General features: G+C 35.4%; 1 protein-coding gene and 2 non-coding genes across 4 annotated transcripts; 1 reads left to right on the plus strand and 2 right to left on the minus strand.

The window, feature by feature from the left end:
- Nucleotides 1-3,494: 3,494 nt before the first annotated feature.
- Nucleotides 3,495-3,602, plus strand: LOC148580334 (small nucleolar RNA R71). The gene has a single exon (XR_015894915.1). It is a non-coding gene; the product is annotated as a small nucleolar RNA R71 (small nucleolar RNA).
- Nucleotides 3,603-30,031: 26,429 nt separating this feature from the next.
- On the minus strand, nucleotides 30,032-33,337 carry LOC107624087 (thioredoxin M3, chloroplastic). Of its 2 annotated transcripts, none has more exons than XM_016326535.3 (2): nucleotides 32,906-33,337; nucleotides 30,032-30,672 (listed from the first exon to the last, which is right to left on the minus strand). In XM_016326535.3, exons 1-2 carry the CDS (start codon nucleotides 33,129-33,131, stop codon nucleotides 30,353-30,355), a joined length of 546 nt encoding a protein of 181 aa, XP_016182021.1. In that variant the 5' UTR covers nucleotides 33,132-33,337; the 3' UTR covers nucleotides 30,032-30,352. The 2 variants fall into 2 exon arrangements, with proteins under 2 accessions (XP_016182021.1, XP_016182020.1); XM_016326534.3 differs by having other exon boundaries at nucleotides 30,032-30,675.
- Nucleotides 33,338-56,314: 22,977 nt separating this feature from the next.
- LOC148580335 (small nucleolar RNA R71) lies at nucleotides 56,315-56,418 on the minus strand. The gene has a single exon (XR_015898573.1). It is a non-coding gene; the product is annotated as a small nucleolar RNA R71 (small nucleolar RNA).
- Between the last annotated feature and the right edge of the window lie 15,671 nt (nucleotides 56,419-72,089).

Consider the following 72,089-nt stretch of genomic DNA (forward strand, 5'->3'; position numbering starts at 1 on the left):
CACTCTTTTTTTTTTTTTTTTGCTTTGGACCTTGACTTTAACCGCTCAGTCTCAAGTTTTCACTTGGCACCTACACGCCACAAGCACATGGTTAGGGACAGCTTGGTTTAGCTGCTTAGACCAGGATTTTATTCCTTTAGGCCCTCCTATCCACTGATGCTCAAAGCCTTGGGATCCTTTTTATTTCCCTTGCCTTTTGGTTTTAAGGGTTATTGGCTTTTTGCTCTTGCCTCTTGGTTTTAAGAGCTTTTGGCTTTTTCTGCTTGCTTTTTCTTTCTATTTTCTTTCTATTTTTTTTCGCCTATTTTTTTTTCTGCAAGATTTGTTCTTTGCTGCTTTTTCTTGCTTCAAGAATCATTTTTATGATTTTTCAGATTATCAAATAACATGTCTCCTAGTCATCATTCTTTCAAGAGCCAACATATTTAACATTCTTAAACAACAATTTCAAAAGACATATGCACTGTTCAAGCATACATTCAGAAAACAAGAAGCATTGTCACCACATCAATATAATTAATCTAAGTTCAAGGATAAATTCAAAACTCATGTACTTCTTGTTCTTTTAAATTAAAATAATTTTTATTTAAGAGAGGTGATGGATTCATAGGACATTCATAACTTTAAGACAAAGTTACTAACTACTAATGATCATGTAATGAAGACACAAACATAGATAAGCACATAACATAGAAAACGAAAAACAGAAGAAATAAGAACAAGGAATGAATCCACCTTAGTGATGGTGGCGTTTCCTTCTTGAGGAACCAATGATGTCCTTGAGCTCTTCTATGTCTCTTCCTTGTCTTTGTTGCTCCTCCTTCATTGCTTTTAGATCTTCTCTGATTTCATGAAGGATGATGGAGTGCTCTTGATGTTCCACCCTTAGTTGCTTCCAGTAATTGTGTGGAAGAAAATGTATCCCCTGAGGTATCTCAGGGATCTCTTGATTTGCAGTCAAATGTTCTACCACTAAGCTATAGACCCTTGATGGAAGCTTTTGTCTTCCCTTTCCTCTTTCTAGAGGTTTCTCTGGCCTTAGGTGCCATCAATGGTTATGGAAAAAAACAAAAAAGCTATGCTTTTACCACACCAAACTTAGAATGTTGCTCGCCCTCGAGCAAAAGAAGAAAGAATAGAAGAAGAAGAAGAAGATATGGAGGAGATGGATGGGTGTGTGTATTCGGCCATATGGGTGGGATTGGGTGGGAGAGAGATGTTGAATTTTGAAGGTAGTGGGTGTATGGATGTGAGTGGTAAATGGAAAACAGAAGGGATGATCATGAATGGAAAGAGAGATGATGAGGTAGGTGGGGATCCTGTGGGGTCCACAGATCCTGAGATGATCCTGCGGGGTCCACAGATCCTGAGGTGTCAAGGCATTTACATCCCTGCACCAATTTAGGCATGTAAAATGCCCTTGCACACAACTCTGGGCGTTCAGCGCCAGGTTGGTGCCCATTTTGGGCGTTCAACGCCCATTTGTTGCCATTTCTGGCGTTGAACGCTAGAACCATGCTTGTTCTGGGCGTTCAGCGCTAGGATGCTGCCCATTTTGGGCGTTCAGCGCCAGAACCATGCTCTGTTCTGGCGTTGAACGCTAGGCAGATGCTCCTCCAGGGTGTGATTTTTCTTCTACTGTTTTTGATTCCGTTTTCAATTTTTATATTTATTTTGTGACTCCACATGATCATGAACCTAATAAAACATGAAAAACAAAAACAAAATTAGATAAATAAACATTGAGTTGCCTCCCAACAAGCGCTTCTTTAATGTCAATAGCTTGACAGTGGGCTTTCATGGAACCTAACAGATGTTCAGAGCATTGTTGAAACTCTCCAACACCAAACTTAGAGTTTGGATATGGGAGTTCAACACCAAACTTAGAGTTTGGTTGTGGCCTCCCAACACCAAACTTAGAGTTTGACTGTGGGAGCTTTGTTTGACTCTGCTTTGAGAGAAGCTTTTCATGCTTCCTCTCCATGGTTGCAGAGGGAGATCCTTGAGTTTTTAAACACAAGGGAGTCCTCATTCCATTGAAGGACTAGTTCACTTCTGTCAACATCAATCACAGCTCTTGCTGTGGCCAGGAAAGGTCTTCCTAGGATGATGGATTCATCCTCTTCCTTTCCAGTATCCAGGACTATGAAATCAGCAGGGATGTAAAGGCCTTCAACCTTTACTAACACGTCCTCTACTTGTCCATATGCCTATTTTCTTGAATTATCTGCCATCTCTAATGAGATTTTAGCAGCTTGCACCCCATAGATTTCCAGTTTCTCTATTACAGAGAGGGGCATGAGGTTTATTCCTGAACCAAGGTCACACAGAGCCTTAAAGATCATGGTGCCTATGGTACAGGGTATTATGAACTTTCCAGGATCCTGTCTCTTCTGAGGCAATGTCAGTTGATCCAGATCACTTAGTTCATTGATGAACAAGGGAGGTTCAACTTCCCAAGTATCAATGCCAAATAATTTGGCATTTAACTTCATGATTGAACCAAGAAACTTGGCAGTTTGCTCTTCAGTAACATCCTCATTCTCTTCAGAAGAGGAATATTCATCAGAGCTCATGAAGGGCATAAGGAGGTTCAATGGAATCTCTATGGTCTCTAGATGAGCCTCAGATTCCTTTGGTTCCTCAGAGGGAAGCTCCTTATTGATCACTGGACGTCCCAGGAGGTCTTCCTCCTTGGGATTCACGTCCTCTCCTTCCCTTACAGGTTCGGCCATGGTGCTTATGTCAATGGCCTTGCACTCTCCTTTTGGATTCTCTTCTGTATTGCTTGGGAGAGTACTAGGAGGGATTTCAGTGATTCTTTTACTCAGCCGGCCCACTTGTGCTTCCAAATTTCTAATGGAAGACCTTGTTTCATTCATGAAACTCACAGTGGCCTTAGGCAGATCAGAGACTAAGTTTGCTAAATTAGAAGTATTTTGTTCAGAGTTCTCTGTCTGTTGCTGAGTGGATGATGGAAAAGGTTTATTATTGTTAAACCTCTTTCTTTCTCCATTATTAAAGCCTTGTTGAGGCTTTTGATCCTTCCATGAGAAATTCGGGTGATTTCTCCATGATGAGTTATAGGTGTTTCCATAAAGTTCACCTAAATAATTCACCTCTGCTATTGCAGGGTTTTCAGGATCATAAGCTTCTTCTGCATAAGAAGCCTCTTGAGTACTGTTGGATGCAGCTTGCATTCCATTCAGACTCTGAGAAATCATATTGACTTGCTGAGTCAATATTTTGTTCTGAGCCAATATGGCATTCAGAGTGTCAATCTCAAGAACTCCCTTCTTCATAGGCGTCCCATTATTCACAGGATTCCTTTCAGAAGTGTACATGAACTGGTTATTAGCAACCATGTCAATAAGTTCTTGAGCTTCTGTAGGCGTTTTCTTTAGGTGAATGGATCCACCTACAGAAGTATCCAATGACATCTTTGATAACTCAGATAAACCATCATAGAATATATCCAGGATGGTCCATTCTGAAAGCATGTCAGAAGGACACTTTTTGGTCAACTGTTTGTATCTTTCCCAAGCTTCATAGAGGGATTCACCTTCTTTCTGTTTGAAAGTTTGAACATCCACTCTAAGCTTGCTCAGCTTTTGAGGAGGAAAGAACTTGGCTAAGAAAGCCTTGACCAGCTTATCCCAAGAGTTTAGGCTATCCTTGGGTTGAGAATCCAACCACACTCTAGCTCTGTCTCTTACAGCAAAAGGGAAAAGCATGAGCATGTAGACTTCAGGATCTACTCCATTAGTCTTAACAGTATCACATATCTGCAAGAATTCAGTTAAGAACTGAAAAGGATCTTCAGATGGAAGTCCATGAAACTTGCAGTTCTGCTGCATCAGAGAAACTAATTGAGGTTTCAGCTCAAAGTTGTTTGCTCCAATGGCAGGTGATGTGCGGAAAACGATCCGACACAAAACTCACCGGCAAGTGCACCGGGTCGCATCAAGTAATAATAACTCACGGGAGTGAGGTCGATCCCACAGGGATTGAAGGATTGAGCAATTTTAGTTTAGTGGTTGATTTAGTTAAGCGAATCAAGATTTGGTTGAGAGATTTGTGATTTGCAGAATTTAAATCGCATGGAAAGTAAAGGGAATGGGGAATTGGCATGAAATTTAAGAGAACAGGAATTAAAGTGCTGAATCTTAAAGAACAAGAAATTAAATGGCAGAAACTTAGAACGCAAGAAATGTAAATTGCAGAATCTTAAAGTGCAAGAAATGTAAATGGCTTGAATTGTAAAGGGAATTGGGAATTGGATTTGCAGAAATTAAACAAGGAAAAGTAAAATTCAACAAACAGAGAAATAGAAAATGACTTGGATTGAACCGGATCTTAAAACAGAAATGTAAATGAGATTGAAAAACATTAAACAGAGGATGTAAAATTGGAATTCAGATCTCAGGACCCAAGAGACTAGATAACCAAGTCTAGATCTCAATGCCTTCCTAGATCCAACAAGAACAATTGCAAAGGAAATGTAAATTGCAAAGAAAGTAGATGAAGAAGCAATTAACTGAAACTGAAATTTAATTAAGCAGAGAATTAAACAAGATCCCAAGGTGAGATTGAAACAGAAGTTCTTCAATTCTCCACCCAAGATCCGAAGCAAGAAAATTAAAGAGTGCTGGGCAAGAACAAGGAAGAAGAGAGATCAATTCTCCTCCCCAATTCTCTTGAATTAAAACAACAATGCTAGAATGTAAAATGAGCTCTCTACTAAGTGCACTAATCAAACCGAAAAGAAAGCTCTCTTAAAAACTTAAATCCTATGCTATTTATACACTTTCTTCAAATGGTCTTCAAGCCTTCAATTGGGCCTTTGCTCTTGATGGAATTGGGTTGATAGAGGCCTTGGTTGATTGCTCTTGGAGTTTGGAGAAGAACCGAATTGAACCGGGTTTGGAATCATGAAAGCTTGAGTAAAAGTTTGAGTAAAAGTTTGAGGCAAACTTTTACTCAAACTTTTCACATCAGCCACCCTCTTTTGCTGATACCAACATTGGGGCAAAAGTTTGGGGTCAAACTTTTGCTCCAACGTTGGCCTCCCCTTGCACACTCATGGCGCCAATGTTTGCCAAAAAGTTAGAGGCAAACGTTGGCGCAAACTTTTGCTCTCCAGGGTGTGTTGTTCATGCGCCAACGTTTGCCAAAAAGTTTGAGGCAAACGTTGGCGCAAACTTTTGCTCTCCAGGGTGTTGATTTGTGATGCCAAAAGTTAGCCAAAAAGTTTGAGGCAAACTTTTGCTCAAGCTTTTTGCCCAAAAGTTTGCACAAAAGTTTGAGGCAAACTTTTGCTCCAGCTTTTTGCTCCCTGGTTCATTTTCACTTATTCCAAAAGTTTGAGCTAAAGTTTGAGGCAAACTTTTGCTCAAACTTTTTGTCCTCTCTTCCTCCTAGCCATTCCTCCTTGCTTCAACCTTTCTCCAAGCTTTCTTCACCTATCATTAATTAACCAAACACATCAAAGCTATGCTCAAAATCATGAGATATTCATTCTTTCATAATATGTGACAATTATAGCATAAAACCTCATGAAATTGCATTAATTCATACATGGTTGATTAAATCAAAGGAAACATGAAAATCTACCCAATTGGCTTGTTTATGGCTCAAGAAAGTGCATAATTCAATTGAAAACAAAAGAAAAAGGCTAGTGAAACTAGGCTAAGATGACTTGTCATCAGCAGGAATGGAGATGCTTCTTCCATGTAAATTGGAATTAGGTGCAGTAAAGTCACCAAGCATCCTCCTTGCATTATTATTATTTTCAGCTGCCATCTCCTCTTCCTGTTCGAAAATTTCTGAAAGGTTATCTCTGGATTGTTGTAATTTAGCTTCTCTTAATTTTCTCTTCAGAGTCCTTTCAGGTTCTGGATCTGCTTCAACAAGAATGTTCTTGTCCTTGCTCCTGCTCATATGACAAAGAAGAGGGCATAGAAAAAATAATAATAATAATATAGATCCTTTATACCACAGTATAGAGGTCCTTATGTTAGTAGAAGAAAAGAAGAAAAAATCTGAACTCAGAGAAAGAGAGGGTTCGGATTTTTGGTGGTGTGAGGAAGAGATGTTAGTAGATGAATAAATAAGTAGAAGGGGATGAGAGAGAAGGAATTTTCGAAAATAATTTTTTGAAAAAGAGTTAGTGATTTTTGAAAATAGTTTTTGAAAAAGGTTAGTAGTTTTTTCGAAAATTCAAAATAAAAATAAAATAATTAGTTAATTAAAAAGAATTTTTGAAAAAGGGGGAAGATATTTTCGAAAATAGAGAGAGAGAGTTAGTTAGGTAGTTTTGAAAGAGATAAGAAACAAACAAAAAATTTAGTTAGTTAGTTGAAACAAATTTTGAAAAGGTGAGAAGTTAGGAAGTTAGAAAAGATATTTTGAAATCATATTTTGAAAAAGATAAGATAAGAAGATATTTTTGAAAAGATATGATAGAAATTAGTTTTTGAAAAAAAGATTTGATTTTTTTGAAATCACAATTAATGACTTGATTCACAAGAAATCACAAGATATGATTCTAGAACTTAAAGTTTGAATCTTTCTTAACAAGAAAGTAACAAACTTGAAATTTTTGAATCAAAACATTAATTGTTATTGTTATTTTCAAAAATTTGTGATAAAAATAAGAAAAAGATTTTTGAAAAATTTTTGGAATTTTCGAAAATAACTAAGAAATTTGAAAAAGATTTGATTTTTGAAAAAGATTTTGAAAAAGAGAAGATTTTCAAATTGAAAATTTGATTTGACTCATAAGAAACAACTTGATTTTAAAAATTTTTGAAAAAGTCAATCCAAATTTTCGAATTTAATGAGAGAAAAAGGGAAAGATATTTTTTTGATTTTTGAATTTTTATGATGAGAGAGAGAAAAACAAGAAAAATGTGCAATGCATGAGAATTTTAGATCAAAACATGTGATGCATGCAAGAATGCTATGAATGTCAAGATGAACACCAAGAACACTATGAAGATCATGATGAACATCAAGAACATATTTTTGAAAAATTTTTAATGCAAAGGAAACATGCAAGACACCAAACTTAGAATTCTTTAATGCTTAGACACTAAGAATTCAAGAATGCGTATGAAAAACAAGAAAAGACACAAAACATGCAAATGCAAAGATCAAACAAGAAGACTTACCAAGAACAGCTTGAAGATCATGAAGAACACTATGAATGCATGAATTTTCGAAAAATGCAAGATGCACATGCAATTGACACCAAACTTATAACATGACACAAGACTCAAACAAGAAACACAAAAAAATATTTTTGATTTTTATGATTTTCTAATTTTTTTGTATTTTTATTATTATTTTTTTTTCGAAAACAGATGAGAAAATTTTTTGAAAGATTTTTGAAAAATTTTTGAAAACAAAACAAAAAGAAAATTACCTAATCTGAGCAACAAGATGAACCGTCAGTTGTCCAAACTCGAACAATCCCCAGCAATGGCGCCAAAAACTTGGTATGCGAAATTGCTACTCAGGTTGTGAATTGTTGTTCGAAATTGATTCCCTGGCAATGGCACCAAAAACGGATGCACAGAATCATGGTCTAAACATATCTTCACAACTTCGCATAACTAACCAGCAAGTGCACTGGGTCGTCCAAGTAATACCTTACGTGAGTAAGGGTCGAATCCCACGGAGATTGTCGGTATGAAGCAAGCTATGGTCACCTTGTAAATCTCAGTTAAGTTGACTCATATGGGCTACAATATATTATGTAAATAAAACATAAAGTAAGGATAGAAATACTTATGTAATTCATTGGTGAGAATTTTAGATAAGCGAATGGAGATGCTTTCGTTCCTCTGAACCTCTACTTTCCTGCTATCTTCATCCAATCAGTCTTACTCCTTTCCATGGCTACCTTTATGTGATACATCACCACTGTCAATGGCTACTTTCGGTCATCTCTCGGGAAAATGATCCAATGCCCTGTCACGGCACGGCTAATCGTCTGGAGGCATCACCCTTGTCAATGGCTTCATCTTATCCTCTCAGTGAAAATGGTCAACGCACCCTGTCACAGCACGGCTATTCATCTGTCGGTTCTCGATCATGCTGGAATAGGATTTACTATCCTTTTGCGTCTGTCACTAACGCCCTGCAATCGCGAGTTAGGAGCTCGTCACAGTCATTCATTCATTGAATCCTACTCGGAATACCACAGACAAGGTTTAGACTTTCCGGATTCTCTTGAATGCCGCCATCATTCTAGCTTACACCACGAAGATTCTGGTTAGGAGATCTAAGAGATACTCATTCAGTCGAAGGTAGAACGGAAGTGGTTGTCAGGCACGCATTCATAGGGAATGATGATGATTGTCACGTTCATCACATTCAGATTGAAGTACGAATGAATATCTTGGAAGCGAAACAAGATGAATTGAATAGAAAACAGTAGTACTTTGCATTAATCTTTGAGGAACAGCAGAGCTCCACACCTTAATCTATGGAGTGTAGAAACTCTACCGTTAATTATACATAAGTGAAAGTCCAGGCATGGCCGAGAGGCCAGCCCTCAAACGTGATCTAAGATAGCATACAACTGATCAAAGGTACCTAATACAATAGTAAAAGGTCCTATTTATAATAAACTAGCTACTAGGGTTTACAGAAGTAAGTAATTGATGCATAAATCCACTTCCAGGGCCCACTTGGTGTGTGCTTGGGCTGAGCTTTGAGTGTTGCACGTATAGAGGTCCTTCTTGGAGCTGAACGCCAGCTTTTGTGCCAGTTTGGGCGTTCAACTCTGGTTTTGGATCCTTTTCTGGCGCTGGACGCCAGAATTGGGCAGAGAGCTGGCGTTGAATGCCAGTTTGCGTCGTCTAAACTTGGCCAAAGTATGGACTATTATATATTTCTGGAAAGCCCTGGATGTCTACTTTCCAACGCAATTGGAAGCGCGCCATTTTGAGTTCTGTAGCTCCAGAAAATCCATTTTGAGTTCAGGGAGGTCAGAATCCAACAGCATCAGCAGTGCTTCTTCAACCTCTGAATCTGATTTTTGCTCAAGTCCCTCAATTTCAGCCAGAAAATACCTGAAATCATAGAAAAATACACAAACTCATAGTAAAGTCCAGAAATGTGAATTTAACATAAAAACTAATGAAAACATCCCTAAAAGTAACTAGATCCTACTAAAAACATACTAAAAACAATGCCAAAAAGCGTATAAATTATCCGCTCATCAGGTGTTCGCATGCCTTGTGTGAGCGAACGAAATTGGAAAATTTTACACTTGTGCGTATGCACACCTCTATGCGTACGCACATATTTTGAAAATCTTCCTGGGCGTGCACAAGCACACCCCTGTGCGTACGCACATGCCCTGTTTTTCAACTAAAATCTTGTTTTTAATTGTTTTGCCTTCCCAATAAGTTTGTAAACTTCTGTGACACTTATTTCAGAATTTTTGTCTTGTTTTTGGATGTTAAAACATAGAGAAGTTCTTAGGTGGAATTCTTTGGGTATTACCTTGAAAACTTAGAGAACAGAGGCTTAGGTTTCTGGTGTATTGAGGATGAGTTTTGTTGAGAGAGAAGGAAGAGTAGTGAATTTGGTGATTGCTGGCAATGAATTGAGAAACTGATGAACTAATGAGTTCGGAATGGAAATTATGAATTGACAGTGGTTGAGATGAGTCGAGAACTCGGAGTTGCAATGATGAATCATTGATATAATGAAATAATGAATTTTTGAAAAACCATTGCTGTAACATTTTAAATTGAGATTGTTGAGACGCTATGTGCCTGGCCGAGATGGTGGTTGGATCCCACCTGTCGAGGTAGCGGCGGTGGCGTAAGGGCGGTGGTTCATTCCGCTTGCGTTGAGATGTGAGGTCTGTGACAAGAGTATCCCGCTTGCATCCCTTCGGATCACTACAGTGTGCAGGCACAAAATCCTAGACGGTGTTCCGAGCACCATATCTCGGGGGTTCCCATTATGATTCCAAAGGGCGACATCTCCATGGAGATGTGTCGGGTTGGCAGTTGAACCGACATTGTGATATCACAACCAATAGGACAGGCATTCATCATATGCATCTTCTATCTGTTTGTTTACTTTGCTAACTTGAATTTGCTTGCCTACCTGTATAACATGTCTAATTGCCAAATTGAATTACTTGTCATATATGCCTATACTTGTGTTTTACTTGCATTGATATTAATTGTGTATTCTACTGGGATTGAGGAGGTTCGGAAGGTGGTGGCGATGGGATCGCATGGAGGATAGGTTGGTGAATGTTGTGGGACAGCGAAGAGTTGTTAGTTTAGAAATCCACTAGTTAGAATACCCCTTTATTATGTTAAGGTTTAATTTATTCTTTAATGTTTTAGTTATGCTTTAAGATGAATCTTGTGACGGATATGAAGTTCTGGGATTGCCTCTGGCGTCTCAGAGTCTTATATCTTACATCACTGGGCACTGTTACCATACTGAGAACCTCTGGTTCTCATACCATATTCTGTTGTTGTTTTTCAGATGCAGGTCGCAACCCACCTCGGTGAGTTGCTTGGTGGTGACAAAGCGGAGGATCTCCATTCTGTTTTGAAATCCTTTTGATTATTTTGCTTTGTTCTCTCATCTTTACTTTTGCCTAGAGGCTTATTTTGAGAGAGAAACTTGTATAAACTATTTATTTTACTTTCAAAATTTTGTATTGTCTATATATAGATAGCCGGCTTAAACTCCGCGAGTCGTGGCTAGATCTTTATACTATTATACTCTGCTATTTTGTTATATTATATCTATTTTTCTTGTGCGTTAAGTTTGTAGCTTCATGAGTACGTTTTGCACTTTTCAAATCATGTTTTTGAATTGTATCCTTCATCGGGCTTCTAGAATATATTACTTCTTCTATATATATGTATAAGCTTTAGACTTGTCGTAACCTTTGATTAACCTTTGCTTTACGACACGAGGTAAGGCTTAGGGTAATTAGGGTGTTACTTCTTTGTCAGCAGAGAGGAGGTCATCTTTGCTTCTCTCTAGCAATCTTTTTCTCATAAACAATATCGCGATACTGTTCCCGCTCTTTTGCCTTTTTAATCAGATTTTGGATATACCTTGCTGATAAACCACTATTTTATGATTTATCTTGTGTTTAATTGAGTGGTTTCATCAAGTCTTCACCACTTATTCATACTAATTGCATGGTTTTATATTTCCCTTCCTAGTTTCACTCTATGGTTGAAAACATGCTTCCTAGAGATCTTTAATTTGTGTATTTTAATTCTCTTTTATACCATTCGATGTCGTGATCCGTATGTTAAGTGTTTCAGGCTTCATAGGGCAGGAATGGCTTAGAAATGGGAGAGGAAGCTTGCAAAAATGGAAGGAACACAAGAAACTAAGGAGATGACCAGCGAGCATCGACGCGCATGCATGGCTCATGCGTGCGCGCGACATGGAGGAAATTGTAGCGATGCGTGCGCGTGCCTGAGGCGTACGCGTGGATTGGAGTCTGTACAAAAGACGCGAACCGTGACTGACGCGTATGCGTGACCTGCGTGATCTGCAGAATTAACAGAAAATGCTGGGGGCAATGTCGGGCCGTGTTTTGACCTAGTTCTCGGCCCAGAAACACAGAATAAAGCCAGGGAACTTGCAGAGACTCAACACACATACACACATTCTCATTAGGATAGTTTTTAGGTTTTAGATCTGAATCTAGAGAGAATTTACTTTTCCTCTAGGTTTTCTTTACATTCATAGTTCATTAGTTTATTGCTTTTGCTTTTGGATATTGAAAAGTCATCACTTCCGTTGAAGATACTATTCTAGTTTGTTTCTTTACTTGCTCTTTTATTTATTCCATATTCTCAATTTCTTGTTTAGAGTGGTAATTAGATTATTTTCATGGATTGTTAATGCAAAGGATTACTTTTACTTTTAATTAATTTTGAATATATATTTTATTTAAATTATTATGTCTCTTTTCTATTCCAAACTCCCAATAACGAAGATGATATCCATGTCAATAGAGTAGATTCCCTACTTGACATGGGGTTGATTAAGAGGAGACATTTGAGTTGGAATGCTCGAGTGGTTAGTTAAATTGGAAGTTGTTGGCTAATTCTGTATTTACTAACGCTAGACCTTCCCAAAGGAGAGGACTAGGTTTTGCGAATAAGAGTTAGCTCAATCAATTGACTTTCCTTTATTTAGTAAGGGTTAACTAAGTGAAAATAACAACCTCTTTATACTACACTTGAGAGAATTCTAACAAGGACAGAACTTCCAATTAATCATTCCCCCAGTCAAGGCTTTTTAATTTGAATAATATAAATTTCTTTTAATTTTCATTGCACTAAATTACAATTGTTTATTTTCTGTTAATCAACTCTCAAAACTCTCGGAAAACTCCTGATTAATAAATTAGCACCCTTTCTAGCAACTCGTTGGGAGACGACCTGGGACTCATACTCCCAGTATTTTTATTTAAAACTTTTGTGACAACCTTTCTAAATTGATGCGGCGGATTTTTCTGGTTAAGAGCTATACTCGCAACGCTGTTCTTATATTACAATCTCTTAATTGGTCTAACTTCTGCCACGCACCACTTGCTGCATCACAATTTGCAAGATGATTATTAGCAATGTCAATTGACATGAAACTGAAATTTTTTTTTGACAAACAAAAGTAGTAATAATAATAATAACAATAATAATTAATAAAATATAACACAAAAAATTAATTTTAACCATAAAACAAGAAACAACTTTAAGTATTAAAACAAAGTGTTGATTACGAATCAACCTTGCCTTAAGAAGGGCCGCATGTCATTGTGACAATCCAGCTATCAATACCATATGGAAGGAAAACAAACTACAGTTATTAATCTTATATATAGAGCTTTATATGCTACTTGCCTACTTGATATATATATATATATATATATATATATATATAATTTTAGATTATGTTGTTATATCTTTATAAATTGGACTTTTCCTGTGCAAATGTGTCTTATTATTAATGCAAGAGGCCATTCGTGTCATATTAAATCAATCAGTCTTATTACTAATGCAATATATCAATCAATCAACAAATTCAATTCAATTGATCACAAGTAGTCTAGTTGACATGAGTAGGCACTTGAGTAAACTAACCTGATTATCCCAATACCACGAGAAAATAACTAAAATTTCCAGTCAAGGTGCACTCGATGATTAGTATCTGAACAATTTAATTTGACTTAATTAGGCTCAGAAATACATGCATGAAAATGCTAAACGATTAATTTAGAATAGGTTTAATTACTCTGTTGGTCCCTATAGTTTCACCAAATTTTTAATTAGGTCCCTATACTTTTTTTCCATTCAATTGGGTCCCTACACTGCTTTTAATTTTGTAATTACGTCCTTTTCATGTTAAAAATGTTAAAATTAACATAATATTTTTACCAGAATGCATGCGGTCAAAGATTTAATTAAGTTTTTAATTATAAATACCTTCAATTTGCGAATAAATATTCAGTTAACTCTAATATTTTTTACACTATGAAGGACTTAATTATAAAATTATAGTAGTGTAGGGATCCAATTGAAAGGAAAAAAAGTATAGGGACCTAATTAAAAATTTGGTGAAACTATAGGGACCAACAGAGTAATTAAACCTTTAGAATAACAATTGGATGCCTGTTTACCTGAAGCACAAATGTCACTCCAAAAATTCCCATGAAGAGACAACTTAGTCACTCCCTTGAAGACATTCATTTGATCTATTTTCTAGCATTGAACTCGTTAAATATCTGAGTCAAAACATTACAATAACTACTATCCCAATAAGAATCTAGTATGCTGTATTATACTATAAAATTATTTTGTTGCAAAGGATGGGGATGGAACAGAGACACATTGTATAAAGAAATTGCCGATTTATCTCCAAATTAAACAATTAATTAAATAGGTTTTCACTACTTACTTGGCATAGAACGAATGTGTTGAATATTAAAAGTATTCTTCACTTGTAAGGAGTGAGATTTAGAATCTTGATCATCACCTAGATTAATACTTTGCCAACCGAAATTAAGAATGAGAAGAATGGTCACTTGATAGATAGCCTGGGAAAGCAAATATATAAAAAGATCATAAAGTGATAGGATCCAAAGAGATATATATAATATGTTTCCAGGCTACACACAACTAGATGATGATCCACAACAGAATAATGTGTAAGTTTAATTTCTCCGCACGGTATTAAGAATGATGTACTCTAGCTACTACCTGTATCATCAAGTTCCTCCACATGACATTAGTTATAAGAGATTCCCTAAAAGATTGAGCAAGAGCACAGAGTGTGAAATTAAGACGAGAGACATTGTAAAAGGCATAAATCAGATCCAAATGAAGCAATACAAACCTTCAGCGAATCGGTGATCTGCGCATAAGGCTGTCAGTTGGTGGTTTCGTAGAATTGCACCTAAACAAGGGAATTCTCCAATGGAATTGCACCTTTTTCCTAGAATCAAAGAAAATAGCAAAATTCCATTAATGGAAATGTAAAGAACAGGAAAACACACTTGGTATACTAAACTAATAATATCTTAGAATTGACTATTAAAGATTTGAATATTCATACTAGCAGCAACTAAACAAACTGTATTTACCACGAGATCATCCAAATCAAACATATAATTTATTTAAAAATAAAGTCAATTCTTAAATTCAAGTCCTGAAACTTGAAATTAAACAAGTATACCAATAAATTATTAAGACCATCAGCAATCCAGAGACAACAAATTGCATCAATTTTAGAAATGAACCTACTTAGGATACACTTGCTTAGATAACATAAGCCTAGATAACATTTTGACATACTTAGGATACACTTGCTTTATCAACCAAGTAGAAAAGGCACTTGTTAGTTGTTACTTCTAATCCAAACATGAACAATATATATTGATGAAAAAAACTACAAATGAATCAATGAACATACAAGTATACAAGGCACTGTATGCCAAGTAAGGAACATACTACATAAAAGTAAAACACTTTCCCATTTAAATAATTAAACATTAGCTAGAAACCTTATAGAATAATAAGGAATTAAGAAAACTTACAAAATCTAGCAAATGTAATAGAAAGCATAACAGTACAAACAATGATAAGGGCCAATCTCCTACAAGCCATAGCTGATCTTTGTTAATTATCTATAAATATACAAATAAAATGGTATACATATAGTTAATTATTATTATAACAGTAGATGATGAATGATCCAATACAGAAGCCATCAATGGAGAAGAAAACTCAGAGCATAGACAGTGAATCAGAAAATGGTGACACAACAAAGAGGGCACAGGATTCGGTAGTCCAAGAACCTTTAGACCACTTAGTAGTCCAAACTAAAAACATATTTTTGGAGTTTTTTTATCAATTACTACGTAGTCCTTGAACTAATTTTAATTACAAATTAACCCCATATATTTTATTTAATTATAAAAATAATTTTTTATTTTATAAATTATTATTTTATCAATTATCTATTATATTTATTAACAATCAAATACAAAAATAACAACCAATTATATCCTCCATTCATCCTAATAATTCCAATTGATTAAAAAATTAACTTTGATCTCGTTACGTTCGTCCATGGCTTCCAAATCGTGTTTCCTTGAAATTCAATCGATTGGTTTTTCAAAACAATCGATTGAATGATAACTCAATCGATTGGTTTACACTATATCACAAAACAATCGATTGAAAGTTGTAAGGTAGAATGGTAAAAAGCTTAAACCAATCGATTGTTTATACTTTCCAATCGAATGAATGCCTCAAAACAATTGATTGTTGTTGTTACTCAATCGATTGAATTCACAAAAACAACATGGATTTGCCAAATACAATCGATTGGAAAGTGATGACATTAAAGTTTTAGCCAAATTCAATCGATTGGTAATGTAATCCAATCGATTGGAAGGTGATGAAGTTGAATGTTTTGCCAATTTCAATCGATTGGTAATGGTACCCATCTACTCAATCAATTGTTTTTTATTATACCAATAAGCTATTGAACCAACTTGGTTAAACTTGGTTACCAAAATAATTTCGTCATGTAGTATCACGGATTTAATTAATACTAGTAGAAATACATTTCCTTCGTCCAAACTAGACCAAACTACAGGATCAATGATTTAAGTTAAGTGATAAAAATTGTTCTTATGTTAATACATTGATATTGGTGCAAGAAGATAATAAGATCCTGATCATGGTGATTGAAAAAAAAAATTGGATTAATGAGGATTTGTACAACCTATTTGTGATTTATGAAAGTAGAATAGAATAAATTGTGCAAAATCCTACAGAATTCTGAAAAATGAGAACATTACCAATTGATTGAGTAGATGGATATTCCATTACCAATCGATTGAAATTGGCAAAACATTCAACTTCATCACCTTCCAATCGATTGGATTACATTACCAATCGATTGAATTTGGCTAAACCTTCAATGTCATCACTTTCCAATCGATTGTATTTGGCAGATCCATGTTGTTTTCGTGAATTCAATCAATTGAGTAACAACAACAATCGATTATTTTGAGGCATTCATTCGATTGGAAAGTATAAACAATCGATTGGTTTAAACTTTTTACCATTCTACCTTACAACTTTCAATCGATTGTTTTGTGATATAGTGTAAACCAATCGATTGAATTTCAAGGAAACACGATTTGGAAGCCATGGACGAATGTAATGAGATCAAAGTTAATTTTTTAATCAATTGAAATTATTAGGATGAATGGAGGATATAATTGGTTATTATTTTTGTATTTGATTGTTAATAAATATAATAGATAATTGATAAAATAATAATTTATAAAATAAAAAACTATTTTTATAATTAAATAAAATATATGGGGTTGATTTGTAATTAAAATTAGTTCAAAGACTACGTAGCAATTGATAAAAAAACTCCAAAAATATGTTTTCTACTTGGACTACTAAGTGGTCCAAAGGTTCCTGGACCACCGAATCCTGAGCCAACAAAGAGTGGTAGTGAACTTAAAGTCAAACCAATAAGCCAATCATCAATGGCAGCAAGATCATCACAAGTAGAATAAACAAAGAACAAAATTATAATTCAACACTAATAATAACAAGCAATTCTCAACTGTGACACGAGAAAGCTTCTAACACATACATCACTATAGAAATTGAACCAGACACAGAAAAAACACTAATTAAATACAAAATTGTGATATAGAACCCTAATTAAATTTAACACAGGCCCTAATTGCCTAAATCAGGAAAAAAAATTAAAAGCCTACCTATTGTGACGAGGGAGAGCGAATCGAGCAGGGATAGACGAAGCAAAGGCAGCACGATTAGCAAAAAAATTGTAGAACCAGAAAATATTGTAGAACCCTAAAAACCAGAACAACGAATCCTCAAAAAAATTGTCAAACCAGAAAATTCATACACACCATTGATCTCTATTCAGTGCTAATGTCTCACTTCATCGTCACTACCATCTCAGTTCTCCATCTCGGTTCATCATCACCAAGGCTAACTTGTCGTTCTTCACTGTTCTTTGTCTCTAAGAACAGAGAATGAGCAGTTTTGACCAAGACCGACTGAGTGGTTACGAGAGGGATAGAGAGATTTTGAGACATTAGAATGTAGAGCCGGAGTGGTGAGTAGAGATGAATCAATTACAAATGAAGAGTGTGACGTAGCGTCACAGAGTTATCTTCTTCGCAGTGTCGCATCTTCGCATCTCAATCCCATATCAGTCACCGTCGCACCTCTTTCTCATGGCCACAGCTTAGTTCCTATCGCAGCTCGCCCCGCCTCCTCTGTTCTGTTGCTCTCTACCAGTCGTGGTTCCGTTACTCAATGCCTCCCTGCCATTAGCCATCGTCTGTCCAGTGCCGGCACCGTAAATGAGTGTTTGAGAGATGAGAGTGTGTGGTTTTGGAGATAAACAAGCAAGGGTTTCAAGAGAATTAAAAGGGGAAAAGGGATTTTACTTTTTTAGAGATATCAGAGTGTTCAAATCCAAAGCGATCCAAATTAAATTACTCATCCAATTTAATCCAAACCGAAAATCAATTTAAATTGCATTCATTCAGATTTGATTGGATTCTATTTTTTACAAACCACTGGATCGAATCAAATTTTAGATCTACTTTTTATAACCAATCCAATCCAATCCAAACTGCACAATATGCTATAATATTATTATTTTATTATTATATTTACAATTATACTTATAACATGTTATATTTTTTATACATTTTTATATTATTCATGTATTATTATTATTTAATAAATATTTCATGTTCAAAATTTTATTTATTTATTTATTTTAACTAACCTATAATTTTATTTCTATTGTTATATTATTGTTAGCTTTTTAAGATATTGTTAAGACTTGTTATGTCATTGTTGATTATTTAAAATTTGATGTTGAGACTTGTTATATGTATTTAATTTTTTTAATTTATAAAACCACAAATCCAATCCAATCCAAATCGCTTGAAATTGGATTGGATCGGATCATTTTTTTTAAAAAAAAAAGCATCCAATCCAAACCGCACCACAAACATCCCAATCAGAGAGGTTTCAGAGAATTAGAAGGGAGAAGGGAAAGGGAAAAGGAAAGGGTTTTTCAAGATTAAGGGTAAAGAAAGGGTTTCACGGGTTTATTAAGAAGGAGGGTGAAAACGGCAAAGAATTTGGTAAACTATGATTTCTTATAAGTAAGTATTCGGTATTTAAATTTCATCTCATGTATGCAATAATTCATTAACTAGTGACAAACTATTAAACAGAATTTTGATCTGTAACAGATTAATTATTGACTTGTCGAGTGAAGAAATACGAAAAAGGTAAAGGTATATATGATGGCGGATTTCAAGTTGGATTCACAAAAATAAATGTACTAGTTTATTTTAAAAAAAAAAAAGGCATCTATTTGGCCTAGGAGTCAGCCAGCTTAATTTGCTACTTTTTCTGGTTAATTGAGCTAAGTCGTTTAGGCTTGCATTTTTACGAGTTTGATTTTAGAGTCAAATACACACGACTTTGGGACTTTAATTATTCTCTCGTTTAAAATAGCTTTAGATTACTAACAAAGTTGTGACAAATTATATTATCGTGCTTGGCAAATTTACTTCAAACTTTTCATGAATTTTCTATGGATTTATATAGAGGTTAGCGATTAGTAGCAACATAAAATAAGTGAGGAAAGTCTATCAGTTGTTAAACAGTCGCTAATTCCTCACTAAATAAACTTTTGATTAGTGACTCAATGGCGACCAGTTACTTCTAACATTTTCTCGATTAGCTTTGGATTTGTTATAACTCTATGACGGATTTCCAGCGAGATTAGCGAGTAATTTGCTACAAAATAGGTAGGATATAGCTTTTGCTTTGCGACAAGATTGCAGTTGCCAAATCGCTCGCTAAATTAACCTTGCGATAACTTAACGACAAATGTATTTCACTTGCTAATCAGTGACTTGAAATCAGCGAACGAAGTGTGTCAGTTGTTAAACGGTCGCAAATTTCTTACTACTTAGGTCGTAGGCGCTCAATATCCATATTTCCACTTTAGCGACTAATTAGCAAGGAACACTTTCCTAGCTGAATGATTTATCCGTTGAAATGAGTTAGCGACGACTGTTTTCTGTTGCTACCCTAATTTTGATTTTGCAATATTATGCGACAAATTAGCGAGAAACTAGTTGCTAGCTAAAAATAAAAACTTTTGTTACAAATTCGCTTGAAAATTGCTCATCGCAAAATGCATTTCAAGTCTTTGTGATGGATTAGGTAGTAACATTGTTCCTCACTAATTAGCCTTTTCGCATAAAGTTTATTTAGCAACGAACTAGTGTGCGAATTGTTTCTCACTAATTGTATATCAAACACTTGCGACGGAATAGTGACAATAATATCCCTCGTACTATAATTTTATTCGATTGAACCCTTAAGTGACTGATTTGTTAGAACATTGTCACTCGCTAATTAATTTGTGACAAATTAGCGAGAAAATTTTCCTCGCTCATTTTTTAGCTACAAAGTCAATTTGCGAGAAACAAACTTTCTCGTGAATCTCTCGCTACTCAGTCGCTTTTCTTATGTTCGAATATTTTGTGACTGCTCATTAATTTTGTCGTTAGTGCGTCACTAATTTCTTGAAAATTAGTGACTAATTAGTGACAAAAAATATTTCTCACAAAAATTCGTCGCTAATTTGTCAAATTCTTGTAGTGTGTGCGAACGCTCTCAACAGTAGGCATATCCCTGTGTGTGCGTGTGCCCCAGAATGTACGTACGCATGTTTTCAAATATTCATAGGGTGTGCGTACACACAAGTCAAACCATAGCCACTTCTCAAAGCACGCACACAGCAATGTGTGTGCGCATACAAATCAGAACTCACAATTTCTGCAACATCAAAAAAATCATATTTTTGACTCAAACTTCTAACGATCATATCTTTTTCTACAAAATTTCGATTTCCACGAAGTATATACCATTTTAAAGCTTTTTGAATTATCTTTAGTTTGATATAAAATTCATTCAATTTCAAAAACTATACCTCAAGATATGATCCGCCCAAGTTCGTCAAAAATCTATTTTTACCAAAAATGTTTAAAACTCAATTTTACGAAAAATCTCAATTCAAAACCAAACAATTCCCAACCCAACAATACCAAGACCACAATAAAAAGTCCTACCAATCCTCTCTCAACTCAACCATCAATAATATCCCAATTACACCATTCTACACCATCAAAATCCTTATTCATCAACATCCAAAATCATCATAAACACTCATAATTCTCCTCATTCATCAATAACATTCCCATTAATCGTCATTAATCATCAACAATACCAACAACTCTCAACAATCATAATAAATCTCAACATCAACAACCATTAACATATAATATCACTCCTCAACCATATCCACTCCATACAATATTATATCAATCACTAAATCACAATTCACATTCAATTAACATATATATTCAATTCAATCTTATCCAAAGGTCAACTAACCTAAGTGTCTAGAAACATTACATATTACATAAAGAAAACAAAAACCATACATTGGTCGATTTCCAAAATACATCAAACACCAAAACGAAGCCACCAAGCTCAATCCAAAGCCTCAAACCAACTTCAACAAACACCAAAACTCAATCTAACATCACGTAACATACAAACATCAAACCCAAGATTCACAAAAACAACTAAACACAAGGCTTTAGTGAAATCATACCTTATCCAACGAGATTAGGGATAAATTTCAATAATCACCCGCAACTAGAGATCACCTAAACAAATAAAATCACAAAACTTACTCAAAAACCAAACCCAAAAATGCAAAATTATTAGGGCTGGAAACTGGAGATTGAGTTTCGATTTCTTACCCACAAAACTTAGCTAGAAATGAAGAGCTTGATGAGAGCTTCGTGTGGCCACAAATGGCTCGTCAATCGGAGTTCCGTAACTCAAGTTATGGCTCACAGAAAGTGACAATGAATAGTGACACCCCTTTTCTTCTCCATTCTCTCTCAATCCGCGCCTCTCTCTCTCTCTCTCTCTCTCTTTGTGATGAAAATGAGCTGAAAGCTCATTTGTTAGGGTATTTATATGTTGGACTTGGGCCCAACTTGGGTCCTGTCCAACCCGCTATGTATTTTTGGTTCGTTTGGCCCACTTTGGGTCAAAACCTTTAAGATTAGTGTCCGATTGTTAATTCTAAATTATTTTTGTCCTTTCAAAATAATAAATTAAATTTTCAAAATCACATTTTCCAAAATACGTGGTATCAGACAGACTAGAGCCAATACTACCGGCTTAAGCTCCGATATGTATTTTTATAAAAATTTTCTGCAAAAAATACATTTTTCAACTCAAAAAAATTCATTGAATTCAAATTTCACTTTTATATTTTAAAAAAAATATTTTTATATTTTTGAACCGATTTTGGGGCAATTAAAATTATTATTTTATTAAAGCGTTCACTCCAGTTCTTACATTGAGGGTTGTTCTTTTGAAATTATTGTTGAATTGGTCTTAAATTTTTTGATAAATTAGCCACCCAAGGTATATTTATTACAAATCAAAAAATTTTAGAACAAAATTAAAACAAAATAAAATTTAAGGGTATTTTTTGAGTTTATTGAATATGTCACATTTATATAGACCATTAGATTTTATTAGATGAATATCAAAGGCTAACATAAAAGAAGAGTATTGATGGACTCTAATAAATACAAAATATCCTAGTACATAAATAAATGCTTTAAATGATAATACTTTAATACACAATACTTTAAACGGTAACAAAATCTTTTATTTTTAAATAATTAAATATAAAACATATAAATACAAAAAATATGAGTATTTTTATTCATTAAGAAAAATTATTTTGCAAAAAAGTTTTATAATATTAAAAAATTATATTAAAATAATATTTTAAACTGTAAAATAAAAATATAAAATAATTAAAATTTTATTTTATATTACTTGACAAATAATTAGATTATTATGTTCAAAATTTATTAACTAACTATTTTTGTTAAAGATATTATTATATAATATAATTTTTCTTCAAAATATTTTAAAAATATAATTTATTTAAAATATTATATATAATACATGAAAATATTAACTTTTTCATCTTTTTAATTTTTTTTAGAAAAACATAATAAATAAGTAAAAGTGATTTTATGTTTGGATACTTTAGTTAAAAGCACTTATTTAAAAGATGTTATTGTTTGGATACAAAAATACAAAAGTACTTTTATAATAATAAAATTACTTAAAGGAACATTTAATCATAAAAGAATTTATTAATAATAATAAAAAAATTATTTATACTAATTTATTTGATGTGATAATTGATCTCTTATATTGTCTCTTATTTCTTCCATTGCCCGAATATCTTCTTGTGTTGGTTCTTCCCATTTATTAATTTCATAATTTGTTGATCTATTTTTTACAATAGTACCGTCATCTTTATTGGCTTGTAACGAAACAATATCTTCAAACTTTTGTGAAATACTTATGTCATCAGAATCCATTATTCTTATAAAAGTATGAAGGGTGAAACATGCAACAATGATATCACGCTGGATTTTAAATTTGGCTCTTAATGGCATGTTTTGTAGTATCTTCCATCTTGCTCTGCATACCCCAAAAGTCCTTTCAATTACTGTCCTTAAACTTGAATGACAATAGTTGAACTTTTCATTGTTTGATCTAAAATTTGGTGCTAATCTAAATTGTGGAATATGATACCTTGTATGACGATAAGGTCCTAAGAATCCCTTAAAGTTGGATAACCAGCATCAACTAAGTAATATTTACCTGAAATACATCAAAAAATATACAAAAATCAAGCCACATATTATCATGGAAATGAATGTAACCTCAAAATAAACTTAAATGACATAACTAACCTTCTAGTGGATGTGAAAAATTTAGCTTTTTTGTTCGAAGTGCCTCCGTAAAAATTCTTGTATCATGTGTAGAATATTTTCAACCAGCCCATATAAATGTAAAATACATATTAAAATCACACACAAATTATAAAATAAGATAACAAAGCAAAAAATACTATTCACAATGTCATTATTAAATAAAGTTCCAAAATATAAAATCAAAACACAAATTATAACATTGTCACTAAATTAAAGTTCAACAATAACGATAATAAGAATTCATGCAGAAAAAAATAAAAATAAAGTTTAGAGACGGTTCATGTCATTCAATTTAAAAGATTCTAGCCATCCAAGTTGTTGATTGGGATCATCACTCAATGCAATGAAAGTTTCTCTATATTGTGGCTTAGCCATTAATCTAATTCCCAAATAGAAGTGTGGACTATATGGTTCTAGGCCAGGTAATTTGCGTAACAACGTGATGCAATTTTCTATGGAGTAAGGATCATCTCCCTTAGTTGTAGCTTTTGACTCCACACCAACCAAAATACGATCAAGTGAGTCCTGTAATCTAAATGCTATTCCAGCTCGTTTCTCAACTTTTTTGTTTGAAGTCTTCCTTCTTTTCTCTCTAGTAGGCCTTTGAACAACTGTATAATTAGTAATGTCTTCTTCAATAAATTCATTTGTATAATTCATGTCACCTCTACTCTCTAAATCTTCATTGTTCTGATTAAATTCTTCAGGATTTGGATCTTCCGATGGCACTTAAGCCCAATAACCAGTAGCTACGATGTCCTTGAAATATTGTTCAAACCTATCTAAAGATTTAGGACCTTCATTCTTAAACTTAGTGAATTCTGGATTAATCTGTTTAAAATATACAAAAGAATAAATATAAAAGATATCTAATAAATTTTAAAGATAAAATTAACTTATTATATTATTTTATAATGCAAAATTAATATACCTTAATTTTATCAGTCCACCAAGATTTAGAAGCTAAACTGTTTTTTTCTCATGATCCCAACCAAGACCAGTCTCTTGTCCAACTAATTTAGCCCATAATTGAAAATAAGATTTAAGAGCATCCCATCTATTAGTTGTCTACGCACATATGGAAGTCCTGTTCTCTCTCTAATTTTTTTTTATAGAATTTTCCAACCAATTTTGCTGAAATGTTTATTAGGTCTATTACCATCTCGTATCTCTTCCACACAAATAGTCAAAAATATTTCAGTATTTCAATCATTCCATTTTGCTTTTATAGTTTCTACTTCTCCTTCATTTGTTGCATCTTCGTTTTCAATATTCACTTTACTAGAACCCCTTCTTGGATTTAGTTTTGGAGCCATACTATATAAATTATAAATCATATCAAATTTTATAATGTATAATGTTAATAAAATAAATTGTAATATAAATAATAATCGTGAATATAATAACACACTAAATAAAAATAAAATACTATGATAAAAGTCAAATAAAAATCACAAATAAATTAATAATAATAATGACAAAATGATAAAAAAATAAAAAAACAAATAATAATAACGTAAAGTAATATGAAGACAGAGACAATATAAAAAGAAAGCAAATAATAATAACAATATGAAAAAAATAGTAAAAAAAATAAAAGAAAGCAAATAATAATAACGTACAGTAATATGAAGCCTATAATAATAACAATATAAAGAAGAAAAGGGTAAAAGAAAAGAACCTAATGATTTGTTGTTGAGTGTATAGAAAAACAATAATATTTTAACTTTCAACCTTTATATATATATATTTCACAAAAGCTGAACCAATATGTTATATTTTTATTTGTGAATCATTTCAGATTTTTTATTTTTTTATATTTTGATACTTGTATATTTTTTTATATTTATATATGATTATATTTTATATCAAATTATTAAAGATTTTATCTCAAAATATTACATGATTATGCAATAGTAAATTTGGTAAAATATTACATAATAATGTTTCCAAAATATCAGACACAGAATCCTAAAAATCTCAAACATCAAGCTAAGGTTAACACGGTATAAAATATAAATTCATCTATGAAAATAAAAATAAAAATAAAAGATATCACGTATAATTATAGCAAAAGAAAATAAAAATTGCGTTGGTTTTGTATGAATTAGTTAATTGACTTTTCATATATGTATTGAAAACACAAAATAGATAAAAAAAAAAATAGCATGAAGAGAACCAGAAATTACCAGAGGAGCTGTGGTTTGAGTTGGAACCTAGGCATGAAGGAGACATTGAATGTATAGTACATTCATCTATGAAAGAAAGGGGTTAAAAGATGTCTTTTTAAAATTTTAGTAAGGATATTTTTGTCTATTAATGATTACAAAACATCTTTTTTTTAAGAAAAAAAGATCTTTTAAAAAAAGATGTAAATTGTAGCTTCTCAAAAAAGATAATTTTTTTATTTTTCTAGTGCTTTTACTTTTACTACTAAAAATTTGTCAAACACACTACAAAATAAAAAAAAATCTTTTTTAATTAAAAAAGATCTTTTTTTTATCAAAAAAATGGTATCCAAACATGCACTAAGACCTAAACTAATTAAATTTACAAATTAAAATATTAAAATTGTATACAAAGTCAAACTATTCCAAAAATATAGTTATATAAATATACTTTTTTTATGCCTTTTCCAAAATAATATATACACTATATTATTTCTTTTACACCTATATATATGGATTTGTCTAAAAAAATTGAAAAAAATAAATTATTATTTATTTAGTTTTTTCAAAAATTTTGACAAAAAAAATTAATATTTTCATGTATTATATATAATTTCTTAAATAAATTTTACTTTTACTAATATTTTGATAAAAAATTATATTATATAATATACTTAACAAAGTATTTAGTTAATAAATATAAATATAATAATTTAATTATTTGTCAAGTAATATAAAATAAACTTTAATTATTTTATATTTTTATGTTGTAGTTTAAAATATTATTTTAATATAATTTTTTAATATTATAAATTTTTTTTACATAATAATTAATCCTAATGAATAAAAAATACTTATATTTTTTGTATTTATCTCTTTTATACTTTTTGGAACAAAAAACTTTCACCTTTTTATAATGAAATATGTGATAATCTTTTTAATATATATATATATATATATATATTCTTTTTATATATTAAATAATTATAATAATATAATAACATTAAAATCAAATAACATATTAAATTTGTTACATTTAAATTTAAAAAATTATATATTTTATTCTTGGCTTTAATAAAATATATTTTTAATAAATTATATATGATGAAAATTATTTTGTGAAAGATATTTGTATACCAATTTCTCATATATATATTAGAAATAATAAAAAAAAATGATCTTATTATAAATATATAATTATAAATATTATATATATAAAACTATAAATGTTAAATTTAAAAAATAATTTTAAATTATTATCTACTTAATATTATCACAAAATAAATATGAATAAGAACGACTAGAAGAGAGAGTCATGAGGTGACATATATATTAGAGAATTTAAAGAATAAAAAAATATATACCAGACCTATATCAATCACTATTACATACACATATGATACATATACGTAGTTGATACATATTATTTATTCAGTTTTTCTAAAAAAATTTAAAAATATATTTTCATGTATTACATATATAAAATATTTTAAATAAATTATATTTTGACAAATATTTGATAAAAAATTATATTATATAATAATATTTTTAACAAAAGTAGTTAGTTAATAAGTATTGAATATAATAATCTAATTATTTATCAAGTAATATAAAATAAAATTTAATTATTTTATATTTTTATATTATATTTTAAAATATCATTTTAATATATTTTTTAATATTATAGAAAATTTTTCTATAATAATTAACTTTAATGAATAAAAAATATTTATATTTTTTGTATTTATATGTTTTATATTTTTAATTACATAAGTTTGATTAGTTTAGGTTAAACTAATATAAGTAAATATATAATGTGATAGGTATGTATTTAGAATTATATTATTTATTCTATTTTTCTAAAAAAATATTGAGAAAAATAAAAAAGTTAATATTTTTATGTATATATAATATTTTAAATAAATTATACTTTTAAAATATTTTGATGAAAAATTATATTATATAATAATATCTTTAACAAAAGTAGTTAGTTAATAAATTTTGAATATAATAATTTAATTATTTGTCAAGTAATATAAAATTAAATTTTAATTATTTTATATTTTTATGTTACAGTTTAAAACATCATTTTAATATAACTTTTTAATATTATAAAAATTTCTTACATAATAATTAATCTTAATGAATAAAAAATACTCATATATTTGATATTTATATATTTTATATTTAATTATTTAAAAATAAAAAATTTTATTGTCATTTAAAATATTATGTATTAAAATATTATCATTTAAAGTATTTATTTGTGTACTAAAATATTCTGTATTTATTAGAGTCTATTAATACTCTTCTTTTATATTAATCTTTAATTTTTATCTAATAAAATCTAATAGTCTATATAAATATGACACATCCAATAAACACATATTGTGCTGTTTTAGACATGCCTTTCTCTTTTAGTCTTTTTCATCCGCTATCGCCTTTTTTTTTTTTTTTTCAATAGCGTTATTAGTAGGAAATGTTAAGTGTTAATTAATATTCCTACATCTAACTTACAATGTTTTTATTCACACTTTTATGTAATTTAACTTTAGTCCTAAAAGTTATTTTGTTTGTTGTCAAATATGTTTATAGAGCCGCCCGTAACTGAAAGGTACTTTAATAGAAAGAAAAGAGAAAAAAGTGTGTTTTTACGTAGGCTTGAAAAATGAATAAAAGGGTGCATGTATTACGAGATCACTAACGTAACAATTCCCGTGTGTTCACGTTGATTTTTGTAACTTGATAAGCCAAATTTGAGAATGGATCCTCTCAATTTTTTTAATAATTGAGAAAATAAAGTGTAATTTTTTATTATTAATTTTATAAGTGAAATCAAAAATAAATATGAAAGAGAATAATATCATAATCGAATCGGTGATCGAACCGGTCAGGTCACTGGGTCACTGAGTCATTGGTTCAACTGGTAGATCACTGGTTGAACCGATTGACCCGGTCCTATGTAAATAAAAAATAAAATATAGTCAAAAATTTAAAATTAAAATTTAAAATACATATTTTCACTAACATTTTAAAAATATCTAGCTATTCTAAAACAATATGAAACAGGAACAATAAGTATTTTGTTAATTTTATTCTATTATAAATATTTTTATTTTTTATATTAAAATAACTATTATTTTCGAATTTTAATAATTTATTAATTAGTTTATATCTATTATACTATTATATACTACAAGTATTTATTGAAAAATAATATTAATAGATATTATATAATTATAAAAAAAATAAATGAGTTTTTAATTATTATTAAATAAAAATATAATTAATTTAAAAATAAATGAGTTTATAACTAAAATTAAAATAAATTAAATAGAAGTAAATTATTTGCTGAAAGATATATATATATATATATATATATATATATTAATTTGCATATATATTGATAATAAAGATATATATATATATATATATCATGTTTTTTCCTGAAGAGTGGGGTAAGAACCCATCTTCGACATTTTGAAAAAATCTTGAAATTCAAGTGGTTCGATCGAACTCGGTCGAACTAATCTTACCGAATTTGACCGATTTGCACCGGTTCATTACCTCATCCAGTCAGATTATCGGACTGGACCGATTTAGAGTTCGGTTCACCAATTTTTTGGTTCGATCCGATTTTGCTAACAGTGTTTTACCCTCTCAATTTTTTTTTAATAATTGAGAGAATTCATTTTTAGCCAAATTTAGACCCATAGTCTGTAGAAGAGGGAAATTATTTTTTTTATTTATTTTTGAAAAAACAGTTGAGAATCTTGATGGGCCAATAATGTTCCTTTGAGTAACGAGACACGTAATAGTCAATACTACCAAGCACCACATTATCATACGTTAATCTTTTATAATTAATTAGATTTTCTTTTAAGTCCTATACTTTGCCCCACATTCTTCTAACAAAATTATAGGAAAATTCCACCAAATATATACATAATGGTGTATTTTGAAATTGTTTGAATGAATTTCTAAAAGAAGTTTTTTTTGTTGAATTATTTTTTTTAAAAGATCTTATTAAAAAGTAAAAATAATTTTATGTTTAGATATCTTATATAAAAAATTTTTTTATTTATTAATTATATTTGAATATAATAATATAAAAATACTTATTTATTTATTATGTAAAAAATATATATTTTTTTAAATATTAAAATAATAACTTTTCAAAAAAAAACTATTTTTTTTAATTTTTCTAGTATTTTTAATTTTACTATTAAAAATTTACCAAACACGTTAAAAATTATAAAAAATATTCTTTTTTATTAAAAAATGATATTTTTTATCAACTTAACACCCAAACAAGCACTTTATTTAGGATTATTAAAGGAAAAATTTAACACAGGGAATGAGCATATCAGGCAGGTGATCGAATCGTACTTTCAGAATAACTACTGTTCAGGTCAGGTAACCACAGAACAATGAAATTCAACTCTCATATCTCATGTAGCAGAAGAATTTCCATCAAAGGAAATTCAAGAGATTGAGGTGTATCATTCTCTTAGTTGTCTAGCACCTGTTATGGAAGAACGCCCACAACATATGTACAAGAACTCAGTAATGTTGAATAGCCTAACATGCTAACTGGAAAATTGACCAAAAATCATCATGACATAGAAGAGCAAGTGTTTATCATTTCCTCTATCGCCCGGAAGTTTTCTGCAGCAGCAATCCATATTTAAGACTTGAGCACCCTCTCAATGGCAGCCACATAAAACTCCTTTGGCATAGTGCCAATTACAGAATCACATTTCTCGCCATTTTTAAACAGCAGAACCACTGGTACAGCCTTAATTTCGTAGTCATCAGCAATTTCCATATCAGTGTCTGTGTTCACCTTGAAGCACTTGAGTTTCCCAGCATACTCAATTTCGATCTCATCCATCACACGGTGTACCATCTTGCACGGGCCACACCAATTTGCATAGAATTCAACAAGGACTGGGGTTTCACTGTTCAGAATCAAATTTTCCCATAGGTCTTTTGTTACTGGTGTAGCTGCTAAACAATAACAAGCACAGAGAATTAAGAAACCATCTAATGATTCAAGCCATAATACATATTGACATACCAAATATGACAAATTGGAAAGACGAACAACTCAGTAGGAAACATCAATGAATAGAGGAATTAACCTTTAACCAACAAGTAGTGTCATCTTTCAACAAACACATACACACTATGTCTTAGTCTTTTCATTTTGTAGTGGAGGGAAGACAATGTATCTCATTTGTTAGATTATACTCCAAAACTGTGATTTAATTCAAGCAAACTAGAAGCTTGCAGGTTATTTGAGTATATAGTAAAGATCAGGTAGCAGATACATTCAAGCCTGTTAACAGAACCACGAGGAGAAAAGACATGACCCGAAAGCAGTCACAACACTGGGTGCTCAAAATAAGAGAGAAAGGAGAAGGGGGAGACTTGAGAAGGGCGACACAAATAAGTAAACAATGTGCACAAATTTTCAAGTTGGCTACATAGTTCTAAAAACTTGAAAGCATTAGAATTATTGGAATAAAGTTACAAACTCAAACAAGGAATCAACCCACTAATCAACTAGGAAAAAATGCAACTTCCTCGGAATTTAAACAAGCAAAGGAATCTTAGGTCTATAATTCTTGTGATTTGTTGTCATAAGAATAAATCTTCATGAAGATCCTGTATTCTGGTTTTTCTGGTCTTACCAACATAATTATAGGTAACAAACTTGCATTATATTCCTATCATAACTCAGCAAGTTATGCTGGGCACTAGTGATGGACAAGGAACCTTCATTAGATAAATTATATCTCAACCTCTATTCCTATGACTAAATCCATTTCCGATTTCCATGAAATTTCAAGTACAGTTCCCCCCTCAAAATTACAGAGAATAAAAAGAAATACATGATCTGAATGGTCGAATGCATTTCTCTAGGTTGACTACTCACATGATGTGAAGATAATAGTCAAGAATCATTAAATGATTTGACACCTTTGACTAAACTGTTTGACATAACACTATCTACATCTCAACTATGATATTCACATGAATGGAAGTATTCGCCCTTTCTCTAGATAGTATTTTACAAAAAGGGGTTAGAAAAGTGTAGCTGAATGCTGCCAGCTGATTTAAGTAGTTACAGTAGTGGAAGTTAGTTATTTAACTCAAGTGTAACAGCCAGAGTTGGAAGGTTAACTAGAGTTAGTTAGCTTGCTAATTGTGTACATAAGCTCTAACGTGTAGCTTAGCAAGGTGATGTTCATTACCATAAACCAGCTTTCATTTTCTGATCTTTTCACTCCGCTCTGCATTTTCTCTCTACTTCTCTCACTCACTACAACAACTCTGCACTATAGAACAGAGTTTCCACAAAAAGGAAAGCAAGTCTGCATTCTATTTTAAAACAGATGATTAACCACATGTCAACAGGCATTTTCGCTTAATTCTTTTATGAAATATTTTTGCGGCCACAGGCGCGCGATGGGATCTTTAAGTTTAAAAATCAAAGTCAGTTCTCTTTCAACACTCCAAAGGCCTTATATATGTCATTAACAATCCATGGAATTGCAGGGCGAGAAGTGGAAAAATAATACTAATAACAATTTCTTTTCTTTCTAGACTCTAGAACAAAAACAGCAAATACATATTGGTGATCAATAACCATCCAAGATCAAATACGAAGAAAATCTCCATGGAAATTCAAGGCATCTATTTCCAATTTATTACCACTCATTGAGTTACCATATCAACCTGCTTCTCCACATTAAATCATTTACCAGTAACTAGTATTATAAAGATTCAACAAGCAGCTTATTGAAATTTACACACCGCATCAGACCCTAGAAGCATCATTCAACCAATTACAAAATCAGGCCAGAACCTAATAACAGCAACATGAACAAGTTCAAGTCACTTAATATCGCATGATCCTTGAGAACTCATTATTGATATTTAGTTCAAGTCACCAATTATAGAAGGCGATTTGAGGTACCAAAACCCCAAATCTTGTGTCCGAAACAAGAAACCCAGAAACACGAAAATAATAATAATAAAATAATAACTATTAACATAAATAATGGGGAGGGAAAAAAAAAGGAAAACGAAAAACACAGACTTCAACTTTCAGAATCAGCATTGCGCAATTGAACCAAATCAATGACCGCACTATCTTAGCTACTACCTTAGGGCTACATAAATACACAGAGAGAAAGAGAAAAAAAAACAAAGTATTGTAGAGAATACATACCTCTGGTTTGTTGAAGGAAAGGGCGAATCGCGGGGAAAAGATGATGATGGTGATGATGATGATGATGATGATGATGATGCAGGGTTTGAAGGTTTAGGGAGTTGTGGTTGTTTGAGAAAGGGAATGAGGCGCGTTGTGGGTTAAGGTGGGAAGAAAAAGAAGCGAGTATAGGTTTGTTAATGGAAGAGGCAGAAGAAGGGGTGAGTCTGAGGGTGAAGGAAGCCATTGGAGAGAATGGAAGAAAGCTTGAAGAATGTTGAGAGCGAGTGAGAGAAAGAGCAAAGACAGAGAAAGGACAAAGAAATCCGATAAATGAAAACGAATCAATGAAATGAAAGAGAATGAAAAAGGAGAAAAGGGAAGCTGGGAACGCAAATCGAACTAGCTCGCTACTCAATATTCAATATTCAACATCCTCCGGTCAACAATTTTGTGTATATATATGGAGAATGCTACTCAACCCCTCTAAAATAATATGTAAGTTATCTTTCATTATGTGTCACATTGTAATTGGTCCTTATCTTAACCATAGTTGGGTTATTTTATAATTTATTATTCTTAAAATATTAAAGTTCTACTTCCGTTAATTGAAGCACATTCCACTCCTCCATTCTTTGTTTATCACTTTATCACCTAGATTTAGTCCTTCCAAGCACCGTTGCATTCGTGACAAGAAGTGCCAACGTCATCGTCATGCCCTCCCACACAACCTCTCTTCCCAGCATAGTCAGCGCCTCTTTTTGCCGTGGATCACTACTTACTCACATAATTAATGGTTAATTTGGTTATTAAATTTTTTTATTAAAAAAATATATCTTTATTTAATTACGTGATGAAAGATATATTTATATGTAAAATATAATATAATAAAATAAATCTATTCAAAGTATTTAAAAGTATAATTAAAATCATGAACATATAAATATAATAATAAAATTTGTACTCCAAACAAATAAACATATTTTTTTATCATACATATATTATTTAAAAATAAATATATTATTAAAATTAATAACAGAAATTTAAAATGATAAAATTTAACTTTTTTACCGTATTTTTTATAATATTTTTATTTTTTAAATTTTAATTTATTAGTACTTTATTATTTAATTAATAATTAAACAAATTATTTGTATGAAAAATTATTTTTTATATTATATTAGAGAAGAGACCAATATAATAGTTTAAAAAATAAATTGTATAAATATTTAAGAGATAAATATAAAATACATACCAAGATATTCCATTAGATATTTTCAAAATTTATCAGACTGGGGGAATTTTCTTTCGGTGCTGCTACTTCTATTCTGCGCATTAGATATTTTGGCATGTTAACAACTCGTTTAACATTTAAGAGAAACAGAATATTCCATCCTTTTTATGGAGGTTTCTTTTTTTGGTGACTTTTTATGGAGGTTGAATATCGGTCATTTTTCGTTTTCTTATTAGAGAATACCAGCCTCATTTTTTTTTCATATGAAAATATTATTGGTATTTTTAATGGAAATTGAGATATTTGATATATTTACAAATGAAGTTGGGCAGTTATAACACGTGGAAGGTATGCTGACTCAACACGGGGAGGGTATGGTGTCAACGTGTTGCACTCTGATTTGTTGGCGATGCAACATATAATCCGTGTATTGACTATTGAGTATTCTCCCTATATAAAGTAAAGTTTGGTACCATTTATGCCAAGAAAAAAATTGTCTGAATGTGTTTTTGGTGTAATGGAAGGTATTGCAAATTTAGTGATGTATCACAATGGTGAAATTATACGGAATACTCATAAGGGAATGAGCTTTACATGTGAGAATTTGTTTTCGTTTGTGGTTCCATGCACCATGACGTTTATGGAGCTTCAGAACGGTCTCTGTCAAAGCATGGAGAATGATATATTGAGTAGAGTGAGCAATATTCTTTGCTCATTGACAAAGCAAGTATGCAGAATATGTTCCACATTCACTGGCAGACTCAAGTGCGACAGTCAAAGATTAAGCTGTATGTTAAGTTTGAAAATGTAGAGGAAGATGGGATTCAAAATAATTTAGATATAGAGGATGATAGAGCTGAAGTGTACGAAGGAATGAACAGTGATAGCGAAGAGGACTTTGAAACTACTTATGAAGCCAGCGACGAAGACGAGGATGGTGATGTGGGAGGTGAGGGAGCAGTGGAGAATGTAGTGGTTCCTCCCGCAATTAGTCAACCGATAGACGTTCCACCTTTTATGCGTAACCTGGATCTTGACGCCATGCATGCATCAGAATTCCCCGAATATGCAATCATAGGTACATGATGAGTGAAGAATACGTTTTTCTTAATTTATATTTTGGATAGATCAATGAGTGTTGATTTCTGTTTTGTGTAGGTGTTGCTGATCCTGAAGACGGGAAGTTCATGATCGAAATAGAATATAGTTCTAGAAAGTCGGTCGTCGCGGCGATTAGAAGTTACACTATCTCTAGAGGAGTTGACTACAATGTTTATGAGTCCGAGCCACAGAAGTTCTATGCAAAATGCAAGACATATGGGCGTGGGTGCGACTGACTTATCCGAGCTAGCTTTATACGGAAAAAAGGTTGTTGGGAGATACGGAGATACAACGGTAGGCACACATGCACCATAGAAACGATTTCGCAAGATCATTTGAAGTTGAACTCAAACACAGTTGTTGAGGCTATAAGGCCATAGGTTGAGATCGACCCATCCATCAAGGTGAAATCTATAATTGCAGAAGTCCAGTCAAGGTTCAATTACACCATCAATTACTGAAAGGCTTGGTTGGCAAAGTAGAAGTCCATAGCCAAAGTTTTCGGTGGTTGGGAAGATTCTTACCAAACTTTGCCATGGTGATTCTCGGTCATGGTTTAAAAGATGCTTGGCTCAATTTCCCAAGTAGAAACACGACCCTTTTACAACAGAAGTGAGGAGGCACACGGTGTCAGGATACTTCACCGTGTATTTTAAAGTTTCAATCCATGCATTAGGGCGTTCAAGCATTGCAGGCCTCTGGTTCAAGTTGACGGCACACACCTTTACGAAAAATACAAAGGTACACTTTTGGTTGCTGTTGCACAAGATGGGAACCAGAATATTGTGCATATTGCTTTTGTCCTCGTAGAGGGAGAGACAGCTAATGCATGGCACTTTTTTCTTAGTAATTTACGAAGGCATGTTGTTAGAAGAGATGGTGTGGGTATAATCTCAGACTGGCATGAGTCAATCCGGACAGCAGTAAATATTCTGAAGGTGATTGACAACCTCCAAGAACATGATGGATGTTTTGGGTTAGGCACATCGTTAGTAACTTCTTATTTAGCCGTGGTGGCTGTGCTGACTGTGACAACTGTGACGGCTGTGCTAACTGTGCTGACTATGGTCTAGTTACTATAGGAGATAATAAGAAAATGGTCCAAACACTGCATATTGTGGTTCCTGTGGTGTTGGTGGCTATGGTGCTGGTAGCTAAAGTGGATGCTGAAGAACTTGTGTAACATTCCGTATTTTTTTAAACTTAAATATGAATAAATTATGGTTTATCTTATTAAGTTTTAAATTTTATATTTTAGAAACTATTTAAAAAATAACTATATTCATTTTATGATTATTGAAGTTTAAATTAATTATGATTTATTCTATTAATTTGAACTATTTGTTAGAAACTATTTTAATAGGCAAAAATTAAATTAATTTTTATAATTATTATTATCATTTGAGTTTGGATTAATTAAGATTATTATATACTTTTGCTATAATAAGGTATTATATGTAACACCCTACCACACAGAACTTTACACCTAGAATGTAAAATAGAGGTGGCGAGCCGCTACGACCTCTAAAAATTAAAAATATATATATAATAATATGGAAGAGGATATAGTATACGAGGAGTCTTGAAAAACACATAAAACAAAATCACAAAATAAAAAGCGCAATGCTCAGGAAACGTGATTACTTGCATGTGAAGAAACTAAGGTTCAAAGGCATAAATAAACAGAAAGTAGGAATAGATAGTCAAGAATACAAAATAACAAGTTCCTAACTCAGCCTGCGAAGTTAAGGCTGGCCGAAGAATACTTACATACAAATTATACAGCTATAGCCCAAAATACATGTTTAAAACCCTAGTTCTCCATTAACCTTTAGGAGGTACAAAATAAAACAAGTATATATATATATATATATAGAAGCTCGATGAAGGAATAAAGCTCAAAGTCACGTAAAGCGGAAATACAAAATGCGAAGCGTTCACACACGATAAGTAAATGCGTAAGCATGAACAAGACAAGGCATAATACATATAAAACCTTGTAGATAGCTCCAGGATACCCAAGGTAATAATTAAAGTAAACAATATATATATATAAAAGTGTGAAATACTAAAAAGAGAACTAGTCACAGCCTGCGGAGTTTAGGCTGGCTAGTTAAATTGAAATACAAAAGAGTTTTTTTTTTTTTTTTTTGAAGTTCAAAATAGCAACTTATCTCTCAAAGTTTTTAGAAAATAAAGCCTCTAAGGCAACAAAGTCAAATATACAAGAGGCGAGAGAATACTACAACAAAAGTAAAATAGAAATAAACAAGAAAAAAACCATACTCCGCTCTGTCACTGATGAGCAGATAATTTATACTCTTTTTGGCATTGTTTTTAGGTAGTTTTTAGTATATTTTTGTTAGTTTTTATTATATTTTTATTAATTTTTAAATAAAAATCATATTTCTGGACTTTACTACGAGTTTGTGTATTTCTCTGTGATTCCAGGTATTTTCTGGCTGAAATTGAGGGACCTGAGCAAAAATCTGATTCAGAGGCTGAAAAAGGCCTGCAGATGCTGTTGGATTCTGACCTCCCTGCACTTGAAGTGGATTTTCTAGAGCTACAGAAGCCCAATTAGCGCGCTCTCAATTGCGTTGGAAAGTAGACATTCTGGGCTTTTCAGAAATATATAATAGTCTATACTTTGCCCGAGCTTTGATGGCCCAAACCGGCGTTCAATGTCAGCCTAAAATTTCTGGCGTAAAACGCCCAAACTGGCACCAAAGCTGGCGTTTAACTCCAGGAATAGCCTATGCACGAAAAAGCTTCAATGCTCAGCCCAAGCACACATCAAGTGGGCCCCAGAAGTGGATTTTTACATCATTTACTTATTTCTGTAAACCCTAGGCTACTAGTTCATTATAAATAGGACCCTTTACTATTGTATTTTCATCTTCAGATCATTTTTGAGACTATCTTTGTATCACTTTTGATCTATTGATCATGTTTAGGGGGCTGGCCATTTGGCCATGCCTGGACCTTTATCACTTATGTATTTTCAACGGTGGAATTTCTACACCCCATAGATTAAGGTGTGGAGCTCTACTGTTCTTCATGAATTAATGCAATTACTACTGTTTTTCTATTCAATTCACGCCTACTTCTTGTTCTAAGATATTCACTCGCACTTCAACCTGATGAATATGATGATCCGTGACACTCATCATTATTCTCACTTATGAACGCGTGCCTGACAACCACCTCTGTTCTATCTGCAATAGCTTGAGTGTGTATCTCTTAGCCTCCTGGTTCACGATGCATGGTTGCCTCTCCTGACAACAGATCCTTCCATTCCGTGAGATCAGAGTCTTCATGGTATAGGATAGAATCAATTGGCAGCATTCATGAGATTCGGAAAGTCTAAACCTTGTCTGTGGTATTCCGAGTAGGATCTGGGATGGGATGACTATGACGAGCTTCAAACTCATGACTGTTGGGCGCAGTGACAGTGTGCAAAAGGATCAATGGATCTTATTCCAACACTAGTGAGAACTGACAGATGATTAGCCCTACGTAACCCGTAGCCGGACCATTTTCACTGAGAGGAAGGACGGTAGCCATTGACAACGGTGATCCCCAACATACAGCTTGCCATGGAAAGGAGTGAATGATTGGATGAAGGCAGTAGAAATACAGAGGTTCAGAAGCAACAAAGCATCTCCATACGCTTATCTGAAATCCCATCAATGAATTGCATAAGTATTTCTATCTTATTTTCTGTTTTAATTATATTTTAATTATCAAAACCTTAAACCATTTTAATTCGCCTGACTGAGATTTACAAGAATGACCATAGCTTGCTTCAAGCCGACAATCTCCGTGGGATCGACTGATGCGGGCGGAAATTGGCGAGTTAAGAATGATTATAAAATATGCATTGCAAGTATAGTTCTCAACCAACCAGAAATCCGCTTTATCAATTTAAAAAGGGTGTCACAGAAATTAAAATCAAAATACTAGGAGTATGAGTCCCAGGTCGTCTCCCAACGAGTTGCAGAAAAGTGTGCTATTTTATTAATCAGATGTTTTCAAAAAGGTTTGAGTTGAATGGCAGAAAATTAAATTAGAGAATTTATATAAATTTAAATAAAAGCCTTGATTGGGAGTTGATTAGTTGGAAGCCCTATTCTTGTTGCAGTACTCTCAAGATTAATTGATAATTGGGGATTATTCTGTTTAGTTGTCCCTCACTAAGTAAGGGAAAGTTAAACAAGTTGGAATGCTATTTCTATCCACAAGTTCCAATCCGCTCTGGGGAGGATTGGTGTTAGTGACTAGAGAGTAATCCAACAGTAAACCCAACTACAATCTCTCTCTTGGGCATCCCAACTTCAAGGGTTTCTTTCAATCAACTCCCCATCAAGTTAGGGGACTACTCGCTCATTGTAAATATAAAATTCATAACATAAGAAAGGGAATTAAAGAAAGACATCATAAATAATGATCAAAAGATTAATCAAAAATAAAAGTGATTCTTGTATTAATAAATGCTAAAATAATCCAACAGTAAAATTAAGTAAATTAAGGAACATGGAAGAGTAAGAGACAAGTAAAGAGAACGAACTAGAGTGTCGAAGTTTTGATGAGGCAATAACTCTTCTCAATATCCCAATGCAAAAACAATGAACATAACAAATCCTAAAAACTATGAATGTCTAGAGAGAAAACCTAGAGGAGAGGAAAACTAGATCTAAAAACTAAAACTATGCGGAATGAATGTTGTTGTTGGTTTCTGCATGTTCTCTGGCTCTAGTCTGCTTTTCTGGGCCGAAAACTGGGTCAAAATAGGGCCCGAAATCGCCCCCAGCGATTCTGCAGATTAAGCAGATCGCGCATGTCATGCGGTCGCGTCATCCATGCGGCCGCGTCATTCGGCTTTTTGCTTTGCCACGCGGTCGCGTCATCCATGCGGCCGCGTCACTGCAATTTCCTCTTCTTCGCGCGGTCGCGTCATCCATGCGACCGCGTCACTTCTCGCTGGTCATCTCCTCAATTTCTTGTGTTCCTTCCGTTTTTGCAAGCTTCCTCTCCAATCTCCAACTCATTCATGCCCTGTAAAGCCTGAAACACTTAACACACAGATCACGGCATCGAATGGAATAAAGGAGAAATAAAATACATAATTAAAGTCCCTAGGAAGCAAGTTTTCAATCATACAATAACTTTAGGAAGGAATTATAAATGCATGCTTATTTAATGAATAAGTGGATAAAGATCATGATAAAACCACACAATTAAACACAATATAAACTATAAAATAGTAGTTTATCAACCTCCCCACACTTAAACATTAGCATGTCCTCATGCTTAGTTGAAGGAGATAAAATGAATGAGTAAGAACATGTAAAACCTATGAAATGCAATGCAACCTATATATATGAATGCAACTATATGATTTTTGTCCACTTGATCTAAAGTAAATAAGCTCTTCAAAACAATTACAAATCAAATTCCACTAACTTAATTCTTATACAGTAAGAACAGATAAAAATGCAAGAAGATAGCTCATGAAAGCAGGGAACATAGAAATTCAAGCATGGAACCCTCACTGATGGTGTATGTACACTCTAGTCTCTCTAGTGTATAGGGTCATCATTCTATCCTTCTCTAATCATGCTCTCTAATTTTTTTTTGTTCTTCTCCTAACCAATCAACAACATTTAATATACCAATACAAACATCATGAGGTCTTTTTTAAGGTTGTAATGGGGCCAAGGTAAGGGTAAGGATATACATATGGCTAAGTAAGCTTATAAATTGAATCTTTAATTAACCCAAGCTTTAACATAACCTATATATATTCTATATAACTTTAGAATTCATACCTAGCTACCCAGAATTTTCCTTTCACATCCATACTCATGTATCAACCTTTTATTTTGATTTTATCATACATGCATTGATCCTTGAATTCTTAATTCAACATTGGGGTAATTTTGTCCCCTTATTTATTTTATTTTATTTTATTTTATTTTATTTTTCAACATAAACATAAACATAGCTTATCAATGCACATAGATTTTTTTAATTCTTATAGTTTCACATGAGTAGGTATCCAAATTCCCATTATATTATCATGACTCATTCCCTTTTTATCCTTTGTTCCCACAATTTTCCATACTTAAATAACACACACAATTTTATCTTAAGCTAACCAAAGATTCAATTTGGGATATATAATTATTTTTCCGCTTAAGGCTAGTAATGTGGTAAAATATAGAACAAATGGGATTTAAAGACTCAAAGTGGCTAACAAAGGTAATTGAAAGGATAGGCTTTATTTGGATAAGTGAGCTAAACAAATAATGGCCTCAATCATGTGCAATCATATAGATATAATAAACATTGGACATATAGGATGAAACAAAATGTAGATTACAATCATAGAGAAGTACACACACAAGAATAAAATAATTATGGTTAAATAATGTAACCATTCATAAAGGCTCAAATCTCACAGGTTGTGTGTTCTTTAGCTCAAAAATCATGTTCCAAATACAACTTCAAGCAAATTTAACATAAAATAATTAATTAAAATTAGTGAAATTTTGTTCCAAAGATAGAGTCTAAGAAGGAACTCATTGTCTTTTCAATCAAGCAGAACATGCATGCAACTAATCTATTACTATGCAATTTATCTTATTCTATAAAAGAAAAAATCTAACTAAATATCCTAATTTATTGGTGCTAGGGAAGAGAAATTACCTCCGGAAGTCAGGTACTGACCGACCTCCCCACACTTGAGGCTTTGCACCGTCCTCGGTGCCATCTGTCAAGAACAAAGGTGGGCTAGTAACAGTATCTCCACAGTCGGGACCATCATGGCTCCCTGTGCTGGTAAAGGAAGTGGAGTCCGGGGTGTCTGAGTCCTTAAATTTTCCCATGATCAGCTCCTTGAGGTATGTGAATCGGCGCTTGTTACGATGCTCTCTCATCTTAGCTTTGTGTTCTTGCCGATCCAACTTTTCAAGTATCTGCAGGAGCAGCTGATCAGTAGTAGGTGCTTGTGGTGTTGAAGAAGGAATATCTTCAACTGGTTCAGTAGGCTGGCTGGTAGTGGCTGCTGGAAGTCTAAGGTACTTCCCGTTAGGGACATACTGATCATCCCGGAGAAGCATGGCTTTGGTGTCCCCAGCTCTGTAGGAGACTCCGGCGGCTGAGATAAGATCTGAGACCAAGGCGGGAAAAGGTAAGTTGCCCGCAATTTGGACGTGTCCCATGGCATTCCGGATGTGTCTTGGTAGGTTTAGAGGCTGGTCTGTAAGGATGCACCATAGTAGAACGGCCATGTCTGTAGTGAAGGAGGATTCGTGAGTGCTCAGAAAGATGTAATGGGACATGATCTGTGCCCATACGCGAGCCTCCAAGGTAAGTGTTGAAGCCGAAATTTCCTTAGGGCGGGTACGATGGAATCCATAGATCCAACGGCTGCCAGGTAGTGCGATAACTCTGAGAACAGCGTCCCAGTCAAATTGGTACATCTGGCGCTTGAGTGCAGCTTCTTGAAAGGCATCCAGTCCTTCTGGAACAGGGAGAAGACTTAGAACTTTTTGAATGGCCTCTTCTGTAATGGGAACTTGCTTCTGACGGACATAGACAGATTGCAGGGTTGGTAAGTGGTAGTTGGAGTAGAACTCGACTACCCAAGAAAGATTGACCTGCCTTGGCTGTCTTTGTAGGAAACCCCATTGTCTTCGGGCAATCTGCGGCTCAACAAATGTAGCAATGTGGTTTGGGAGGAGAAGAAGGTATTCGTTGTTGTAACTCCTTTCAGCCAGGATGGGGAACATCTGCTCACAGTAGCGATTGGAAAACCGCGCAGTGTCCTTTGCTGGGAATGCTCTTTCTTTATCATCAACCTTTATAATCCTCTTAATTTTCTTTGTTGAGGGCTTGACTGCGGTGGAAGAAGGCTCTGCCACTAATGCTCTCTTTGTTCCTCTCCTTGCTGTTGATTGGGAATGGCTTTCTCTTTTCCTTTCTTGGTGGCCATCCTGAAAAAAGGAAGAGAAAGTAAATTAAGTTTACAGAGATAGAGCAAGGAAGAGAACGGAAAAGGATGGTTATAAATGCACATTAAAAGGTAAATGAAGTTAACACACACTCATGAGTACATGTGAAAACTCATTAATGAAAAATAGCTAGTGCATATGATGACAAGTGAATGCAAGGTGTTTATTGGCATGCCGGCAAAGGGCATGAGTAGCATAGATCAAACATCACTCGTAACAAACCATCACATTTGTATTGACAATTAATTTCAATTAATAAAATAGTAAAGGGAAATTGTGAAAAGCAAGCATTGAATATTAGAGTAGAAAAATGTAGAGAAGTTCATAATGCCATATAGGCTTTTTCACAAACACATAGCATGCATGTAGAAGAGGCTCTTGAAAATAAGAATTGGAACATACAAGTAATCCCCTTAAAAAGCAATGTATAATTGTCAAATAAATTTACAACAATCCACAAGCATAGAATAATAAATAATGACTCACATAAATTGAGAACACCAAGTAAAAAGGAAAAAGAAAGAAAAAGAGAACAGGAATAATGAAGGTAAAAAGAAAAAAAAGAAGATAACATATAAAAATAAGAAGAAAAATAGAAAAGTGAGGAGAGAAGAAAAAGAAAAACCTTGTTAATGGAGGTGAGAGAGAGAGAAAGTGTAAAAGGTGAGAAAGAAGGAAGAAGGGAGGAAGGGAGGGAGAAGAAATAAGGAGGGAAAAGAGAAAATAAGATTTGGGGAGAAAAAGATATGATAATTAGCAAATTAGGAAAACTGTGTGGCACAATCGACGCGGTCGCGTGGGGCACGCGGTCGTGCGACTTGCGCTTAAACTCAATGATGCGGTCGCGTGACCCGTTTTAGGCTAATGGCGCGAGGGTAGCCTCGCACTCGCACAACTCTCTGTTCAAAATTATATTAGTGCCAAATTTTGGGTGATGCGATCGCATGGGGCATGCGATCGCGTGAATGGTCAATTAGTGGGATACGACGCGGTCATGTGGGGCACGCGATCGCGTGAGAGGGGCTGCGCATCCAGCGCCAGTCCAGTACCACTCTAGCATAACTTTCGGCTGTGCACCCTTGTTACGTCGAAATTCAGGTCACGCGGCCGCGTGGGGCACGCGGTCGCGTGGGAGGCCATTATTCCTATATGACGCGGTCGCATGGGACGGTTTGTGCCATTGGCACGCCTCCAGCCCTGCTCCTGCGTAACTCTCTGTTCATATTATTATTGTCTCCCAGCTCCCTGCGACGCGGACGCGTCAACGAGGCGGTCGCGTCGCGTGGTGATTTTTTTTATTAAAAATATGTGAATGTAGATGCACGAAAATGTACTAATGAAGAGAAGAGTTATTGAATAAGAAAATTAAAAATAAGGAAAAGAACGATCATACCATGGTGGGTTGTCTCCCACCTAGCACTTTGCTTTAACGTCCGTAAGTTGGATGCTCCATTAGCTCAATCTTCGGCTATGTGGGAATCTTCCAAGAGGAAGATCTCGAGCTCCTTGTTCTTCTTCAGCTTCTCGCCATGGTACAGCTTTAGACGATGTCCATTAACTTTGATAAGTTCAGAGCTTGAAGGATGGCTTAGGTGATAAATGATGACAAGTCATCTTAGCCTAGTTTCACTAGCCTTTTTCTTTTGTTTTCATTTAGTTTTATGCACTTTCTTGCATTATAAATTAACCATTTGAATTGGAATTGCATGGTTTCCTTAAATCAATCAACCACCTTTTAATTGATACAAAATCATGAGGTTCAAGCTAACTTTAGTTGATAATTAATTGATTTATAAACCTTGTGAATTTTGTGATACTTTGATTGGTTGTTTTGATTACTTGTAGGTGAAGAAAGGAAACAAAAGGTGTGCCAACATTATGGAAGAAGGTTGCAAGAATGGGTTTGAGAAAATGGAATTCACGTTTGAGCTAACGTTTGCCTCAAACGTCAACTCAAACGTGAGTTGTAGTTGAAGAATGAAGCTATTGGAAAGCAAAGTTTGAGCCAACGTTTGCCTCAAATGTGAGGTCAAACGTTGGCTCCAAAAGAGAAGAGAATTGAAGCTCCTGGGAAGGCAACGTTTGCGCCAACGTTTGCCTCAAACGTGAGGTCAAACGTTGGCGCCAAAGAGAAGAGAAATGGCATCCCTGGAGGCAGCAACGTTTGAGCCAACGTTTGCCTCAAACGTGAGGTCAAACGTTGGCTCCAAAAAGAAGAGAGTTGGAGCTCCTGGGCATAGCAACGTTTGAGCCAACGTTTGACTCAAACGTGAGGTCAAACGTTGGCACCAAACAGCATGAAGGGGCATACTTCAAACAAGAATAACTTGAGTTGTAGATGTCCAATTGAGGTGATTCCAAGTGGGTTAGAAAGCTGACATTCAGAGCTTTCCAACCATATATAATAGTCTCTATTGGGCACAAAAATTGGCAACGAAACAAGAGGACAAAGTAGCCCCCAAGAAGCATACAAGAAGGGAGGTCCACGTTTGAGCTCACGTTTGACCTCAAACGTTGAGCCAAACGTGGAAGACAGCACATGGCCTAGCTGCATAATGCCTCACTCAAGTAACGTTTGAGTCAACGTTTGCCTCAAACGTTGGCTCAAACGTGAATGGTTCATGGCCTGGTTCACTAATGGATTTCCTCCCAACACCAAGAGCAATCAACAGAGACCACTATCAACCCAATTCCATCAAGGCTAAAGGCCCAATTCAAGGCTTAATGATCATTTGAAGAAAGTGTATAAATAGCTTAGGATTTAAAGTTTTTGAGGAGCTTCCCTTTTCATTTTTCAGAATAGCTTTCTTTTCAGTTTTGCTCAGAGTTCACTTTATTTTTCTTAGCATTGTTGTTTAATTCAAGAGAATTTGGGAGGAGAATTGATCTCTCTTCTTCCTTGTTCTTGCCCAGCACTCTTTACTTTTCTTGTCTTGGATTTTGGGTGGAGAATTGAAGAAATTCTGTTTCAATCTCACCTTGGGATCTTGTTTAATTTTCTGCTTAATTGAATTTCAGTTTCGGTTCATTGCTTTTCATCTACTTTCTTTGCAATTTACAATTTCCTTTGCAATTGTTCTTGTTGGATCTAGGAAGGCATTGAGATCTAGACTTGGTTTTCTAGTCTCTTGGGTCCTGAGGTCCGAATTCCCCATTTCCCATTCCCTGTTTTGCTCATTTACAATTCTGTTTCTAGATCTGATTAAATCCAAGTGTTCTTCTATTCCTCTGCTTGTTGCAATTTTACATTTCCTTGTTTAATTTCTGCAAATCCAACTCCCCATTCCCTTTACAATTCAAGTCATTTACATTTCTTGCACTTTAAGATTTTGCAATTTACATTTCTTGCATTCTAAGTTTCTGCCATTTAATTTCTTGTTCTTTAAGATTCAGCACTTTTATTTTCCGTTCTCTTTAATTTTCTACAATTTACCCCTCTCCCTTTACTTTTCATGCAATTTAATTTCTGTTAATCACAAATCACTCAACCAATACTTGATTCGCTTGACTAAATCAACCACTAAACTAAAATTGCTCAATCCTTCAATCCATGTGGGATCGACCTCACTCACGTGAGTTATTATTACTTGATGCGACCCGGTGCACTTGCCGGTGAGTTTTGTGTCGGATCGTTTTCCGCACATCAATAAACTCCGTACGGTTCGGCCTTCTCTACTCTGTATGGATCTTCCCATCTCGATCTCAACTTGCCTGGCATGAGCCTCAGTCGAGACTTGTAAAGGAGGACTAAGTCCCCAGGTTGGAACTTTTTCCTCTTGATGTGCTGATCATGTACAGCCTTCATCTTCTCCTTGTATAGTCTTGAGTTCTCATAAGCTTCTAGGCGAAGGCTTTCCAGTTCCTGCAGTTGCAACTTCCTTTCAGCTCCGGCTCTCTCAATTCCCATGTTGCATTCTTTCACTGCCCAAAAGGCTTTATGCTCTATTTCAACAGGGAGATGACAAGCTTTTCCATAAACTAAGCGGAAAGGACTCATCCTAATGGGTGTTTTGTATGCTATTCTATATGCCCAGAGTGCATCTTGTAGCCTGGTACTCCAGTCTCTTCTATGAGGTTTGACTATCTTTTGCAAGATACGCTTTATCTCTCTATTTAACACCTCGGCTTGCCCATTAGTCTGAGGATGGTAGGCTGTTGCAACTTTATGAATTATCCCATGCTTCTTCATTAGTCCTGTTAGTCTCCTGTTACAAAAATGGGTGCCTTGATCGCTCACAATTGCTTGTGGTGATCCAAAGCGACAAATAATATGGTTTCTCACAAAGGAAACAACAGTGTTAGCATCATCAGTGCGGGTAGGAATTGCTTCCACCCATTTGGAAACGTAATCCACAGCTAACAATATATAGAAATAACCATTAGAATTTGGAAATGGACCTATGAAGTCAATGCCCTAAACATCAAAAATTTCACAGAAAAGCATAATCTGTTGAGGCATCTCATCCCTCCTGGATATATTACCAAATTTCTGGCATGGAAAACAAGATCTACAAAATTCAGCAGCGTCCTTAAAAAGAGTAGGCCACCAGAATCCATAGTCTAAGATTTTTCTAGCAGTTCTTTGAGGGCCAAAATGTCCTCCACTCTCAGATGAGTGGCAGGCCTCTAAGATGGACTGAAATTCTGATTGAGGCACACACCGTCTAATTACCTGGTCAGCTCCACATCTCCATAAATATGGGTCATCCCATATATAATATTTAGACTCGCTTTTCAGCTTGTCCCTTTGATGCTTAGAAAAATTTGGAGGAAAGGTGCAGCTAACTAGATAATTAGCTACAGGTGCATACCAAGAGACTATCGCAGATACTGCTTGCAGGTTATCAAATGAAAAATTATCAGCTATAGGAGTGGAGTCATCTGTAATGTGCTCAAGACGACTCAAGTGGTTTGCCACTAGATTCTGGTTACCACTCCTATTCTTAATTTCTAAATCAAATTCTTGTAATAGTAGTATCCAACGTATAAGCCTTGGTTTGGACTCCTTTTTAGATAATAAATACTTTAGAGCTGCGTGGTCTGAATACACTACTACTTTAGTACGAAGTAAATAGGCTCAGAATTTATCCAGAGCAAAAACAATAGCAAGAAGCTCTTTCTCAGTAGTAGTGTAATTTGACTGAGCGGCATCCAAAGTTTTAGACGCGTAAGCAATAACAAAAGGATCCTTACCTTCATGTTGAGCCAGTGCTGCTCCTACTGCATGGTTGGAAGCATCACCCATTATTTCAAATGGTTGGCTCTAGTCTGGTCCTCTCACAATTGGAGCTTGAGTCAGTGTAGCCTTCAGCTTATCAAACGCCTGTTTGCAATTTTCACTGAACTCGAACTCAATATCTTTCTGCAGTAACCTGGATAAGGGAAGTGCTACCTTACTGAAGTCCTTAATGAACCTCCTGTAAAAACCTGCATGGCCAAGGAAAGAACGGACCTCCCTCACAGAAGAGGGGTAAGGTAAACTAGAAATAACATCCACCTTTGCTGGATCTACAGAAATGCCAGTATTAGACACAACATGTCCTAGTACAATCCCTTGTTTAACCATAAAGTGGCATTTTTCAAAATTTAATACCAGGTTTGTACTGACACATCTATCTAATACTCTAGATAATCTATCTAAGCAAAGGCTAAAGGAATCGCCATAAACACTAAAATCATCCATAAAAACTTCCACACAGTCCTCAATAAGATCAGAGAAAAGACTCATCATGCACCTTTGGAAAGTAGCGGGTGCATTGCACAAGCCAAAGGGCATTCTCTTGTAAGCATAAGTCCCAAAAGGACATGTAAAAGTGGTCTTTTCCTGATTCTCAGGAGCTATATGAATCTGGAAATAACCTGTGTAACCATCTAAAAAACAATAATGCGATTTACCTGACAGGCGATCCAGCATTTGATCAATGAATGGGAGAGGATAGTGATCCTTACGGGTTGCTTGGTTGAGGCGTCTGTAGTCAATGCAGACCCTCCAGGCGTTCTGAACTCTGGTTGTCAGGAGCTTGCCATGCTCATTCTTCACTGCAGTGACTCCAGACTTCTTTGGTACCACTTGTACCGGGCTTACCCATTCACTGTTTGAGATGGGATAGATGATATCTGCCTCTAGTAGTCTGGTCACTTCCTTTTTGACAACCTCTAGGAGAGTGGGGTTCAGTCTTCTCTAGGGTTGATGGACAGGTCTTGCTCCCTCTTCTAAAAATATTTTATGCTCACAGACTTGAGGATTTATGCCTACTATATTTGCCAAACTCCAACCAATTGCCTTCTTGTGCCTCCTCAGCACACCAAGTAGCTGCTCTTCCTGTTGAGAAGTGAGTTCCCTTGCAATGATAACCGAAAACTTCTGCCCGTCTTCAAGGTAAGCATATTTGAGGTGTGGGGGAAGGGGTTTTAATTCTAACTTCTGATCATGTTCAGGCTCTGGGTTGTCTGGAGCTGGTAACAGTGGTAAGGCACTGTCATTGTCCTCTGAGAGTGTCCCCACACTTGGACCTTGTCCTGTGTGCTTCTCTTCAAATTCCTCCTGATGGACTTCAGCCACGGTTTCATCTATGATGTCACACTTGAGGATAGAATGATCCTCTGGAGGATGCTTCATAACTCCATTCAGATTGAAGATTACTACTCTGCCATCTATTTCAAAAGAGTATGTTCCTGAAAAAGAATCTAATTTAAACTTTGAGGTCTTCAGGAATGGTCTTCTGAGTAGGATTGATGATGGCTTGTCTGAGTCATTTTGGGGCATTTCCAGGATATAAAAATCAGTGGAAAATGTGAGTCCCTTAATGCCTACTAGTACATCTTCAGCAACTCCAACCACTGTAATAATGCTTTTATCTGCTAACACAAAATGAGCTGCCGACCTTTTTAAGGGAGGAAGCCTCAAAACATCATATATAGACAAAGGCATTATACTTACACATGCTCCTAAATCACACATGCATTCAGAAATTATCACACCACTAATAGTACAATTAACTATACAAGGACCTGGGTCACTACACTTTTTAGGTAAACTTCCCATTAAAGCAGATATGGAACTTCCTAAAGGAATAGTTTCTAATTCATTAATTTTATCCTTATGTATACATAAATCTTTTAGAAACTTTGCATATTTAGGTACCTGTTGAATAACATCAAAAAGGGGAATAATTACCTCAACCTTTTTGAATATCTCTACCATTTTTGGATCAGGTTCCAGCTGCTTCCTGGGCTTCCTTGCAAGTTGTGGAAATGGAATAGGAGTGGTGTCTTATGCAGTGTCTGTGCCTTTTAATGCTTCCTCCTGTGGTTGCACTTCTTCTTCAGCTGTGTCCTGTATGTCCTCTTCCTCTTCAACATCTTCTATTTCCACTACCTCTTCAGCTGAGGCGTGTTCTGGTGGGCTTGGCTCCTCCTGGTTCCTCTCCTACAGTGTGGTTCCGGACCTTAGGGTGATGGCATTAATACCACCCTTGGGATTGGGTAATGGTTGAGAGGGAATTCCACTGGAGCTCGAAGCTTGGTTATTGGAGTTGGTCATTGATCCAATCTGGGAGACAAGAGCTTATAAAGTAGCGTTCAGACCATTTAGAGTGGCATTAATATTATTTTCCATGGTCTGCTGTCTCCGATCCATAGATTGTAGTAAGTCATCATTAGCAGATGAAAAAGGATAGGTAAGTTGAGAGGTCTGCTGTAGGGTATTCTGTGGTCCTTGGGATTGCCTTAGGTGAGGTGCTCTATAAGGCTGATTCTGATTCTGCTGCCTGTTGTTGTTGTTATTCCACCTCTAATTTTCCTGATTATCTCTGCCTCCTCTGTTGTTGTTGTCCCTCCAATTCTGGTTAGAATTGTCTTGCCATCTGTGGTTGTAATTGCCACCTTGATTGTACCCTTGGTTGGGGCGGTCATAGAAGTTATGTGTGGCTGCCACGGTGTTGTCTTCATGCTGGAGCTGCGGACATTCATCAGTATAATGGCTATAATCAGCGCAGATTACGCAAACTCTCTGTGGGACTAACTGTTGGTTTTGCTATGGTGGAGAAGGTTGAGCTTGCTGAACTTGTTGTTGATTTAATTGCATCTGCTTCAGCAAGTTGGTCATTTCACAGATACTCTGAGTTAAAGCAGCAGTCTCTCTGCTAGAAGATACTTTTGCAACGGCTTTTGAATGGCCTTGTTTCTGTCTGTGATTCCTAGTAGATTCAGCTAAGTCACTAATTAATTGCCATGCCTCATCAGTGGTCTTGTACTTTTTCATAGACCCATTGCTAGCACTTTCCAATGTAGTCCTATCTTGGGGCCTCATTCCCTGTGTGACATAACCGAGTAACACCAGCTTGTCAATCATATGGTGGGGGCAAGCTTCCAGAAGATTGTTGAAGCGCTCCCAGTACTCATAAAGAGTTTCAGATTCATCCTGAACAATCATGGAAATATCTTTCCTCAGTTTATCAGTAACTTCAGCTGGAAAGAACTTTTCCAAGAATTCTCTTCTCAGTGTATCCCAGTTGGATACAATTGTTGCTGGTTGAGTGTAGTACCAGTCTCTTGCCTTCCCCTCAAGAGAAAACGGGAAAGCTTTCAGCAGAATTGAAGTTTCATCTGCACCATAACGCTTGACAGTAGAACAGGCTGCCTGAAAATCTCTCAGGTGCTTGATAGGCTCTTGAGCAGGTAAGCCATGAAACTTGGGCATCAAATTGAGCAGTGCGGTCCTTATTTCAAAGTCTGTAGCCACCACTGGGTGATGCGCTTGAAATGATTGTATTGTAAAATCAGGGGCTCCAGCCTCCTGGATAGTAACTCTCCTGGCTGCTGCCAAGTTACCTGCACGTAAAACAACCAAATCAGTAGAACGGGGGCTGGTTTCTTTTTTAAGTGACGTTTCAGATCCGCCCTCAGAGATGACTAATCAACGCCGAACTTGCCTTATTTGTGAAATAGTTCTTTCAATCTCGGGATCGAATATTAGCAAGCTTGGATTAGGAAGCGAACGTGTCATCTAACAAAAGAAACAAGCAGCTCATAGTAGCAAGATTAAATAAAATGCAAATAAATAAATTCCAATTAATAAATTTAGCACTCTATTGCAACTCCCCGGCAACGGCGCCAAAAATTGATGCGGGCGGAAATTGGCAAGTTAAGAATGATTATAAAATATGCGTTGCAAGTATAGTTCTCAACCAACTAGAAATCTGCTTTATCAATTTAAAAAGGGTGTCACAGAAATTAAAATCAAAATACTGGGAGTATGAGTCCCAGGTCCTCTCCCAACGAGTTGCAGAAAAGTGTGCTATTTTATTAATCAGATGTTTTCAAAAAGGTTTGAGTTGAATGGCAGAAAATTAAATTAGAGAATTTATATAAATTTAAATAAAAGCCTTGATTGGGAGTTGATTAGTTGGAAGCCCTATTCTTGTTGCAGTACTCTCAAGATTAATTGATAATTGGGGATTATTCTGTTTAGTTGTCCCTCACTAAGTAAGGGAAAGTTAAACAAGTTGGAATGTTATTTCTATCCACAAGTTCCAATCCGCCCTGGGGAGGATTGGTGTTAGTGACTAGAGAGCAATCCAACAGTAAACCCAACTACAATCTCTCTCTTGGGCATCCCAACTTCAAGGGTTTCTTTCAATCAACTCCCCATCAAGTTAGGGGACTACTCGCTCATTGCAAATGTAAAATTCATAACATAAGAAAGGGAATTAAAGAAAGACATCATAAATAATGATCAAAAGATTAATCAAAAATAAAAGTGATTCTTGTATTAATAAATGCTAAAATAATCCAATAGTAAAATTAAGTAAATTAAGGAACATGGAAGAGTAAGAGACAAGTAAAGAGAACGAACTAGAGTGTCGAAGTCTTGTTGAGGCAATAACTCTTCTCAATATCCCAATGCAAAAATAATGAACATAACAAATCCTAAAAACTATGAATGTCTAGAGAGAAAACCTAGAGGAGAGGAAAACTAGATCTAAAAACTAAAACTATGCGGAATGAATGTTGTTGTTGGTTTCTGCATGTTCTCTGGCTCTAGTTTGCTTTTCTGGGCCAAAAACTGGGTCAAAATAGGGCCCGAAATCGCCCCCCAGCGATTCTGCAGATTATGCAGATCGCGCATGTCACGCGGTCGTGTCATCCATGCGGCCGCGTCATTCGGCTTTCTGCTTTGCCATGCGGTCGCGTCATCTATGCGGCCGCGTCACTCGTGCTATTCCATGCCGCGTGGTCGCGTCATCCATGCGGCCGCGTCACTGCGATTTCCTCTTCTTCGCGCGGTCGCGTCATCCATGCGACCGCGTCACTTCTCGCTGGTCATCTCCTCAATTTCTTGTGTTCCTTCCATTTTTGCAAGCTTCCTCTCAAATCTCCAACTCACTCATGCCTTGTAAAGCCTGAAACACTTAACACACAGATCACGACATCGAATGGAATAAAGGAGAAATAAAATACATAATTAAAGTCCCTAGGAAGCAAGTTTTCAATCATACAATAACTTTAGGAAGGAATTATAAATGCATGCTTATTTAATGAATAAGTAGATAAAGATCATGATAAAACCACACAATTAAACACAATATAAACCATAAAATAGTGGTTTATCATCGACCCTTACTCACGTAAGGTATTACTTGGACGATCCAGTGCACTTGCTGGTTAGTTGTGCGGAGATGTGAAAAGTGGGAATCACGATTTCCCACACCAAGTTTTTGGCGCCGTTGCCGGAGATTGTTCGAGTTTGGACAACTGACGGTTCATCTTGTTGCTCAGATTAGGTAATTTTATTTTTTTTAAAGCTTTTTATTTTCGAAAAATTTTTGAAAAATAAATTATTCTATGTTCTTCAGAATTTTTAAGAATGAATTCTAGAGTTTCATGAGATATGTTCAATCCTGGCTGGATGTTAAGCCATGTCTAATTCTTTTGGACTGAGGTTTCCACTTATCTTTAGAAGAGCTTCTTTGACTTTCTCATCAATTTAGCTGTTCTATGTAATGTCCTGCTGAAGCTTAGCTAGCCAAGTCTAATCTTTTTAGACTGAAGCTTTAGACTAATATTGCATGATTCCTGGAATTCGTATTAAAAATTTTGAATTTCTTATTTTTCTTTTCCCAAATAATTTTCAAAAAATTACAAAAAAATTATAAAACCATAAAAACCAAAAATAATTTATGTTTCTTGTTTGAGTTTAGTGTAACATTTTAAGTTTGGTGTTTTGCATATTTTTAATTTTCTTGCATTCTTCTAAAACATATGCATCATGTTCTTCATTGATCTTCAAGTTGTTCTTGATGATTTTATTGGGTCTGATCTTTAAATTCTATTGTTTTGTGTCTTTTTTTGTTTTTCATGTGCATTCTCAATTTGTTAGCGTCTCTAATATGAAAATTTCTAAGTTTGGTGTCTTGCATGTCTTTCTTTTCTTAAAAAAATAATTTGATTGTTCATCTTGACATTCAACGTGTTCTTGCATGCATTATTTATTTGATCTTAGTTTTTCATGATTAGTTTTATTTTGTTGTTCTCTCTCATCATTAAAAATTCAAAAAAAATTTTCAAAATTATGTCTTTTCAAGTCAATAATACAGAGAATTGAAGATTCAGAATATTCAGCAGAGGAATTACAGAGAAAAAGCTGGGCATTCAAAATGCCCAGTGAGGAAGGAAATCTGGCGTTTAAACGCCAGCTAGGGTACCTGACTGGGCGTTAAACGCCCAAAAGGGTAGTATTTTGAGCGTTAAACGCCAGAATAGATACCATTCTGGGCATTTAACGCCAGGACAACACAAGGGAGGTAAGTTAGTTTTTAATTCAAATCTTTTTCAAATCTTCATAATTTTTCAAAATCAAATCTTTTTCATAAATCAAACCTTTTTCATTCTTCTTTCCTGTTTTTTGAAAATTTTAAAATTTGATTTTCAAAATCTTTTTCTTAATTTTATTTCATAATTTTCGAAATTAATGTTAGCATTTAATATTTTGATTCAAAAAATTTTCAAGTTGTTACTTGCCTATTAAGAAAGGATCAAACTTTAAATTCTAAAATCATATCTTTTAGTTTCTTGTTAGTCAAGTAATCAACTTTAATTTCAAAATCAAATCTTTTTAATTTCCTTTTCAAATCTTTTTCAAAATAAATTTCAATCATATCTTTTTCAAATTTTAATTTCAAAATCTTTTTCTAACTTCTTATCTTTTTAAAATTTTATTTTCAAATCTTTTTCAATTAACTACTTAACTTTTTGTTTTATTTTAAAAGTTTTCTATTTCAATCATATCTTTTTCAAAACCACCTAACTACTTTTTTCTATCCAATATTCGAAAATTTTCCCCCTCCTCACCTTCTTCTATTTAAGGACTAACACTCCTCTTCAATTAGTAATTCGGACTCTTCCTCCTTCTTCATATGTTCGAATTCTTATCTACCTACCTCATCCCTCTATTCTTGTTTTCCTCTGACACCTCAAGGAATCTCTATACTGTGACATAGAGGATTCCATACTTTCTTGTTCCCTTCTCTTTCTTATGAGCAGGAACAAGGACAAAGAAATTCTTGTTGAAGCTGATCTTGAACCTGAAAGGACCTTGAAGAGGAAGCTAAGAGAAGCTAAATCACAACTCTCTGGAGAGGACCTGACAGAAATTTTCAAAAAGGAAGAAGATATGGCAGCCGAAAATAACAACAATGACAACAATGAAGGAAGATGCTTGGTGACTTCATTGCACCCTCTTCTGACTTTTGTGGAAGGAGCATCTCAATTCCTGCAATTGGAACAAACAACTTTGAGCTTAAGCCTCAATTAGTTTCTCTAATGGAGCAGAATTGCAAGTATCATGGACTTCCATTGGAAGATCCTCATCAGTTTTTAGCTGAATTCTTGTAAATCTGTGACACTGTTAAGACCCATGGGGTTGACCCTGAGGTCTACAAACTTATGCTTTTTCCTTTTGCTGTAAGAGACAGAGCTAGGACATGGTTGGACTCACAACCTAAAGAAAGCCTGAACTCTTGGGAAAAGCTAGTCAATACCTTCTTGGCAAAGTTCTTTCTACCTCAAAAATTGAGTAAGCTTAGAGTGGAAGTCCAGACCTTCAGACAGAAGGAAGGCGAATCCCTCTATGAAGCTTGGGAAAGATACAAGCAGTTGATCAGAAGGTGTCCTTCTGGCATGCTTTCAGAATGGAGCATCTTATGCATATTCTATGATGGTCTGTCTGAACTGTCTAAAATGTCATTGGACAACTCTGCTAGTGGATCTCTTCATCTGAAGAAGATGCCTGAAGAAGTCCAGGAACTCATTGAAATGGTTGCAAATAACCAGTTCATGTACACTTCTGAAAGAAATCCTGTGAACAATGGGACAACTCAAAAGAAAGGAGTTCTTGAGATTGATACTTTGAATGCCATATTGGTTCAGAATAAAATATTGACTCAGCAAGCCAATATGATTTTTCAGAGTCTGTCTGATGTAAACCCCGATTAAATTAGTAGATAATTGGTCAATAAATTAGTTTTTAATAAGGAGGATTAGAAATGTGAATATTATATTAAATTAGGGTAGAGCTCATCAAAACAAGAATTTTGACACTAATTTCAAAGAAAATGGTCAAAGATTGGACCGAATGGGTCGAACCGATTGAACCGGGCCCAAACCGGGCCGTGGGCCCAACCGGACCAGCCCTTTAAGTAAACCCACGTTCTTCTTCTCCCCATTTTCGGTAGTGTCGAAGAGCATCAGGGAGAGGAAAGAAAGAACGTCAAATTGTTACGCTAACTTCCAACTCCCGTAACTTCTCCGTCCGAGCTCCAATCGTTGCACCGTTTGTGGCCACGCGTTCACCGCGTTGAGCTCTACATTTCTACCGGAACAATTTCATAGGTAACTTGCTATTTCACTTCAGCCTCTCATTTCCCCTAATTTTTGAGTTTTGAGAAGGGGTGTTGAATTTCTTTGATTTTTGATATTTTAGGATCTAATTAGCTTGAGAAAAATGTTCACTCTTGCTTATGTGAAGCTTAGGTAAGGTGAGGATACGATAATTCTATTTTATTTTCATTGAATTTGAGCTTTGAGTATTAAATTGGATATATATGTGTTATGAATGTGTATTAGGTTGCGAATAAATAATTGGAGCTTGAAATTGTGAATACTGGAACTTGGAGGAAGCGGATTAGTTGAGTTTTGAGGGGCTGTCTTGGTTTTGAATAAATAGCTTTGGTCGTTACGTGGAAATCAGCCAAGATATGATTTAGGTTTCTTGCATTTAATATATAATGTTTTGTGAAAACTTAGGCTAGACGACCATAGGATAAGTTGGAATGTAGGTGTATGTTTAGTGTTTAGTAATTTGTCGATGAATATATTTGGTTGAAGTTTATTGAATAATTAGTTATCAATTTTGGATGGTGAATGTTGTTATGTTAATTTGGAAAGGATTATGGTTGAATGTTATTATTGATGAACATGGTTGGTTTGGTGCTTGTTGATTAACTAATGATTTGGTGAATTATTGATTTGAGGTATAACTATTGTGGAGGTTGTTGTGATAATGAGGTATTTTGTGTTAAAAACCTAGGATTTGTGAACTATGATTCTTAGTTGAATTTTGGGTTGTTGGATTTGAATATTGTATGAGTATAATTGTTTATCTGAGGTAGATTTATTGTGGTGATTGTTATGATGACGAGGAAGGGTATGTTGAATTGAAAAGAAAGTAGGTATGGACCCGAAAAGGGTGGCAAAATCTGAGTTTTAGAGGAGATGCTGCCGAAATTTTATAAAAATTAGAGATTTTGTTTATATGATTATTTAAAAAGATTTAGATTCAAAGGTTATATGGTTTGATTTTGAATTATTAAGAAAATGAGCATGTTTTAAGTTTGATTCATTTAGAAAAGAATGAATTATATTTTGAATTGGAACTATTGATGGACGGAATGGGAGGTGTGATAATGAAGGATAAGGATTGAATATAATTGACGTATAATGATGAATGAGATGCGATTGAGAATGATGTGGATGTTGATGAATTATAATTGAATTATTTATATGGCTTATGAATTTGAATAATCTAAGATACGAGATTCTCTGGATTAAGTGCCGTGGCTTGCCACCACGTGTACCAGGTTGAAAACTCGATACTCTGTTGACCCTACGACGTAAGTGTGACCGGACACTATATAAATTCCCGGGAATGTTACCTGATGTGTGGAAAACGATCCAACACAAAACTCACCGGCAAGTGGACCGGGTCGCATCAAGTAATAATAACTCACATGAGTGAGGTCGATCCCACAGGGATTGAAGGATTGAGCAATTTTAGTTTAGTGGTTGATTTAGTCAAGCGAATCAAGTATTGGTTGAGTGGTTTGTAATTGACAGAAACTAAATTGCTTGAAATGTAAAGGGAGAGGGGGTAAATTGTAATAAATGAAAGAGCAGGAAAGTAAATGTGCTGAATCTTAAAGAACAAGTAAAGTAAATTGCAGAAACTTAGATTGCAAGAAATGTAAATGACTGAATCTTAAAGTGCAAGGAATGTAAATTGCTTGAATTGTAAAAGGAGTTGGGAATTGGGATTGCAGAATTTAAACAAGATAGAAGTAAATTGCAATTAAACAGAAGAGTAGAGAATTGATTGAATCAAACTAAATCTCAACAGAAAAGTAAAAATGCTTTGAGAATTTAAAAACAGAGAAAGCAATGCTTAATTTGCAGCAAAGTAAAAGAGGTTGAAGATCTCAGGGTGGAAGAGACTAGAAAACAAGTCTAGATCTCAAATCCTTCCTTGATCCAACAAGAACAATTGCAAAGGAAATAAAGAAAAGTAAATTGCAGAAGTAAAGAGAAGATGAAGCAGTAAAGTAAACAGAAAGTGGAATTCAATTGTGCAGAAAAATTAAACAAGATCTCAAGGTGAGATTGAAACAGAAGTTCTTCAATTCTCCACCCAAGATCCAAAGCAAGAAAATAAAAGAGTGCTCAAGCAAGAACCAAGAAGAAGAGAGATCAATTCTCCTTCCAAGTTCTCAGAAATTACAAAGTAAAAGCTCCCAAGGAAAATTCAAAATAAGAGTCTAGAAGTAAAAATAAAAATCCCAAAAGTTCAAAAGTCCTCATTACATCAAACTAACTCCTATTTATACACTTTCTATTCTTGGATTTTGGAATTTGGGTGGGCTTTTGATTTGGTGAAGAAATGAATTAAATTGGATTTTTAATCCAATTTTTAGCCCAAATGCACCTCCCAGGGGTAAGCTCAGTTGGAAAAACCAACTGAGCACTCAAGTGTGCTGCCCGTGTCAAGTGATGTGTGCGTCCCAGCCTTGGTGTGTTGCTTGACACTAGAGCTCAGTTGGAATTTTGAACTGAGCTCTATGTGTGTCAAAGTTGTGCGCTCCATGGCATCCTGGCCGTGTCAAGTGTGCGCTCAAAGCCCCCCTTGGTGTCTTGGTCCGTGTCATGGTGTGGGGAGGATGGGATGTAGTGATGCTCAGTTGGAAAAACCAACTGAGCTTCCTTGGTGCAGCGCCTTGCCTTCAACCTCAAGGTCCCAGGTTCAAATCCTGGTGGGAGCAAGTGGAGGAAATCTTGAAGCTAATTTCCTTGGATGAGTGGGTGCTCCTCCTTATGTTTCAAGGAATTCCCAAGTTCGAATCCTGGAGGAAGCATTTTAGTTCATTTCTTTGCAAGCTGAATGGCGCTCATCCCTTGTGTTTCAAAGAATTCCCAAGTTCGAATCCTAGAGGAAGCGTTTTGGCTTTTTTTCATGATTTTCCTTATGCCTAGCAATATAATGTAGCGCTCAGTTAAGTAAAGCAACTGAGCGCCCTTGCCTCCTTGGAGTAGCGCCTTCCTTTCATCCTTTAGGTGCAAGGTTTAAGCCTTGGTGAATGCTTTTTGGCCAATTTTTCTTGTTTTCCTTGCAAGGAGCGTTCCTTGCTTCCCTTGGGTCATGAGTTCGAAACTTGGTGGCTTCATTCCTTGGAATTTTGCTTTGAATTAATTTGGAGAGGTCCCCGATAAAGTTAACTTAGTTAACTGAGCTTTGTACCATTTCCTTGCTTTCTTTAGTGCTCAGTTAACTATTTGAACTTAGCTTTGCACCTTGCCTTCTCCTTTCATTCCTTGTGAAACTCAGTTTACTTTTCCAACTTAGCTTTCCTTCTTCCTCAATGTGGCTATGCTTTTTCTTCCCTTTGCCACGCTTCTTGCTTCCTTTGGAAACGTTTCTTATTTTCTTTGGGCACATTCCTTAGGCCACGCTTTTCTTATTTTCTTCTTTCTTCACCTACAAGCAATCAAAACAACCAATCAAAGTATCACTAAATTCACAAGGTTTATAAATTATTAAAATTCAATTAAATTTAGCTTAACACCTCATGATTTAACATCAATTACATGGTGGTTGATTGATTCAAAGAAGTCATGCATTTTTAATCTAAATTACTTTCTTAGAATGCAAGAAAGTGCATAAAACCTAATAAAAACAAAGAAAAAGGCTAGTGAAACTAGGCTAAGATGACTTGTCATCATTACCCCCATTGAGCAATATTGATTATTTGAGAAAAATCTATGCATAGACTCTTGGGGATGCACGTCGGGGGACAGTCTAAGGACAATTCAGACTTGTCGAGTTGGCTGAATAACCGACAGATGAGCCTCATCAGCCACAGGATAGGCATGCATCATATGCATATTACTTGAATTACTTGCTTGTGTATTAACTGGATGTGCCTAAATGTACTTGCCATGTTAAATGTATATTTGTTATCTGCAGTACTTGGAACCTTCTTGTGCTTGCCTTTGTCTGTTTAGTTGTCTGTGAAAATGCACGATGGAGTCGGAGGTATGGAGGAATGACAAAATGGGATTTAGATTTAAGGTTAAGTTAAGTTAGGTTTAAATATCCTTAGTAAACCACCTTTTATGGCTTCTGTTTAATACTTTAAGCTCTACAATCTGAGTGTCGGCGTTCTAGAATTGCCTCTGGCATTCCCAGGACCTTATATATTATGTGTGTGGCACCTTTACCATATTGAGAACCTCCGGTTCTCATTCCATACTATGTTGTTGTTTTTCAGATGCAGGTCGAGAGGCATCTCGTTAGGCGTCTGGACTCTTGAAGCGGAGTGGTTACAGGGTTATTTTGTTATGCTATGATGTATATATATATATATATACTTAGTTTTCTCTCCATATAACTTGTTCTTTTGATCCTCCTAGAGGTTTATGGAGAGGTAGGATTGTGTATATGTACTTTTGGGTTTTGGACATGTATGTATATATATATGTAAATATTCTCCGGCTAGTCTTGACTTCGCAGGCTGAGTCAAGAGCTTGTTATTTTGTATCTTTGGCACTCTATTCCTACTTCTGTCATCTTATGTTTAATAGTTATGGTTTCCTTAGCACTCAGGTTAACCCGTTCCTAGAGCGTTGCGCTTTTATTTTGTGATTTTTGTTTCCCCTTTTCTTCAAGGCTCCTAGCATATTATAATTCTTCTGCTATTATATGTACTCATTTTATTTTAGAGGTCGTAATACCACATCACCTCTATTTTACCACTTAAGCGTAAAGCTTTGTGTGGTAGGGTGTTACATCTGAAATGCAAGCTGCATCAGGCAGTACTAAGGAGGCTTCTTCTGAAGAAGAAGCCTATGACCCTGAGAATCCTGTAATGGCAGAGGTGAATTACATGGGAGAATTCTATAGAAACACCTATAATCCTTCATGGAGAAATCATCCTAACCTCTCATGGAAGGATCAACAGAAGCCTAATCAAGGATTCAATAATAATAATAATGGTGGAAGAAACAGGTTTAGCAATAGCAAACCTTTTCCATCATCTCCTCAGCAACAGATAGAGAACTCTGAGTAGAGTCGTTCTGGCCTAGCTACCATAGTCTCTGATCTATCTAAGACCACACTAAGTTTCATGAATGAAACAAGATCCTCCATTAAAAATTTGGAGACACAAGTGGGTCAGCTGAGTAAGAGAATTACTAAAACTCCTCCTAGCACTCTCCCAAGCAATACAGAAGAAAATCTCAAGAGAGAGTGCAAGGCCATAACCATGACCAACATGGCCGAACCTGGAGAGAGTAAGGAGGACGTGATTCCCAGTGAGAAAAACCTCATAGGATGTCCGCTGAACGAAAAGAAGTTCCCCTTTGAGGAACCAAAGGAATCTGAGGCTCATACAGAGACCATAGAGATTCCATTGAACCTACTTCTGCCATTTATGAGCTCTGATGAGTATTCTTCCTCTGAAGAGGATGAAGATATTACTGAAGAGCAAGTTGATAAGTACCTGGGAGCAATCATGAAGCTGAATGCCAAGCTATTTGGTAATGAAACTTGGGAGGATGAACCTCCATTGCTCATCAATGAACTAAGTGATCTGGTTCAATTGAAATTACCTCAGAAGAAACAGGATCCTGGAAAATTCTTAATACCCTGTACCATAGGCACCATGACCTTTGAGAAGGCTCTGTGTGACCTAGGGTCAAGTATAAACCTCATGCCCCTCTCTGTAATGGAGAAACTAGGGATCCTTGAGGTGCAAGCTGCAAGAATCTCACTAGAGATGGCAGACAATGAAACAGGCTTATGGACTTGTAGAGGATATCTTGGTAAAGGTTGAAGGCCTTTACATCCCTGCTGACTTCATAATCCTGGATACTGGGAAGAATATGGATGAATCCATCATCCTTGGTAGACCCTTCCTAGCCACAGCAAAAGCTGTGATTGATGTTGACAGGGGAGAGTTGGTCCTTCAAGTGAATGAGGACTACCTTGTGTTTAAAGCTAAAGAATCTCTTTCTGTACACATGGAGAAGAAGCATGACAAGCTTCTCTCAATGCAGAGTCAAACAGAGTCCCCATATTCAAACTCTAAGTTTGGTGTTGGGAGGCCATCATCATGCTCTGAGTATCTGTGAGGCTCCATGAGAGCCCACTGTCAAGCTATTGACATTAAAGAAGCGTTTGTTGGGAGGCAACCCAATCTTTACTTATCTATGATAAATTTCTATTTTCTACTATTATTTTATGTTTTCTTTAGGTTGATGATCATGTGAAGTCACAAAAAACAACTGAAAAATCAAAAAAGAATGAAAAACAGCAAAAAAAAATAGCACACCCTAGAGGATGATCTTACTGACGTTTAAATGCCAGTAAGGGTAGCAGAATGGGCGTTAAACGCCCAATCTGGCACTATTCTGGGCGTTTAACGCCAGAAAAGGGCACCAGACTGGCGTTTAATGCCAGAAAAGGGCACAAAGCTGGCGTTTAAACCCCAGAAAGGGAAGAAAAGCTGGCATTAAACGCCAGAAATGGGCAGCAACCTGGCGTGTAACGCCAGGATTGGCACTCAAAGGGGCGTTTACATGCCAAAATGGTGCAGGAATGAGAACTCCTTGACACCTCAGGATCTCTGGACCCCACAGGATCTCCACCTACCTCAACTCTCTCTCTTTCCATCACCTCTTCACCAATCACCTCCTCACAATTCAAAATTCAAATCCTTTCCCTCCCAAACCCAACCCCTAATACACGAACCCTTCCCCTCTCTCCACTCCTATATAAACCCTTCATCCCTCATTCATTTTCACACATCTTAAACACTTCTTTTCCCCCCTGGCCGAACCACTCACACCTCTCCATCTCCTCCATTTTCTTCTTCTTCTCCTCTCTTCTTTCTTCTTTTGCTCGAGGACGAGCAGATCTTCTAAGTTTGGTGTGGTAAAAGCGTTGCTTTTTGTTTTTTCATAACCATTTATGGCACCTAAGGCCGGAGAAACCTCTAGAAAGAGGAAAGGAAAGGCAAAAGCTTCCACCTCCGAGTCATGGGAGATGGAGAGATTCATCTCAAAAGTCCATCAAGATCACTTCTATGAAGTTGTGGCCAAGAAGAAGGTAATCCCTGAGGTCCCTTTCATGCTCAAAAGGAATGAGTATCCGAAGATCCGACATGAGATTCCAAAAAGAGGTTGGGAAGTTCTCACTAACCCCATTCAACAAGTCGGAATCTTAATGGTTCAAGAGTTCTATGCTAATGCATGGGTCACTAAAAACCATGATCAAAGTGTGAACCCGAACCCAAAGAATTGGCTTACAATGGTTCGGGGGAAATACTTAGATTTCAGTTCGGAAAATGTAAGGTTGGCATTCAACTTGCCAATGATGCAAGGAGATGCACGCCCCTACACTAGAAGGGTCAACTTTGATCAAAGGTTGGACCAAGTCCTCATGGACATATGTGTGGAAGGAGCTCGGTGGAAAAGAGACTCCAAAGGCAAGCCGGTTCAATTGAGAAGGCCTGACCTCAAACCTGTGGCTAGGGGATGGTTGGAGTTCATCTAACGCTCTATTATTCCTACTAGCAATCGGTCTGAAGTTACAATAGACCGAGCTATCATGATCCATAGTATCATGAATGGAGAGGAAGTAGAAGTTCATGAGGTCATATCTCTAGAACTCTACAAAGTGGCTGACAAACCTCCACTTTGGCAAGGTTAGCCTTCCCTCATCTCATTTGTCACCTATACAATTTAGCTGGAATTGTCATAGAGGAAGACACCCTCATTAAAGAGGACAAGCCCATCACTAAGAAAAGGATGGAGCAAATAAGAGAGCCCACTTATGGACCTCAACAAGAACATGAGGAAGTCACTCATCATGAAATCCTTGAGATGCCTCAAGGGATGCATTTTCCTCTACAAAACTATTGGGAGCAAATCAACACCTCCTTAGGAGATTTGAGTTCTAATATGGAGCAACTAAAAATGGAGTACCAAGAGCACTCCATTATTCTCCATGAAATTAGAGAGGATCAAATAGCCATGAGGGAAGAGCAACAAAGGCAAAGAAGAGACATTGAGGAGCTCAAGCACTCCATAAGATCTTCAAGAGGAAGAACTAGTCGCCATCACTAAGGTGGACCCGTTCTTTAATTTCCTTGCTCTTTATTTTCTATTTTTCGTTTACTATGCTTTATGTGCTATCTATGTTTGCATTACATGATCATTAGTGCCTAGTGCCTATGCTTTAAAGTTATGAATGTCCTATGAATCCATCACCTTTCTTAAATGAAAAATGCTTTTAATTACAAAAGAACAAGAAGTACATGGTTTCGAATTATATCTTGAAATTAGTTTAATTATTTTGATGTGGTGGCAATACCTTTTGTTTTCTGAATGAATGCTTGAACAGTGCATATTTTTTATAGTGAAGTTTATGAATGTTAAAATTGTTGGCTCTTGAAAGAATGATGAAAAAGGAAAAATGTTATTGATAATCTGAAAAATTATAAAATTGATTCTTGAAGCAAGAAAAAGCAGTGAAAAGCTTGCAGAAAAAAAAAGAAAAAAATGGCGAAAAAAAATAAAGAAAAAGAAAAAGCAAGCAGAAAAAGCCAATAGCCCTTTAAACCAAAAGGCAAGGGTAAAAAAAGGATCCAAGGCTTTGAGCATTAATGGATAGGAGGGCCCACAGAAATAAAATCCTGGCCTAAGCGGCTAAACCAAGCTGTCCCTAACCATGTGCTTGTGGCGTGAAGGTGTCAAGTGAAAAGCTTGAGACTGAGCGGTTAAAGTTGTGGTCCAAAGCAAAAAGAGTGTGCTTAAGAGCTCTGGACACCTCTAACTGGGGACTCTAGCAAAGCTGAGTCACAATCTGAAAAGGTTCACCCAGTTATGTGTCTGTGGCATTTATGTATCCGGTGGTAATACTGGAAAACAAAATGCTTAGGGTCACGGCCAAGACTCATAAAGTAACTGTGCTCAAGAATCAACATACTGAACTAGGAGAATCAATAACACTATCTGAATTCTGAGTTTCTATAGATGCCAATCATTCTGAACTTCAAAGGATAAAGTGAGATGCCAAAACTATTCAGAAGCAAAAAAGCTACTAGCCCCACTCATCTAATTAAAACTGATCTTCATAGATGTCAGAATTTATTGTATATTCTCTTCTTTTTATCCTATTTTGTTTTTAGTTGCTTGGGGACAAGCAATAATTTAAGTTTGGTGTTGTGATGAGCGGATAATTTATACACTTTTTGGCATTGTTTTTAGGTAGATTTTAGTATGTTTTAGTTACTTTTTATTATATTTTTATTAGTTTTTAAGTAAAAATCACATTTCTGGACTTTACTATGAGTTTGTGTGTTTTTCTATGATTTCAGGTATTTTCTGGCTGAAATTGAGGGACCTGAGCAAAAATCTGATTCAAAGGCTGAAAAAGGACTGCAGATGCTGTTGGATTCTGACCTCCCTACACTAGAAGTGAATTTTTTGGAGCTACAGAAGCCCAATTGGCGCTCTCTTAATTGCGTTCGAAAGTAGACATATTGGGCTTTCCAGCAATATATAATAGTTCATACTTTGCCTGAGATTTCATGGCCCAAATCGGCGTTCAAAGTCAGCCTAAAATTTCTGGCGTAAAACGCCCAAACTGGCGCCAGAATTGGAGTTAAACGCCCAAACTGGCACCAAAGCTGGCGTTTAACTCCAGGAACAGCCTATGCACGAAAAAGCTTCAATGCTCAGCCCAAGAACACACCAAGTGGGCCCCGAAAGTGAATTTCTGCATCATTTACTTATTTCCGTAAACCCTAGGCTACTAGTTCATTATAAATAGGACCCTTTACTATTGTATTTTCATCTTCAGATCATTTTTGAGACTATCTTTGTATCACTTTTGATCTCTTGATCACGTTTAGGGGGCTGGCCATTCGGCCATGCCTGGACCTTCATCACTTATGTATTTTCAATGGTGGAGTTTCTACACCCCATAGATTAAGGTGTGGAGCTCTGCTGTTCTTCATGAATTAATGCAATTACTATTGTTTTTCTATTCAATTCACGCCTACTTCTTGTTCTAAGATATTCACTCACATTTCAACCTGATGAATATGATGATCCGTGACACTCATCATTATTCTCACTTATGAACGCGTGCCTGACAACCACCTCCGTTCTATCTGCAATAGCTTGAGTGTGTATCTCTTAGCCTCCAGGTTCACGACGCATGGTTGCCTCTCCTGACAACAGAGCCTTCCATTCCGTGAGATCCGAGTCTTCGTGGTATAGGCTAGAATCAATTGGCAGCATTCTTGAGATTTGGAAAGTCTAAACCTTGTCTGTGGTATTCTGAGTAGGATCTGGGATGGGATGACTATGACGAGCTTCAAACTCATGACTGTTGGGCGTAGTGACAGTGCACAAAAGGATCAATGGATCTTATTCCAACACTAGTGAGAACCGACAAATGATTAGCCCTACGTAATCCGTAGCCGGACCATTTTCACTGAGAGGAAGGACGGTAGCTGATGACAAGTCATCTTAGCCTAGTTTCACTAGTCTTTTTCTTTATTTTTATTTGGTTTTATGCACTTTCTTGGGCCACAAGTAAGCCAATTGGGTGGAATTTCATGTTTCCTTAGATTCAATCAACCATGGATGAATTGATGCATTTTCATGAGTTTTATGCCATAATTGCTTACATGACAAGAAGAAGAATAACTCTCATGATTAGAGCATAGCTTTGATGCAATTGTTGGTTGATGATAGATGGAATAAAGCTTGGAAGAAGGTTGAAGAAAAGGGGACAGCAAGGGGCAAGGAAAAAGGACTCACATTTGAGCTAAAGTTTGTCTCAAACTTGAACTCAAACGTGAGGAAGATTGCATTTTCATCCTGGAGGCACACCAAGTTTGCGCCAACGTTTGCCTCAAACTTGAGGTCAAACGTTGGTGCCACAAGAACAAGGATGAACACCCCTGGAGCTTGGCAACGTTTACGCCAACGTTTGCCTCAAACTTAAGGTCAAATGTTGGCGCCATTTTAGCATGGAAGAGCACTCTGTTTAATGCCTTGGAGAAGCCAACGTTTGCCTTAAACGTTGGGCTAAACGTTGGCCAAAAGAAAAGCATGGGAGGAGCCACGTTTGAGCTCACATTTGACCTCAAACGTTGAGCCAAACGTGGATGGCAGCAACTTGGCCGAGCTGCATAATGTCACATACGAAGACGTTTGAGTCAACGTTTGCCTCAAACGTTGACTCAAACGTGAATGGTTCATGGCTCGGTTCACAGGTGGACTTCTTCCCAACACCAAGAGCAATCAACAGAGGCTATTATCAACCCAATTCCATCAAGACCAAGGGCCCAATTCAAGGCTCCAAGACCATTAGAAGAAAGTGTATAAATAGAAGTTAGTTTGATTTAGGAGGGACGTCGACTTTTACTTTTGAATTTACACCTCTTGGAGGATTTTACTTACTGTAACTTGGATCTGGGAGGAGAATTCCATTCTCTTCCTCTTTGGTTTTCTCATTTTCTTTATTGCAATTCTTGCTTGAGTCTTGGGTGTGGAGAATTGAGGAAATTCTGTCTCAATCTCACCTTGAGATCTCTGCTTTTGTTTCACTGCACAATTTGAGGAATTGAGATTTGAATTTACTTTCTCTACTGTTTGATTCTAAATTCTCTTGCAATTGATTTCTGATTTGGATCAAGGAAGGTAGTGAGATCTAGACTTAGTTTTCTAGTCTCTTGACCCCTGAGATCTGAAATTTCCTTTTAATTCTTCTGTTGAATGCTTCTTCAAGCGAATTTACATTTCCTGTTTGAGATCTACTGCAATTAACTTCATCTTTTACTTCCCTGCTTGTTGCAATTTACTTTTCCTTGTTTAATTTCTGAAATCCCTATTCCCAATTCCTTTTATAATTCAAGCAATTTACATTTCTTGCACTTTAAGCTTCAGTCATTTATATTTCTTGCAATCTAAATTTCTGCAATTTATATTACTTGCACTTTAAGATTCAGCTTCTTTAATTTCTCTGCACTTTAAATTACTGCAATTATCCCTCTCCCTTTAAATTTCATGCAATTTAGCTTCTGTTGGATACAAATCACTCAACTCAACTCTTGTTCGCTTGACTAAATCAACCACTAAACTAAAATTGCTCAATCCTTCAATCCCTGTGGAATTGACCTCACTCACGTGAGTTATTATTACTTGATGCGACCCGGTACACTTGCCGGTGAGTTTTGTGTTGGATTGTTTTCCACACATCAAGTTTTTGGCGCCGTTGCCGGGGATTGATTAGATTGACAATGATTAAGTGAAGTGGAGATCTAGATCAAGCATTTTTTTTATTTTCTGTTTCTTTAATTTTTGATTAACTCACTAACTATTTGAATTTTTGCTTAAACTAACTAAAACTTCATTCTAGCAATAGATTGAATTTTCCTGGTTTCTCTTGCTTTGTGTGATTCTTATGCTTTTGCTTGTTGAATATGCGAGAGAAGCAATTTTCTTTTATTAATCTTTCAAGCCTATCAACTGTTTGATACATTGTGTCAGCTAATTTTCTGATCACATCTTGGGCATGAATATATTCAATCTTCATTTGGACAGTTTGTGATTGTGCAGATCATGGAGGGGAACTCAACGAATCCCAGTCAGCATGGGAGTAGTTTCCTAACCCCAGATGACAATGCAACCTATGAATTGGAGCACCCATTCATCACCATGAATGATGTTGCTCAATGGCTTGAAGATTTCCCACAAGGAAGCATTATCAGATGGGAAGATCTAGTGAGTGAACTCCTGACCAAGCTGAAACCACCCCAGGAAGTTGGTGAGCTAGAGGCAGAAGTGCAACCATCCACAGCAAGAGGAGAAAATCAAAGGCAACAGGATTTTCAACCTCCATGATCACAGAATGAAGGATGTCAAGCTAATGACAATAAAGAAGCGCTTGTTGGGAGGCAACCCAACCTGAGGTAGTTTCCTTTTCATAGCTATTTTAATAAAAATGTTAATTAGCTTTATCTATATTGCAAAAAGCTAAGTTTGGTGTTACACACCAAAATAATATAAGGGAGAATGAAGGATTCTAAGTTTGGTGTTCCACCAAAATCTCATCATAAAACACATTCTCACCTTCTGCATAATGCTAGCTTCAAGCATTTAGATAAACTAGTTAACTAATTTGCTGTTTCCTAGTTTTCAGTTCTATTAATTTTGGCAAAGAAAAAGAATTTCACATATGGTTAACTTGATGCATGAGAACCACTGGCAAGGTACTAAGTTTGGTGTTCCCACACCAAAGTAAGTTCAAAAGCACACAAATAATTAATGCATGCTAACCATTTTTTAAGTGCTTGGGGAACAAACAACTTTCAATATCACTGCAGAGCACCATACAAATTTTTGGAAAGATTAAGTATCATCAATCAAAGAGATGAAAGAGGAATGTGAAGACCAGCAATGATGATGATGAGGAGGAGGACAGCAAGTAAATTCCAAAAGGTTGTATTGTTCAGTGATTATTTTATATCAGATACTGCTATGATTGAAAGTGATATAATACCCCTACCTGTCTGCATAGTATAGTTTTTCTGTAATTCAATAATTAAGATGCTTGATTATTCACAACACTACACTTTTCAAACTTGCATGAACTCAGGATTTCAAAAAAAAGGGGGCACCACATGATAGTTCTTTGAAAAGAAGGATTGAGGAATTAAACAATTTTGAGGCAAGCAAAAGATTAGGAGAAGTGGTGGTTCTGGTTGTGTGATTATGCATTGAGGTTGCATGCTTATGAAAACTTGCATGGGAGCTCGTAGGCAGAACATAGAGTTCAAAGAAGTATTGTGAAGATTTTCAAACATTTATTGATCCAAGAAGCAGCAACCAAAAAAAAATAAAGAAGATATAAAAACAAAGAGAACATGGCCCAAGGCTCTGAGTATCAATTACTAGGCAGAAAAGAAGAAAGAAACAATAACTCAAAGAGTTATTATCCTAGTAAATGCTTGTGGTCGAACTGTGTCAAAGAGAGAGGCTTGAGCAAGTAAATCCTAAGGGGTGCTTCAACACCTAATACCTTAAAACCAACTGGTTTAGGAGTATTGATTGAAAGCTTATCTAAAGAGCCGCTTTGAGACATGACACTTAGAGTCAAGGCCAAAGCACAGAAACTATAAGCTGCTTCAAGGTGATTACCTATAGAGAGATCTCCATGATATTATTTGGATGAAAGTTCTAAGACCTAAGACTCCCAAGATGTAGGGACTAGTAAGCACTGAAGCCCTTGCATGAGCATATAATTTAGAGTTCACCCCACTGTCACTTAATCACTTCACTCACAGGATAGTACATGTAATTCTTCAAATCCATTCTGATTGAAAGAACCTTTGAGCATAATTCTTTTCTTGCTTGGGGACAAGCAAGTTTTAAGTTTGGTGTTGTGATGACAAGTCATCTTAGCCTAGTTTCACTAGTCTTTTTCTTTATTTTTATTTGGTTTTATGCAATTTCTTGGGCCACAAGTAAGCCAATTGGGTGGAATTTCATGTTTCCTTAGATTCAATCAACCATGGATGAATTGATGCATTTTCATGAGTTTTATGCCATAATTGCTTATATGACAAGAAGAAGAATAACTCTCATGATTATAGCATAGCTTTGATGCAATTGTTGGTTGATGATAGGTGGAATAAAGCTTGGAAGAAGGTTGAAGAAAAGGGGACAGCAAGGGGCAAGGAAAAAGGACTCACGTTTGAGCTAATGTTTGCCTCAAACTTGAACTCAAACGTGAGGAAGATTGCATTTTCATCCTGGAGGCACACCAAGTTTGCGCCAACGTTTGCCTCAAGTTTGAGGCAAACGTTGGTGCCACAAGAACAAGGATGAACACCCCTGGAGCTTGGCAACATTTGCGCCAACGTTTGCCTCAAACTTGAGGTCAAACGTTGGTGCCATTTTAGCATGGAAGAGCACTCTATTTAATGCCTTGGAGAAGCCAACGTTTGCG

The sequence above is a fragment of the Arachis ipaensis genome, chromosome B10, assembly GCF_059453495.1.
Source record: "Arachis ipaensis isolate K30076 ecotype BB chromosome B10, ASM5945349v1, whole genome shotgun sequence".
In the NCBI taxonomy this organism is placed as follows: Eukaryota; Viridiplantae; Streptophyta; class Magnoliopsida; order Fabales; family Fabaceae; genus Arachis; species Arachis ipaensis.

Bases quoted from the DNA above. Each gene is read 5' to 3' on its own strand.
- LOC107624087 (XM_016326534.3), bottom strand. From the start codon at position 33,131: ATGGCTTCCTTCACCCTCAGACTCACCCCTTCTTCTGCCTCTTCCATT. The intron at 30,676-32,905 runs GTATGTATTCTC...GTTATTGTTTAG, and splicing joins TTTCCTTCAACAAACCAGAG to CAGCTACACCAGTAACAAAA.